The sequence below is a fragment of the Anser brachyrhynchus genome, assembly GCF_964034855.1.
Source record: "Anser brachyrhynchus genome assembly, chromosome: 15".
In the NCBI taxonomy this organism is placed as follows: Eukaryota; Metazoa; Chordata; class Aves; order Anseriformes; family Anatidae; genus Anser; species Anser brachyrhynchus.
The window spans coordinates 16,522,910-16,583,857 of record NC_137733.1 but is presented as its reverse complement, the minus strand read 5'-3'; the positions used below and the strand labels follow the sequence as shown (position 1 = coordinate 16,583,857).

General features: G+C 52.1%; 3 protein-coding genes across 6 annotated transcripts; 1 reads left to right on the top strand and 2 right to left on the bottom strand.

The window, feature by feature from the left end:
* Positions 1 to 359: 359 nt before the first annotated feature.
* On the bottom strand, positions 360 to 2,567 carry NPW (neuropeptide W). The gene is given in 3 exon segments (XM_080556876.1): positions 360 to 788; positions 2,061 to 2,192; positions 2,194 to 2,567. Coding segments are annotated over 3 exon segments (447 nt in total). The 5' UTR covers positions 2,473 to 2,567; the 3' UTR covers positions 360 to 752.
* Positions 2,568 to 13,824: 11,257 nt separating this feature from the next.
* On the top strand, positions 13,825 to 30,954 carry ZNF598 (zinc finger protein 598, E3 ubiquitin ligase). Of its 4 annotated transcripts, none has more exons than XM_080556870.1 (13): positions 13,825 to 14,181; positions 16,912 to 17,024; positions 18,422 to 18,551; positions 20,696 to 20,907; positions 21,484 to 21,701; positions 22,304 to 22,421; positions 22,859 to 22,900; positions 23,479 to 23,654; positions 24,879 to 24,948; positions 25,613 to 26,376; positions 27,293 to 27,428; positions 28,245 to 28,389; positions 28,658 to 30,954. In XM_080556870.1, the coding sequence occupies exons 1-13, from the start codon at positions 13,975 to 13,977 to the stop codon at positions 29,003 to 29,005; spliced, it is 2,679 nt and encodes an 892-aa protein (XP_080412996.1). In that variant the 5' UTR covers positions 13,825 to 13,974; the 3' UTR covers positions 29,006 to 30,954. The 4 variants fall into 4 exon arrangements, with proteins under 4 accessions (XP_080412996.1, XP_080412995.1, XP_080412998.1 ...); XM_080556869.1 differs by having other exon boundaries at positions 13,828 to 14,181; positions 24,876 to 24,948; XM_080556872.1 differs by lacking the exon at positions 22,859 to 22,900 and having other exon boundaries at positions 13,829 to 14,181.
* Positions 30,955 to 33,621: 2,667 nt separating this feature from the next.
* Positions 33,622 to 54,051, bottom strand: SYNGR3 (synaptogyrin 3). The gene is made up of 4 exons (XM_080556873.1): positions 53,863 to 54,051; positions 43,502 to 43,742; positions 38,550 to 38,692; positions 33,622 to 36,409 (listed from the first exon to the last, which is right to left on the bottom strand). The coding sequence occupies exons 1-4, from the start codon at positions 53,959 to 53,961 to the stop codon at positions 36,200 to 36,202; spliced, it is 693 nt and encodes a 230-aa protein (XP_080412999.1). The 5' UTR covers positions 53,962 to 54,051; the 3' UTR covers positions 33,622 to 36,199.
* Positions 54,052 to 60,948: the final 6,897 nt, after the last annotated feature.

Genomic DNA, 60,948 nt, shown 5'->3' with positions numbered 1-60,948 from the left:
CCCACACCCTGTTTTAGCGGGGAACAGCTTTTCTCTTTCATCAGCAGAGATGAATTCACAATTAAGCTCTAAACAGAGAAACAAGCAACCAGAGCAGCGAGCACTTGCAGAGCTTTCGTTCAGCAGGGTCCAGGAAAGATTTCAAACTTGGTCATCTTAGCTGAGAACCCCCCGGCAGTAACTCCCCGATGGGCACTAAAGGAGCTTCACTGTACGGCTGCAGAAGAAACTCTGTCAAGGAGTTAAATCACATCAGAAAAACCTGGGAGTGACCGGAACACCAAAGTGTCTGAGCCCTGTCTGAGCAATGCCAGCTTCTGCTAAAAAATAAATAAATAAATAAATCAAATAAAAATAAAATAAATTGCAACATGAAACACATTTCCTTTGATCATTTCTCATTTTAATGAGGGCAGGTTCCTAGGAAGCAAACAGTACATGTTTGTGTTATATTGCAAACAAGCTAGTACAGAAATCTAAAAAAAATAAACAAAATAAATATTTTCCCTGTTTTATTTCTCCCCAAGTTTATAGCACTAAGTTGACCTGAAAACAAGATGAATTTACCACTGTGTCTGGACAGTGGGCAAGAAAAATCGGATTTTTTTTGAACGCAGCTGTCTGCACGGTTTCGGAGAGGTCAGAAACCCGGAGAGCCGCCGATGAAACTCCTCCTCACCAGCCACGGAAACAGTCCCCACCTCGGGCAGCCAGTGCTCCTCCGGTGCCCGGAGCATCCCTGCCGGGACCCTTCAGCGGAGCAGAGCCACGTCTTCAATAGGGAGAGGCTGAAAGAAGAAAAGGACCCCACGTTATTACATGGTTATTACCCAGGACATCCAGCTGTGGCCCCACCACCCGGCTCTGCCCTCCCCACGAGGACATTTCCCCTCCAAACAGTGCTCAAAACCAGCCACGGACTCACGACGTGGGCTCAGAGCTTCCCCACCAGCACTGCAGACCCCTTCTGTTCCCACAAGAGACAGCGCACACAAATCAAGCCCCACGGCTCAAGCACCCGTATGAACACCCAGGTACCGGGCTGGGACCTGCTACAAGGCTCTCGTGGAGATTCTGCTGCGGAATCAGAGCGCTGCGCCCTCACCGCGACACAGGCTTTGTCCGTGCTTCCAGCCAGGCTGCCGGAGGGGCCGGCTGAGCTGACCTGCCTGGGCTTTCCCCAGAAGTTAATAATCCCAGAGTGCCTCCAAAAAATGAAGGCAGGGGGTGTGGATGGGAACATGGCTACGTGTTTCGGGGCCGATCCAACATCTAAAAGCATCCCTGGATTTCAGCCGGATGTTGGCTCCTGCTTTGCATGCGGGAAAAGAGATTTAATGTTTGGACACAGCCCCAAAGCAGTCCCACGCAGCTTGGCCAAGCGGAGAGGGCAGGGAGAGGGGTCCTGCAGAGGGGTGATGCCGGGAGCTCCTCAGCACCTCCAGCACCACAAACACCCCTCCATGGCACTGACAGCTCGGTCCCTGCAGGGTGCAGGTTTGGGATACCCCAAACAGGGGCACAGAAATCCCCCAGCTCCTTTTTCTGCCCCCAGACCCAGGTGCAGCCCCTCCGAACGCATCTCACCGGGAGGAAGCCTGGGCTGCCCGCTCCATCCTGCTGGGACCTCGGGGTCCAAGTTTCAAGACGCAGCGGAGACTTCCGCAAGCTCACGCGACCGCAGCCAGGCTGGAACCCCCCCATGGCGCGGGCTGTCCCGCGGGGTCCCGGCTCCCCACTCCCCAGCCGGGGCATCCCCCCTGGTGCAGGGGGCATCTCCCCGCAGCCCGGCGATGCCGTGGGGTCTCTGCTCGGGTTGTTCTCCCACCGGGCGTCCCCCCCACCCCCCACCCCCGATGCCTGCACGGTGGGAGACGGCAGCAAGGCTCCCGCACCCAGACACCCGCTGGCACCCCTCCAGCCCCCCAGGGTGCCGCAGGGGGACCGCAGCAAGGCTCCCGCACCCCAAAGCGCCACCTCCCCGGCCCGGTGCAGCGGGACATCCCCGCGCCCCGTCCCCGCGCCCCCTCCCGGCGCCCTGCCGTCGGGTCCCGCTTTACCTGAGCTCCGCGGGCGGCGGGCGGCGGCCGGGCGGGGGCCGGTCGGGGCCCCCCCCAGCCCCAGCCCCGCCGGAGCAGGCGCTGCAGGAGGCGGCCGGGACCGGGATGCGGCGGCGGCGGCGGCGGGGGGGGGGGCGGGCGGCGGGGACCCCCCGTCGGGGCGGCCCGGGGGCTGGGGGGCGGCGGGCGCGGGACCCCCGGGGCGGCGGGGGGGCTCGGGCGGCAGCTCCCGGCGCCAGAGGTACGGGGAGCGGCGGACGCCCATGAGCAGCCCCGAGGCTCTCCCCACCGTGTGGTACCGGGGGCTGGCGACGTGCTTGTACCAAGCGCCGGCCGGCGGGGCCGCCGGCAGCATCAGCCCCAGCAGCACCAGGGCCCCCCAGGCGCCCCCCGACAGCCGCCCCCTCGCCATCGCTGCGGGCAGCAGGCTTCCCGGCCGCCCCGGCCCCGGGTGCCCCAGCGAAGGCAGCCCCGCGCCCGAGCCCCGCCGGTTTATAGCGCCGCCGGGAGGGGCACCCCGCGGCTCCGCCCCGCAGCCCCCCGCCGCCCCGCGGACCTCCCCCCCGCCGCCCCTCGGCCTCCCCTCCCCTGGCCCCCAGCAGCCCTCCCAGCCCGCAGCATCCCCCCGCCGCCCCGGGCGTCCCCCCGCTGCCCCCCGCGCCCCCGCCGCAGCCTCCGGCATCCTCTGCACCGCCCCAAGCATCCCTGAGCCCCTGGGCAGCCCCCTCCCGGCCCCAAGCGTCCCTCCGCAGCCCTGCGCCACCCCTGCAGCCCCACAAAGCTCTCTTCAGCTCAGCATCCCCCCCCCCAAGACCCCAAGGACCTGCCCGACGGCAGCAGGATTTAGTGCTGGAGGAAGAGAGAGGTTTCAAACTGACCGCAAGTGAGGACCCCCAGAGTCCCCAGATCCGCGCCCCCCACCTCACTGCCCAGAGAGGGACGAGCTGCAAGGCACAGGAACACGCCCTGGAGGAACTGTAAGTAAGAAGAAACCGGTGGTTTTCAGCAAGATTAATTCCGAGCAGGGCACTTCTCAGTGCCTCTGAACTTGCCATGGTGCAGGGCAAAATTGGCTCGCTAAAGAGGTGCAAAGCAGTGGGAAGAGAGAAGACACCGTGCCTGTGCCGGGGGCTCTGGGGGCTGCTGTGCTCGTGCACAGCTCGCCCCGCTACGAATGCTACCCAGGGGATCACAGCCTGCTCTTGGGGATTCCCTTGGGATGCCTGCCAGCTTGTGCTCCCCTCCCTGAAGCCTTCACACTCCAGAGAAGTGACAGGACCCGACAATTTCAGCCCCTTCCAATGGTCCTCTGGTGCCACTTGTTACACACGTTAATCGTGAGTGTTTAGGGTCCAGTAACACCAGTCCTGCAGCCTCCTGCAGTACGTTGCCTGGATGGAAACCTTGCGACCACACGATGTTTTGTCTGTAGGTATTTTGGAGAGATGCAAGGAGCTGGCTGCTCTGCTCCCTCGTGTGATTCAGCAGCTGCAGCGAGCTGGAGCAAGCAGCCACTTGCACTTTCTCCTGCAGCAAAGTGTTCACGGCTGCTTGCAGTGGATCTGTCAGTGCTGCTCCCCCTCCTCTTCAGCAGCTCAGTTCTTCTTACGGGTTGTAACCACCAGTTTTGCCCTTTCAGTCAGCTGACTTTTCCCCCCAGATTCCCTGATAAAACCAAGTAGGTCATACTGATGCTCATTGGTGAGCAATTCCAGTTCCTCTTGCTTACTGAGTTTATTACCCAATTTCTTGGCATAATACCCTGAACTATGACTAAATCATTTCTGTTCTTCAGGCCGCACGGTAACTTGATTAATTTTGTTCTCAGCATCTTGCATGCTCCTGTGTGCCCATTTCACCTCCCCGTGTTGCTATTTCAATGTGTTCCCATGTGGGCAGCCTGCTGCCCGCCGTCGGGCTCCCTCTGAACCAGCATCCACCCTGCCCCTCTGCCCAGGGATGCTGAGCAAAATTGCAAAGCAGCATTGAGACACGGGGAAGTGTAAATGGGTCAGCGCAAAGCCTCACTTTTTTCCTGTTCAGGAAAGGTGAGGAGGGAGTGAAATTCCTGGATGCTCTGAAGGGCATTCTTGCCTCTTCCTGAGCTGAGAGTAAGAAGTCACGTGCTTGCAGAACCGAAAACATTTTTGTTATTGATCCAGACACGGAGAGTCGAATTCAGTCATGGCACAACTTCTTGGAAGCACCCAGGTTTACCATAAGGATGGAGCCAGGCTTCCGTCTTCCACTGAGCAGATCACTGATGGACAGGCTATTTTTGTCACACTTTGAGTGCTCTGGAAATTATGAATGGCCTCAGCACTTCCCTGTTTCAATAGAGCCATTAATGAAGGCCATCAGTACAGCACACAGACAATCACATCGCATCCCTGGTCACCAAACCCCAGTTCACGATGGGACACGCGCTATCAGCTTTATTTCACTCAATAAAAAGCCATTATACCTCCTCCCGCCCGAGAGCAGTGTCATTTCTGAACAACCCGGTGCTGGGGTCTGGAAAAGGCAGAGACTTGTCTCCAACCCTGCCCCGGTTCCAAACCGAGCCGGCAGCTCAGCAGCTTGTGCTTGGCTGCATCAACATACAAACGTGGGCTCAAGCTTCCTGCCAGGAGTGGAAGATTTCTGCATTCCTAGAGCTCTGCCTGAAGTGTCTTTTCTGTGTATTTTTGGCATAACTTGAATAACTTGTAATGCTGATAAACCCTCCGGGAGCTGAACCGAACCCTTTCCTCCCCGTGCACCGAACGACCTGTGCGTGGCACCTCGAGATGCTCCAAGCCAGTGCGTGAAGGCTCCGGCTCCCTAGCACAGTGCACACTTCCCCTCCCAAGTATTTTCAGATATCATAGGAACAAAACAGCTGAGAAGCAATTTATCTTCTATTTCTATTCTGGGTAACCCTATCCCGCTCACAGAACTGATGTTTCTGCAGACGCTGCAAGCACGCCCGTGGACACATCGATCATGCTGTGCTGCTCCGAGGGGGCCTTCGTGCCAGGAACTCCTCAGATGAACAAAATCTTGATTCCTCTTGGCAGACAAAGAGCTTTTGAACAACGCCTGGCTCCTGTGAAAGTTTAGTGCAGGCTCACTCAGGATTTCAGCCTTTTAGGTCACTTCTATAAGCTACATGCGCTTGTTTACATCTGAGCAGAGTCCAGCCAGCCTCAAGCTCTTTCAAAAACCTCACGTCTATGTTTTCACTTAATTAACACAATTAGCCCCAGCACCACATTTGCCAACAACGCGGAGACTGAGCCAAGACTTTGCTCAGCTTCCCCAGTGCTCAGGCAAACCCTCGATGAAGTTATTCCGAACTTGTAGAGGTGATGGGGAGTGGGATCTAACCATCTGGCTCTGCAGCTGAAAGAATCTAAGGCCTTTTTGCTTTATTTTGGAACAAAACGTGTCTTTCTGTGAGGGGAAGGCTCTGCTATAGGAAGAGCCCTGGCTCCTGGTCACTGCTCACTGCTCGGACTCTCCAAGAGCTGCCTCCTCTGTCTCCTGCACCGTCTCCACCACGGGGCTCGAGCTGAGACGTCAGGGCACGAACCGGGGTTTCAGTCTGCAAAACTGGGGGCAAGAGGGGTGAGCAGCCCGAGGCGTCACGTCTTAACCCCCTGCAATAAACCCAGCCGAGCTCTCCTGTCAGAGCCCTGCCTCTACCCAATTTAATGTGCCTTGTGCTCTCGCCTCCCACCACACACATTACTGCACCCATTCAGGATTTGTGGCTTTTGAGAATGATCTAAATGAATTTGATGTCCCAGAAAGAGGCACTTGAAAAATAAACCGGTGTGGTTTAATGATAGCATTTTCCACATTTTTATTATAATGACTCTGGTGTTTATTGGAAGGTTAGCAACTCATCCGAGCATGAAAACAAAGCAATTTAAGAGGCCAGCCCGGTGATGGGGCCTCTGCCACACTTGGTCATTACTGCTCATTCTGTATATGACACTTTTTGGCCATTTGGCCTCTCCAGCATCTCCCTGTGGGAGTTCAATGACAGGCTGGAGGCAAGACCATTTTGGATGAGGAGACTCGTAGGTTGGTACAGAACCTGCCCTCCTCTGGCCACAGAGCTCTCTGCAGACCCACAGCCCGCTTAGCTGCAGCCATCCTCTTTTTTTCAGGCCTCACCTTGAATGCTGCGTGCAGCTCCGGGCTCCACAACATAAAAATGTTGGTATGGTCCCTGGAAGCACCCAGAGGAGGGCAACGAGGCTGGTAAAGGGGCAGGAAGGCTCCCCGAGGCTGTGCCAAGCAGGGCGCTGCTGCTGAGGGTTGCCCTTCGCATGGGGTTTGAAGCTCAGGGAGTGAGCGGCCTGGCACCGAAGGTCCCCCCTGTAGCGGTGAGCACGGTTTACACCCCTTGTGTCGGGGGACAGCAGCCGTGCCCTGCTCTCCGTCTCCTCCTGCACGCCCCGGTGCCGCGGCTCACCCTTCACCGACTTTCCCCAGCTCGCGCCGCCGCTGCCTGCAGCGCTGCCTCAGCCCCGAGTGACTGAAGGCTTAATGGCAAGGAGAAAATATTCCCACACGTGTGGCTCAGCGAACCCTGACGCTTTCCAGCAGCCAGCCCACCGCTGAGCTCTCTCGGTGAATCAGAGCGAGCGCGTTTCGCTCAGCGGGGCGCACGAGCCGCTTAGCGAGGTGGGACCCAGGCGGGCGCAGTCCCGCGGGCACCGACACGGCAGGCAGCCTCGGCTGCTGGGCCCAGGAATAACAACACCGTGTGCCATTTCCTCGCATCTAGAGTGTGGCCCGGTGCAATAAATTCAGATTAGGGAGCGATTCCTTTCACCAGTGATTCAGAACATGCTGATTAAATGCTATTTCTCTGTTCCTCTGAAGTAAAGCAACTGCAGCTGATACAAACAAATTACGATTTCAAACTGCGAGGCGAGAGGCACCTTGACTCCACCATAAAGCCTTCCGCGTGCTTTGGTGGCTCTGAAGAGAAAGAGGAAGCAGTGAGTGGTGTTTCCTAACGTTTCAGATCTTCCAAAGTGCGCCAAATTAATTATTTTATTCCTAAGAAACGACTAATTCATCACTATTTTTAGGCTCGTGCACTATTTTAAGAGATTTTTCCAGGGTCCAATCACATGGAAGTTAAGCAGCAAGCAGTGAAGTCTCCAAAGGATAATAAACTCTCTCAAATTACTTTGCTAATGGAACAAAGAGTACTGTGAATGTCACACACACTATAACAAAAGTGGTAGAAACCTTTACGTGAAACAATGGATCCATTAGCACTACATTTCAAAAAAAAAGAAAATAAAAATAAAAAGCCCGACTCAGAGTACTTTTGCATAGTTTCCCAACGTTTGCCATTCCAAGGCAAATGAACTTGTTTGTTCGCTCAGGCCCCGCAGCTGAGCCCACAGCGCGGCACGCAATTCCTAATTGCACACACGCTCAAAGGCGTCGATCACTTCGGATTCCAAAGCCCTTTATAGACAACAATTAAGCCCCATTGCACCCAGCTGAGTCAGTGGAATGATTTCTGCTTAAAACTGAGGTACGGAGAGGGAATAGCTGAACTGCTGATCAGAGGCAAAACCCGAGCGGAGGTGCAGCCCCAGGCCCCTGCACTGCCCACCGCGCCGGGCTAATTGGTCACTTCATAACGAAGCAGCCCGGCATCTCGCAAGCACGGGCACGGTCCCGCAACTCCTACGTGACTCAGACACATGAACCTGGCTCCGATGGGGCCACTTGTGTGGAGGGATGGGCTGTCAGAAAGGAGCGGATCACCCGCACGTCCAGGCCTCTGTTTGGCCTCTTTTGCCTCCAATCGCTGGCAGAATATTAGGAGAGCCTCTAAACATCTCAAGGGCTGAAGCAATGCCATCATAGTGTGGTTTGGACACGGCATAGCAGCACCAATGGATCATGATGAAAAAATCGCAAGGATGTGCTATGACAATATTGCCTTAGAAAAGCAATAAGGAAGCAACAAAGACGAAAATCCGAAAAGCAGGTAAAAGAGCAGGGGAAAAAAGATGACATCAAATGAATGTCTCTAAGGCAAGCAGATTTCTCAGCCCCCTCCATTCCATGATTCAGTCTTTCTCCTGGAAGTAATTTACAATAATGAAAGTGAGCTAATACCCAGATGTGTGAAGTGCAGAGTATATTTGGCTCCGATCTGAGGCATGTTTACTGTAAGGAGGAAGAGTTGTGAGATGAATCTTTTCTTTGACAGCTCTGAGATCTCTTAACCAAATCCCACACAACGCTGAAGTGCTCTCCTATTTTCCTGAAATTTAATTAGCTGAGGCTATATTGTACACACAATTATATGTGTGTAAGATAATTGGAGCAGAGGGCTCCAAGGCATATAGCTGAGAACAAAATTTGTCTTCAAGCAACTCTGCACAGGTGGAGTGTGTTTGGTTTGGCATGAACGCTGCCGGATTAAGAGCTATATTTGTAAAACCCTTTGAGATATCAAAAAGGAGGCACATTAACAGTCCTATTCCTGGGCCATCCTTACAAGTGGAATCAAATGTGCTACAACTGTGTTGCAATAAGAAGAAGCACAATGTCCTACACTGATGGCATGCAATTCTTAGTTATTTATGCAGTCCTTGTGGGTGCGAGATGGACGCCCCCAAAATCCAGCAGCACACAAAAAACCTGACATCCTTCAAAGTGGTCTGCTTGGCCAGGATGAGGAGCCAGGAGCTCCCAGCTGCGCTCCCGGAGCCAGCGGCTGTTTGCTGTGTGACCCTCCACCTTCGGAGCCTGCCCAGTGTAAAAGGGGGGTGCAAATACATTCCAGTCTGAAAAAGCACACCTAGACCTCCAGGCATTTGCCAGGGCTGACCGGGGGCTGGCGGCTGGGTCATGGCTCAGCTTCCTGAGCACCACCGAAGCCCCCGCACTGCCTGGTCCCGCGGCCCTGCGAGCTCTGCTCCTCACTGCAGGCAGGAGGCAGCTCGGTGCTGCCTTTGCTTTGCTTCTGTCCGTTTACGTTAGCTGCCTTAACGTTATTTGAAAGCCGAGAGCTCTCTGGAGGCCCTCTTCCTGTTCTGGGAATTTGCACATTGGCTCTTCACCTTGAAAGCTTAATGCCGCTTCTTCCCCCTGCTGTTTCTTTGAATTCCCGTCGAGGTACTGTGCTTTCTGTTAGCTGCACTTAGTGTGCTCTCATCCTCCAACATGCAGTTGCTAAAGAAAACTCTATCACTAGGCTAATGCTTACGAATGCCTTAAAATACAACTCTGCTTCCCAGCATGTACCTCTATTTATGCTTTAAGGATAGCTCCCCTCCCTGCTCATCCTCTCCCTCTTTAAGGAACCACCGCTTTTCAGAAAAGCTTGTAGCACTAAATTATGTTTTTTTTCTCACATTTAGAATTTGGAGGAAAATTCCCTGGTGAAATCTGAAATCTTACAAAGTGCATTGTGCCTATTGGCAAATGGAGAGGCTGAAGCCTTCGTATGCCTGTGCAACTGATCTTGTAGAAAGAAAAACAAGCTTCCGTTAAAACAGGTGAACAACCGGTGTGATTAATAATTGCAGGCTGGGATATTTTTTAAATGTGGGAAAATAACAGGCCACCTTTCTTCCAGTCTCACAGACACAGCCGTTGGTATGTTTGATCCAAAACTGAGACTAAAAAGTGGCCAAACCCCACTGACACCTGCGCACCTTGAAATGCTGCAAAACTGGTTCCAGCGTGCACGGCCTGACAAGAGGGGACGTCTTGGAGGAAGGCAACGCGGTGTGCTTGGGACAAACAATGCTGAATTTATAATAGCATAAAATGATTAGAAAAATGCATGAGTCTCCAAAGACTATGGATGCTCAGGGCTGTATATTTAGGCCTGCCTCGAAGTGAGGAACCTGCACAGCTTGCAGCCCAGCTGGACAGAGGAGCCCGGTGTTGCCCCGTGCTCATACAAAGCTTCAGCTTCCACCTCCAGGCCCTGCAGTCACAGAAGCCAGCACCCTGCAAGGGCAGGGTGGCTGCTGACCCTGCCCCGCCGCGCTGCCAGGCGCTGCTGGCCGCAGGACGAGGTGACAGCAGAGGCTGGGCCACTGCTGACGCTGGACCGCTGCCACTGGCACGCTCCTGGACAAAGCAGAGGGAGAAACACAGACCCAGCTACCTCCTTTGCAGCTAAACAGAGTGCCTGAGACTTTAAAAATATATTAAGCTCTGAGAAAATTGTCACTTTTAACAGAAACTTTGTCAAATGAAAGCGTATCTCGCTACTATGCACTAAGTATCTTCACTGCAAATGAACCGCATCCACCTCAAGCTGTGAGTGTGAAATTAATCTAAAGGCATAACCTTTAGGTCTACATTTTGGCAGTATTTTAGTGCTAAATTATAAATATTTGATCTGATGCTCTTCTGAGTAAAATGGATTTGAAAAAATCTATGAAGAAAACTCATCTGCAGAGTTATCAATTATTCCAAAGTATATTTATTGCTGATTAAATGACTTGAAGAGTGCCTTTTTCTTCTGAGATTATCATGTAATATTTAGCAATTAAACATGGAAATTAACTACCACTAGCATCATTATTAACCCTTTATCTTGGGACAAAAACATTGCCATCTTGACAACACATAGAACTAAGTACCAACCAAGAAATGATACACCGAAGCCTAGTTAATTATATATGATTATATTTCTTTATAGTTTTGGGTCACACTTAGTGATGAGATCCAGACTCCATTTGCAATCCAGAGAGAAATAAAACAGCATCCTTAAGTCATCAGCGAAGAATGATTCAATCCATTGAAAGAGTATTATAAAAACCTCTTTGCACTGTGAAATAAATTAATCTACACCCATGACTCACACACACTGGCAGTATGATTTTTCAGAATGACAATGAGTTGAAAACCAACTTTGGAGAAAAGACCGAGTATCAGCTTTTTAGCAATTCTCCGACTTGCTGAAGGTCCAGACATCAAGAAAGCAGTAGCATCTTCTGCAATAATAGTGAAATGGCACGGATAATTTTTTTCTTACATTTTACAACATCACACAGGGTTGTTCAGACCTGCTGTTTGGCAGTGTCATGGAGCAAGGACCGGAGGCATGAGTTAAGGAGACCTAACCTCTGCCGAAGGCTGCATCGGCAGCGTGCCAGAAGCACGTGGACCGGGTTTGTTTTAATCATCAGACGGTTACTTGTAGAGGACAGTCTGGATCTGGCCTCCCATCTTGCACTGGAAGGATTAATAACCTTACATGCTCTTTGTTCAAAATAAACTTCCTGGATCCACTTTAAAGTTGAGGACTTTGTGAGACTGCAAAGTCCGACTCCTAGGAAAAAAAAACAACCTTTTGAGCTTGCGTTGCTGATGGAAGTTTAGCTTCTCAGCAAAGGGACACGAAACCATCAGCAGTTCCTTCTCCATACTGATTATAGTAACTATCATCTGAGAAGCAGAAAATGCCCCAGCTGATGATTTGCCAGGGCTGCTGCCTGCAAGCCGCCGTGGCACCCTGGAAAAGAGCCAGGTGCTTCCTTTCACCAGGAACATCACGCAGGCCGCTGATGGGAAAAGCACGCTTGTAGGGCCGCAGTTCGCAGGATTAGGTGCTCAGCGCTCCGGGCCTGCGGGAAGCGGTGCCTCAGGTCTGCTCCTACCCACAAAACTGAGACCCTTGGGGTGAAATCTGTAAAGTACAAAGTCCGGTTCTGGCCAGTTGCTTTGTCACAATGTTCATTGTGATGAGTAATGTCACTTTTAAGGCTAATTATGCAGGTATATTTATTATCCTATGCTCAGCCATGGCGCTGGGGTACTTGCGTAATTTCACAGACGAGTGACACTTAAGACAGCACATTACTGTCAGCAGCCTCCATCTCATTTCATGCTAATTGCTCTCCAAAATTGTGTGATGCAGTTTTGACACAAAAACATTTTCAACAGTATCATTAATTCAGAGGGGGGGTACATTTCCTGAAGTAATTACAGCCAACATCCTCAGTCATTCCTAGTTATTTAATATAGCCCCACCCAAACACACTTTAATGTTGATTACCGAAAAGACATGTATTATCTACTCTCTACTGTGAAGTGTGATAAATGGGTCTCTCTGGGAGAAAGTAAATATTACCTGTTGTATCCAGAAACCCCAAATATTGAATTACTTAGTTTATCTGCTTTCCAAAATACTTATCTAATCTATTACTTTATTTATTCTACTGCAGATGTTCTTAAATGCTGATGGTTTTGGACTAAATAACATCACGACACATTTTAACGAACTCGCTATGTTTTTTGTCCTAAAATAATTGTTTATGCATCACAGAAATGAAGACCCTCTTTTAACCCAAATGACAAGGAATTCAGTGAAAAGAAAGCAGATCGGAATGATGGAAGTGCTGCTCGTCCAGTCTTCCAGCTAGCGGTGTCGCACGAGAGTAGGTCCTAAAAATTTATGGTACATTTTAATGTGTGATTTAATGTGGCTTATTATCATTTCCCTTGCTAGAAAACTGACTTTATTTTGGGATGTTTTTTTCTTTACGAGTTGTCATATCGTGCCACCAAGTAACCCGAGCATCCATTGACCGGCTTCGCTGAGGCATCGCGTGTCCCGGAACCGTTCCTCAGCCGCCCTCCGACACCAGCTCTGCAGGGCACGGGAGGAGCCCAGGAAAACCGGGCCATTTTGTCATTTCTAGGACAGATGGCAGCCTCTGACTCAGGGGATAGGACTCCAGGAATGTTTGCTGATCGGGGTGACGTGATGCTCATCTGGTGACACACGCGGTGATGTGGCAGAGCCAGCGCCTCACGCCACGCTCTCGGAGTTTCTTGAGAGTTGTTTAGCTAGATCTAGCAGCCAAGGTCCCGCGTTTGAAAGGGATCTGCTCTCCTTTTTAACGAGTGGAAAGGAAAGTGACCCCGGATAGGTCATTTTGTGGGAATCCAGATTACGGAAAAGTCGGGAGATACAGAAGTTGGAAGAACTGTTTGTGCGGGTGCCCTGCGCTGCACGCAGACAGTTTTTATGGTTGTCGAGCTGCCTTCCAGAGGAACATGGCTGCTGAGCCGGCCGCTCTGCGCGCTCCTGGAGCACCCCCTTCTGTCTGAGGCGCCGCAGCTCTGTCTGTGACACGCAGACATATGTAAAATACGGGATCGGCCCCCAAAGCAGGGGCAGGAGCTGCGTTTCGCTACCGAACCACCCGACGCGCCGCGTGCCGGTACCGGGGGCCGAGCGCTGCGGTACCACACGGCCCGGCAGCGGCGGCGCCCTGTGAGGCGGTGTAACGCGCGTCGGTGCGGACATGCCCCGTTCGTGTGCTAGCGTACGCAATTATGATTTCCCACAGTGTTTCGGCTGCATTTTTAACGTTTTTCGCTTGTTTTTGTGGTGTCTTTGCGCCGCTGACGCCCGCTTTGCCACCGGCCGTGTGACAGGGCCGGGCCGGGGCGGGGCAGGGCTGAGGCCTCCCGCGTCCCTCACGGCGCTGCCCCCGGCCGGGGGAGGCCAAACCCCCGCCGCAGGCCCCGGGGCGCCGAGGGCCCGCCGCCGGGTGCCGGTAGCGGCCGGCGCGGAGCAGCGAGATGCGGCCAGAGGGGGCGTGTAAGGGCCCGGCCGGGGCGGCGCTCTGCCCCTCCTTCTCTATGGTCGGAGCTGGCGGACGCGCGTGACGTCACGCGGCGTGGCGCCGCGGGCCGCCCTCGGAGGGTAATGGTTGGGGGGGGGGGCGGTGACGCGGCGCTCTAGGCGGGGTCTCTACGGCCAGCCCGGGCGGGCGCCGCTCTCTATGGTCGGCCGCCGGCCAGAGCGTCGTCAGCGGCGGGCCGGGCCGGGCGGCGCTCTAGGCCGCGTCTCGGTGGCGCGGGCGGTTGCTAGGCGGAGCGGGGCCTAGGCCGCGGCGGGGTGGGCGCCGCCATGGCGGCCTCGGGGCCGGGCCCGGCTTCGGCTTCGGGCTGCGGCGCGGCGGGGCCGGCGGAGGGGCCGTGCGTGCTGTGCTGCGGGGAGCTCGACGTGGTGGCGCTGGGCCGCTGCGACCACCCCATCTGCTACCGCTGCTCCGTGCGGATGCGGGCGCTGTGCGGCGTGCGGTACTGCGCCGTGTGCCGCGAGGAGCTGCGCCAGGTCGGCACCGCCGCGGGGCTGAGGGACGGGGGACGGGGGCCGGGGACGGGCCCCGCCGAGGGCTCGGGGCCGGGCGCTGCCCCCGGCCGGGTTCCGGGGGCTCGGGGGGGGTTGGGGCTCCGAGCTCAGGGCCTTCGCCCCGCGGGTCCCCTCCGGGTCCTGCTGGCGTGAGAGCCCCGCTGCGGGGGTGTGGGGGTGCTCCGTGAGCAGCCCCCCCCCCCCCCCCCGGTGCCGCTTCTCCGCCGGGGGGTGTTGTGGCACGGGACCCCCTGGCAGGGCTTTGGGGAAGTGGCCCCGAGTCGGTGGTTTCACTGCGGGGATGGAGCGGGGGGTCTGGTGCCAGTAGGGGCCGGGCGAAGAAACTTTGTTCAGGGGTGTTGGGAGAGACAAATACTCGTGTCTGAACTGATGTGAAAAAAGAAAAGCTTTTAGAGGAGAAGGCTTTTAGAAGAAAAAGAAAGAAAACCTCTTAGAAGAAAAGAATTGTTGCTAGCATTGTGCGAGAAATCACACTGAGGGGGTTCAGGAAATGAAGTAAAATAAGTCTGCCAGGGGAGCTCTTCCTCTCCCCTGTGACAAAAGGAGACACCCCTCTTCCCCCCCCACTAATTCTGGTTACTTTGGCTGCTTTTCGTGTTGTTCAAGTAGTTTGGAGGGACTGAAGATCCCTGAGGCTGCACGCTCAAGATCCTCAGACTTTGTGGAGGCCAGAAATGTTGATGTGTTTTTTTTAAGCTGACCTCAGTAGCGCATGAGTAGCCTCTGTGTAGAGAAAGATAGAAATTTAAGTGATTTTTGTCTCTGATCATCCTCTGGGGAGCTGCTGCTCTGCCTCTGCTGTGTTTTCGGAGAAGCCAACTGTGATGTTGCTCTTCTGCCTTAACGCTGCTTGTCTTAGGGTCACAGATGGACTGTTAATCTTGAGGTCTTCCCAGGTTTGTAATAATTGCTGCGTTATGTGGCCTGAACTTTGGTTCATAAGCCACCTTTTTCTCTCATGTGTTAACTGTTAAAAGCGATCCTTCTGTTAGAGTTGCCCGAGAGGTCCTTCCTAATGGCTGGGCTCTTTTTCCCCTCATCTTTAAGCGGTGCCGTAATGCTGCTCTATGTGTGCACCCGTCTGCCCCAAGGAAAGAAAAAGGATTCTGGGGGCCATGAACCGCATCTGGACTGTCCTTAAACGAACTGGTCCTATAAGTAGGATCTAACACAGGGTCTCTTCATTTGCATGGTGTGTGTGGAATTAGAAGAGGCAAGGACAGCTCTGCCAGACCTCAGCTGGTGCTGTACTGATCCGTGTAGATTGACCTGGTAAGTGCCACATCCAGAGGAAATGGAAATAGCTCCGAAGATGGCTGGCACCACGGAGCAGGATGGAGGAGAAAGCAGGATATACTTGTTATGGTAATGTGTGCTCTCAGTGGTGCGTAATTGCTGTGCTGGAGTTAGGAAGGATTACTTGACCTGGAAAGCAACCCTGACATATACTTGGATGAGGCGTGGGGGATCAGTCGGTGTGTTTACTTCGCGTTGTGTTGAACTCCTGTGATAAAATCTGCTTTGCTGTGACCCATTCCTCTGTTCCAAAATGCGCTTCAGGTTGAGGTGAAATGTCTAGAGAGCTTTACTGAAACTATTTTTTTTAAACAGCTGAAGTTAGGCATTTATCCAACAGACTTAGACTTGTATTCTCTTTATTTTAAGCTTGGTATTCAGAGAGGTGTGTGTATCTGTGCATATATAAAAAACACTTTGGTTAACTTAATAGTAGCCTGGCTGTAAAGAAAGCTTTAAAAAAGAACATGCACACAACTTGCTCCAAGGTATTTCAGCACAACAGGGGTAGAGGAGTGACTTAACACGACTGAACTGCACGTGTAGTATATAATGGAATCCTTTTATTAAGGCTGTAAGCATTTCCAGAGTTATTGTATTTGCGGTGACTGCTCAGGACGATTAGCATATTTGTGTCTTAGCCTTCCTGAGCTGCCGCAGGGAATTCCAGCTGTTCCATCAATATTGCTGCCCCACCAGCACTTCCCAAAGTGGGGGGGGTGCTGTAGCACATCGAGGGGCACGAGACTTCTCAGGAAGGACGCAGCACTGCCGGTGGCTGCGCTGTGCCGCCCAGGGTGCAGGGCGGTCACCGGGAGCAGCCAGGTTCCCTTGGAAGGGGTACAAATACTTTGGGAAGGGAGCTAGTGTTCTGTTTCTCACTTTCCAGGTGAGACAGGAAAGAAGCAGCCGTGGTTTCCCAGTCAGGCTCTGAGTGCTGCCACTTCTCACTATCAGGCTCTAAGTCTGGGTGGTCTGCTGCCAGGAGGCAGCTGAGCGTGGGGCTCTGGACAGACACTTGCTGCAGAATGGGTTGAATTGCTGGCAGATATTTACTCTCAGCGTGGTTGCGGTAGCAAAGCATCATAAAAGAGTCTCCTAACCCAGTTCAAAATCCAAAGACCAGGCTGGTCCCACCCCCCTCCGCCTGGTGCTCCTGCTGGAGGTTGATAAGCAGCCGTCAAGCTGCTTTGCTGACAGTCTTTGCTGACAGTCGTGGGGGCAGTAGCTGGTGGTGACGAGCAGCTGGGCCTGGCACGGCTCGGGGCGTGTTGTCCAAGCCTTAGGCTATGAGGAGGTCCCTGACAAAGTTTGTGCTGAGGAGCCGGTCTGTAATCCCAACAGCCGTGCAGCCCACGTGTTCCCTGTCTGATTCCCGCGTTGTGTTGCCCACAGGTTGTCTTCGGACGGAAGCTTACGTCCTTCTCAACAATAGCACTTAACCAGCTGCAGCATGAGAAGAAATATGACATTTATTTTATGGATGCAGAGGTTTATGCGCTGTACAGGTAAGCGCCGGCATTCCTTTCTGTAACGTATCCCTAAAACACATGTTCTTATCTGCGTTACGTGGCCGGAAACGCATGCTCTAATAGAGCAGCATGGTTTTGTTTGATGGAAGTGGTGGCTGCCGTGCTGCGCGCGTTACTCACCGGGCAGCGCAGGTGGCTTTGGTGGGATGAGAAGCTGGAGCGGCACGGTTGGCACGAGCTCTCAGTACCATGGTCATCAAAGAGAGCAGCTCCTCAAACCCTGGAGTGTTAGGTTTACAGAAGCATAATACAGGAGTGCTGCTCTGTCAAGAAAAGTTGCTTTTTGCTTCTTTACCAGCAGCAAACTTGCTGGGAGGCTTTTAATTCCTTGTATGGCTGCCCTGTAAATTAGTAAAGGCAAAATTACTATGATAATGTTATTTATTCCTGTGTTGCGTAAGGACTACTCAAAATCATTTGTACACTACATCAGATGAAAAGAAGAGCGTCCTCTTCTTCCTTCAAAGGTGTTAGTTCTAAATGGGAGAGAAGAAGGTGAAGTAAAAAAAAAAACGGGGTAAAAGTGTGACATCAGCATCGTGTTCTAAAAATACTTTTTATAACACGCTTATTAGGAAGCTTTAAGTTTAGTTGAGACCACTTAAAAGGAAAGAAGAGCAAAAAAAAGGTGAAACCATGTAGGCAGTGGTACCTTTTTCTTGGAGAGTCACATATTTTATCTAATCTAACCTGATTGGGGCTAAAAATGCAGCTTTGCTGATACATTTATAATTTTGTGTGACTTCCAATTTATGGAATTGGGCAATGGGCTTTAGCGAGCAGAAGCAGTTGGAAACGTTCTGATTAATTATACACCAGCTCTGGGAATTGCTTTTGATGATCTGATTTCTGGAGAGCTGCTGAGATTGCCGTTCTGGGGGCAGAAATAAGTGCGCATGATTGGGGTCTCCTGCTGAGACCAGTGCTCCGCCTTCAGCTCTGGTTGGGAAGCATTGGAGTTACTTCTTTTCCTCCTTTTCCATTACAGTTTTTTATGTCCCCCCCATATACTTTGGTTTCTGCAGTAGAAAGCAAAATTAAACTAGATGTGAACCTTGCATGCATCAGCTGAGCCTTCAGTAAGCCGGGGGTTGTTGCACGGACATGTTCCAGTCCACGTGCAAATGGTGCACTGCTGGAGTATTTCCTAGCAACTGTTTGGCTCCTTTCTTGTACTAATTTGGTTCTGTCCTGTTCCTGACAGATGACAAAGTGTTCTTGGAGTAAGCAGGACGCTAACCTCGTTGCAAATTGCTGGGGGAGCTATAAAAATGCGGAATTCTGCTACTGACGGAACATTTGGTTTTGATAAAGGTAGCGGGTTGCTGAGAGGGAATCGGATAATATTTAGTAAATCTTTCTTTGTCCCTTAGGAAGTTGCTGCAGCATGAATGCTTTTTGTGTCCGGATCTGAAGCCATTCAACACGTTTGCAGATCTGGAACAGCACATGAGAAAGCAGCATGAACTCTTCTGTTGCAAGCTCTGTGTTAAACACTTAAAGGTGAGCTGGTTCTGTGTCCTGGCGTGGGAAGGAGGGCTGAGTCCTTACGTGACCTGCAGGGTACCTGGGGAGGTGGGAAGAAGGGGGTGGCTGAACAGCGCCAGTTTGCTTTTTAAGTTTCTTCTGTCTGCCTGCAGCCAGGCCAGTTGCTTCCTTTTAACTCTGCCTTCTTTCATAAACTGATTAATGAAAGAGGCCTGAAGGTTCTGAATGGATTATGTTTTAAATTAAACCCGACCATGTTAATAACCTTCTGAGGTTAGCTCCTCCCCCACAGTGTATGTAAATAACAAACCCTAACTGTCTGATAGGAAGTTAGTCCTGAGCTGTAGGCACTACAGCTGTAACTAGAGATTTGGTATCTGTTGAGACCCGTGATGACTTTACAAGCTGTAACTCAGAAAATATTGGTGCCAGTTCAGAAGGCAGAGTGTATCATGGCAGGATGGATTTCTCTCTCAGATCAGAGGCAACATAGCATTTACAGTTGACTCATGGACAGGATGAGAGTCCATCTTGCTGGTTTAATGAACTATAATTATATTTCATTATCTTGTTTATTTGTTCAGAGCAAATTTCCTGTATCTTGTTGATTTGATTGGAAAATGAAATTTAACTGTTGTCTGCAATTGAGGTCCACCGTGTTTGATGTACACACGTACAAAATGACCGAGGCTGTTTTAAAATGTGTTTTACAACCTGGTAAAGATAAAGCAGTTACTGGAAAGCTGAGTTGTCTGCCTGTACTGGGTCTTAAAGCTCCACATCTTGCTATCACCATCATTGTCCTTTTTTCTTAGCCCACCCAAATTTCCCTTAGACCAGCTGCTGTTATGCCAGTCAGGCAATGCTTTTTCCAGTCTGAAAGTCAGAATTCCACCTTTCCCTAGAGCTGGTGTGTTTTCCTGTGTCTGAATAGCATGTCAGACAAAATCAGCAGCCGCTGTTAAATGAGTGCTAGGACTGCTAACCTCTGTGTCTAGTAGTCGTCAGCATTGTGTATTGCTGTAGGAGGGAATTTAATTCATGAGCGCGTTTTTTTAGAACTCGATACACATGATTTTGTACGTGTTTGTTTTCTCTGAAACCAATCGAGTATCAGCTTAGAGGAATGCATTTATATGGTGTCACAGCTGGTTTATGCCAGTTGAACTGTAGGTTATTGCCAAAAGGGGCAAGATCCAGAAGTGGTCGGGGTTGAGATGAATGAATACCTATGCATCTTTTTTGCAGAGTTAGCTTTCACTGAAATAATTTGATTCTCTTTTCTGTGGTCGTGCAACCAATAGTGCTAATTCAAGGGAAGTGAGCTGGAGAGGCCAACACAACTTCTTTTGGTTGCAGCGTCCTTTGAACTCTGGTTAAGAGGTGTTTCCACAGTCAGCCTAAGTAGCCATCACTAAAGCTTGTTTATCATCATCTCTCCCAAAGACGTCACAAACTATAGTAGAATTTGTTGGCTTTTAATTTCAGAATACTGCAGGCACGTTTTTATTTCGGAGGAAGGTTCCATGTGGGCTGCAAAGAAGTTCCTAAACTCGTAGAAGCTTTGGTCAGTCAACCCTAGCTAAGCCAAGTGAGCCTTTTCCTGGAATAAGTTACGCCTCCTTGTTGAGGAGGCAAGAAATTAAGGATATTCTGTTCTCAAGGGTGTATTGATCTTTTTGGCATCTTCAGAACCCTTTCTACTAAAATAGCTTGTGTTAGTAGGGACAGAAGACTGCAGAATCTGTTCATTGAACTGTATCGTCTGTATGTAGCTATGTTGGGGTAGTTGCTGTCTGAGGAGCATTAAACAGTTTACTTCTCTTCCACTTTTTTTTTTTGAGTCAGCATGCAAAATGCTGTACTTTCATTTAAAAAAAGTAGGCCTTTTTTCCAACAGAGGTTTAAAAGTTTGTTACATCATGTTAATACACACACTTGTGAAAGGAAAACAGTGAATTAGATCTGTTTCCAATGTTTGAGGTGAGTGAAGTACAAGTGAGATGTAATTTCATTCAATCTCTTGAATTTTGGTTCCTAGTCACTGAAAATGTTAGGTGTCTGATGTCACATTGCATCTTTCTAAAGAAATCTTTGACTCCTGCAAGTGAGTAAGTTGTGTGAGCCTAGCTTATTCCATTTTATATGTATTTCTTCAGATTTTTACGTACGAACGGAAATGGTATACTCGTAAGGACCTTGCTCGCCATCGAATCCATGGAGATCCAGATGACACCTCTCATCGTGGGCATCCCCTGTGTAAATTCTGTGACGAGCGTTATTTGGATAATGATGAGTTACTGAAACATCTAAGACGAGATCATTATTTTTGTCACTTCTGTGACTCTGATGGTGCTCAGGAATACTACAGGTTTGTGAAAGTTTAATTTCTCTTTCTGTAGCTTAAATTTTAGAGAAATTGTTTCGATCTGCTTTGAGTTTTTGTAAGAGTAGTGCTCGAAGACAGAGGGCAAGAATGTGTGAGCAGATTGGCTGTAGGCTCTCTTGTTCCTTAAACCAGTAGCTGCAGTAATTACTTTCTGTCTAGTTTGTGCTTTAAAGTCATCCTCATCCACATTAATGTTGGGTGTTAAGTTACATTTTGGAGCGTGACAGGCAGGCGTCTGCAGCAGTGTAGTGTGTTAACTAATACTCTGACATCTATGTGCAAAGCAGATAGAAGTAGATTTTCTTTTATGAAACACATGCCTTGCGTACAGTTGGATGTGACAAGTATCATCCAGTAGTTTCAGCTTAACGTCTGGGATTATGCATTAAGGTATGTGTCTAGGCTGCACAGAAATGGTTTCAGTTGGAAAACTTGCCTGGAGATAAAGACAAGCCTAGGCAGTTGGTTCTTTCTTTGCAAGATGGAGTAAAGAATAACCGTATGCCATTAGTAAAATGTGTTGGGAAAGTTGCAGCTCAGCCTCTTTTCTCTTTCCAGTGATTATGAATACCTTCGTGAACACTTCCGCGAAAAGCACTTCCTTTGCGAAGAGGGACGGTGCAGTACAGAACAGTTTACCCACGCTTTCCGCACAGAAATAGATTATAAAGCGCACAAAACAGCCTGCCACAGCAAGAACAGGGCCGAGGCCAGGCAGAACCGGCAGATAGACCTTCAGTTTACCTATGCTCCTAGGCACCAGAGGAGAACAGAAGGTAAGTGTGGCTGGGCCCTGAGCTACCTGATGTCATCTCAGAGTCTGCCTTGCTGTGAGCGAGGAGATGGAGCAGATGACCACCAGAGGTCTTTTCTTTCCTAAATTATTCAATGATTCTTTTCCTTCATGTGCGGATTCAGTTATGATAAATAATTTTAGTGAAACTAAACTTCTCCAACAGGTAATTACACGAATTACTTATATTACAGTTAGTATGAAGTAGCGATGAACAAGGAGCATGAGACCAGAGGAACATATCCACTTAGGTGTGCTGAGATTGAGATACATACTTTTATTTTATTTAGAGAAATCTGCATAAAAATGAGATTACTCAAAACTCACATTGCAGGTTAAAATACGTGGAATCTATATACTGCAAAATATAGTTCAGTCATAGAATCATTTAGGTTGGAAAAGACTCTTAAGATCAAGTCCAACCATTAACGTAGCAGTCCTGGAGGCTGCATACTACTTAATCATCAGAAGGAAATCAAGATAGGTTTCTGTGTACTAGTGTGTTTTTTGCTCCTTTTCAGGCATAGTGTGATGCCCAGATTAGAGAAATAACTTTAAGAATGATCAACCCTCCCTCCTGTTCAGGTGTTATAGGTGGAGAGGACTATGAGGAAGTTGACAGGTACAACAGGCAAGGAAGGTCAGGCAGATTGGGTGGCCGAGGAAGTCAGCAAAACAGAAGAGGCAGCTGGAGGTATAAGAGGTGAGTGGCAAAACATTTTGTGGATTTTACTGCTGCTTGATGCTGTTTCTTACTTAGTTATTAAGAGGCTTTTGGTGGACCGGCAGGAAGGAAGTGGGTACAAAATTTGGAAACTTTCATAGTGAATCCTTAGTTGAGAGCAGAACTAGTTTTCAGTCTTAGCCTGCATGCTGACTGGGTGCTTGATGAAAGTGTAACTGTTTTGTGCGAAGTTTAAGCTTTCTGGACTTGCCAAGGAAAATGAACACTGTAATCTTCAATGTGTGGGTTAACTAAAATCAGAAACCTAAATTAATTTCAGCAACTGTTTTTGTGCCAACTTTTAAAATAGGCTTTTCTGAAGTAAGTGATAAGTCTTTGCAGGTTTAATGGACTTTTTGGTCTGGGTAATCATGAAGTTCATGTTCTAAGGACCATGCTTTTCATTGAACAAACAGATCTCTGTGTGGCCAGACTGAATGCTTTGGAAAAAGAAGAGGGTTAAGTATTGAAATGAAAGTTTGCATTTATATGTCTATTCATTCACACAAGACCTGAGTGCTTTATACATACTGCACATCTATTTTTCTTCTTTTTCTCCCTGGAAAGTCCGCTGGTTCATTACTGGTAATTTCACCAGGGGAAAAAGTCCATCTCTAAACACTTTATGTGTTGGTGTCGCATGTGGATTGTGCATGTGTTGAGAGTTCATGACAAGCCATGTTTCAAAGAATTACTTTGGCCTACAAATAAGACGTTCATACATCTGAAAATGTGAGAGAGGTGTCCCCATGCATCTTTGGTACTGTCTCTCCCAGTTCACTCCAGTTGGTTTCTTCTGTCCTGGATTGTTATCACCATGTAGAACTTGCAAATCCAGGGGTTAAACGTTGCCCATCTTACCAGCTGGTGTCAGGGTGTATCCCAGCAGTGGGTTTGTTTCAGCCTTCTCAGCAGGTGGCAGCACAAGGCCAGGGACTGTCAACAGACCTGACACCAGAGAGGTGAGAGCTGGAGTGAGACAAATGTGCTCAGTAATCCTTGCTGTTTGACCAAGAAAATCTGCCCTGTCCTGTAGGGAAGAAGAAGACAGAGATGTTGCAGCGGCGGTCAGGGCATCTGTAGCAGCAAAACGTCAGGAAGAGAAAAAACGGGTAGAAGAGGACAGCAGCAGTAGAGGTAAAAAGGAGGACCTGAGGGATTCAGAAGTATCCAGCTCCAAACGCGTTACAAAGTCTTCAAATGAAACTCCAGGTTAGTGCTGAACATGTTCTGCAGCTGCAGGGAAGCATGATGGTTCAGGAGATCGGGCTGGCAAAAGTGTGAATTGCCGTGCACTGTTCTCAAAAGCTGGGGGTATGGGGAGAGCTATGCAGAATCTTAATCTGACAGTTGTTTGTGTCAAAATGTGTCTGAGTGGGCTGGGGTTCTTGCAGCAGTTTATACATAAAATGGAGCAGGGTATAAATACGAAACGCAATTAACATACAACAGTATATATGGTGTTTTATCCAAAACTATCGTCTAAGGCTGCTGTTTTCTACTCTAGTGTGCAAAAACTGATTTATTGTGGTGCTTAAGCTGAGTGTTCCGTTTTTTTGTGAAGAAGTTGACCCCAGTAAAAGTTTGTAATGGGTCAAAGCAAACTTTTAATTGTTCCGAATGAGGTTTAGGGGCAAATAAAGACGATGCAGTTGTTTTGATATTGCTGTTGCTTCAGATCCCTTTTTCTCTGCCTTACTGCTTCTACAACAGGATTTGCACGTAGTTTGTACGCTTTCATAATGAGCTGAGAGCTGCTGAGAGCTCTGGTTGGTTAATGGGTACAGCTCAGCTGGGGATGGGAGGCAAGGTTATCTCCTCCTGCTGCTAGCCCAGCTTTTGCTGCGTGTCAAAGCTGTTACCAATCTGTCCTTGAACTGCTGCAGTCCACAGCACTGCATTTTAAGGCAAATGCAAATTGGAAACGATTGATGTTTCGATGTAAACTGACTGCCCAGGAGCTGACTGCTGAGTAGTCTGGGCACCTGTGCAGCAGAGGTGTGATGAAAGCTCAGAAGAGCAGCTTTCCAAGTGAAGCATCAGCATACTCAGAGAATCCTAACCCTGTGCGGGCAGTTGAGTGCTAGCCCCTGGGAGAAGCGTGGAGCAGACAGCTGGGGACATTGACATCTTAGTTTCTAGAGGATTTCCTCGCAGACATCTTACCAGCCAACGTTTTGCTCATATTAAGTATCATGAGTTGTCCGTATGCTAAAGCCAGTACCCGGTGACATAATGGTGAATGTGGTTAATTGAAGGAAACAGTGATGCATGGACTTAAAATTTCCTTTTTGGAATGTCAGTTAATGACCTCATCAGCTGCTGAAAATAGGGCTTGTTAATACTGCTGTCATGTTCAGTGATAGCTTCCCTCTGAAATGAATGGATTTCAGTTGAAATATTTCTTTGCTCTTTTTGTCAAAACTCCAAAAGAAGCAGCTGCTAATGGTGCTTTAAGCCAAGATGACTTTCCAGCAATTGGTTCAGCAGTGGGACCTCTACAAGGGTAAGTTTGTTCACGGCTGCAGCGTTGAGAGCTGATGTAAAAACTCACGCGGGTTCTGTTTCTGTAGAAAATAATTTTACAGATCACTTAGACTTCAAGTGCTCCCCTTCCCCAGTTCCTATTCTGCTTCAGACTGTTTCTGTCTTAGTCGCCTGCATGAACAGCAGAGGCTGTTGCTTCAGTTCATGGCTTGACTTATTTATTTATTTATTTATTTAGTGCTGCGATTTCAGGGTAATTCCCAGTATTAATTCCAGACTTTTTTTTTTTTAACTCAGTAGCTTATCTTGAGGGAGCCATATGCTATAGGTTTTAAAACTCATCATCTCCTTAAATGGGTGGTAATTCAAATAGAATCTGTGCAGGACGTGGCAGCTAGAGTGCACCTCTGAACGTTGTGTGTATGGCCTGCTGGTCGAGGTAAGGTGTACTAAGACAGTACTGGTAATACAGCAAGGCTAGTGTGACTGCTTTGAAGAGACTCGTTCCAGACATGGTTTATAAGCCTGAGGGCAGTTACATCCTGTTAAGTTATGCCTGCTGTACCACCCTAAGTGGTAAGTTTGGGAAAGACTGCAGTCAGGTGTGGAGCTTGTTCTGCCTGGTGGAGTTCTGCTGCCTCTGCACCGCTGGTGTAACTAGGTGTACTTGTCCTTTTTCACAGCTCTGCCCAGCTAGCAGCAGTTAAGCTTAAAGAAGAAGATTTCCCAAGCTTGTCATCCTCTGCTGCACCTACAATCTCTTCTGGGATGTCTTTGACATATACAGCGACTGCAAAGAAAACAGCTTTTCAAGAGGAGGATTTTCCAGCTCTGGTGTCCAAAATGAGGCCTAACAATAAAACAATAACTAACATCACATCTGCATGGAACAATGGTTCCAGTAAAAACGTGGTCAAAGCCATTAGCAGCCCGTGTGTAAATCAGATGGCCAAGAAAACATCCTCCTTGAATAGCACTAAAGGAAGTAAGAAGAGCAATAAACTCTGTCAGTCGGATGATGAAGACAATGGTAGTGGCTTGACAACCCAGGAGATCAGAAACACACCAACAATGTTTGATGTCTCATCCTTGCTGGCAGCTTCTACCTCACAAACTTTTACAAAAGTGAGCAAGAAAAAGAGGATGGGGGTTGAGAAGCAGAGACCATCATCCCCACACCTGTTACAGGAGACAGCGTTTCCCAAATCATCCGTTGAAAAGCTGCCAGAAGCAGAGCAGACACCAAACGCATCTTCTGCTCTTCACGCCCCTGACAGATCCACAACTGTCATGAATGGTCATTCGGAAAAATCGTTAGCAATCTGTAGTACACCCAAAGAGCCCCCTGGCCTTAAAAAGCCCACAGTGACTAACCAATGCCCTTTACCTCAGGAAGACTTCCCAGCACTTGGGAGCTCAGGATCAGCTCGAATGCCGCCACCACCAGGTGAGCACTGCAGGGCACAGTCAGCTTTGCTTGGCTGGAGCTTGGAGAAATGTGGCCAAAATTAAAAGGCAGTCTGGGAAACAGACAGTCCTGAATGTCCTCTGTAAAACAAGTCTGATTTGGTGGCAGTGTGAAGACACCTCTGCTCCTTGCATCTGCAGGTGTGTCTTTTGGGAGGGCCTCACAGATGAGCAGCCGATCTTTACGTGTCGCTTTCTAATGAGCACAAAAGTGTAGGTAGTGTCTGGAAGCTCCCGTGGACAAAGGAAGTCCCTCTTTAGCTGTGATCTGTACCTGCTGATACCTGTCAGTTGGCTTCCTTGGTCAATTGTTCTGCATTTGCAGAGGTGCAGTGCCCTTACTTTTAGTGGTGCCATAATCCTGTAAAACTGGAGCAACATAGCAACAAATGTGACCTGCAGTGGTTTTAATGAAAGTGGCATCACATCAGGAGATGGCTTGCGTAGCTGCTTTGTTCTGTGCTGCTCCGCGGATAATTGTAGGTGAAGTACACTAGAACATGCGATGCCTAGTTCTGTTGTGACTTCTGGAGTGATTTCCGTTTGTTTTAACAATGTGAGTGTTTTACCATCAGGATTTGAGTGGGGTTGGGGTTGGTTTTTTTTTTTTTGTTTTTTTTTGATTAGTGCCTTGTGAAAAATGAACTCGATAGTTTACCACTCTGTAGAGTAACATCAGCCACTCTGAAATGCTTCTTGACCTGACTGTAGGGGCAACGGATCTCCACCTCTTCAATTTTTTTAGGTTTATTCTGATATAGTGGCCTGTATTGTTGACTCGCAACTTCCTGGTGCTTCTGAGAGTACATCAGACCATTGGTGTTGATTACAGATGGTGGTACGTGGGTGCCACAGGTATGTGCTCTAATTGCCTGCCCATTTCTGCTTTCATTTAGGCTTTAACACTGTGGTGCTATTAAAGAGTCCTCCTCCGCCTCCAGGACTGTCCGTGCCTGTTAGTAAACCCCCTCCAGGTTTTGCTGTTATTCCAGCCGCCAATATCTCTGAACCCGTCACTACATCTTTGAAAGAGTAAGTAAAAGACCTTTCAGTTAGAGTAACTTCACACATTGTGTCTCAGATATGTCATAGGGCCTTCAGGTGAATCATGAAATATTGTGAGGGGATTATTGTTAAGCAGGTGCTGCACCAGAGGCCAGCCACGTAACGATTCCGCTGTGGAGTCCCATGGCCAGTCAGGAGACTCGTGTAAAAGCAGGCACAGGCATTGCTTGGATGCGAGTCTGGGGAAGTGAAAACATGCACGTTGGCAGCACAGCCAGTCTAGAGAAGAGAAGGTTTGGAAACAGATCTACAACAGCTACAACATATTTCTTATTCTTTCAGTTGATTCTGTCTGACTCCTAGAAGCAAGGTGCTGAAGCGTGCTTTTCTTGACAACCCCTAAATGCCTTTCTTCATTGCTCTGATCTTTCTAGTAGCTGGTCTCTGGCTGAGCCCTTCTGGGCTAGAGAGCTGAGATTATGAGAAACTGGGAAGGGAAAAATTTGTAGAAGTTGAATACCGATGTTTGTATTTATCTGTTCTGCTTTATTTGTGGCATGGTCTGTTGTCATGCCTTTTTGGTGAACCTTGCTTACAAAATCACTAGTCAAGGCTACGTTAAATTTGAATTTCATGTGTTCTGCCTAGGTAAAGCTGGAATCTGATCCAGTAATCCCACAGGATGCATTTCATCCCATCAAGATGGCTATATGCTGCTTATAGTAGTTGGGTGACGGGGGGGAGTGCATCCTATAGAAAAGAATAGCCATATAACATCTATCTTTTTATAACATGAAGCAGTATCAAATTCCTTTTTTTTTTTTTTCCCTCCCCCAAATGCAGGCCAAAATCTTGTCATGGGTCATACTTGATACCTGAAAACTTCCAGCAAAGGAACATCCAGCTAATACAATCCATTAAAGAATTTCTCCAAAGCGATGAGTCCAAGTTCAATAAATTTAAAACTCATTCTGGGCAATTCAGACAGGTGAGTGGGCAAGAACCTTCCCGTTCCTGAAATCTTCCTCTCTGTTCAGTTCGTGCAGCGCATCTGTCACTGTTTGGTATTGGTGAGAGGGCTACACAGGTTTTCTTTTCCTCTGTGCTCCACTGTAGCTCTCTTGTAGTGCTAGGTAGCAAAAAAAGCAGTGAGGATGATGTGGCCTGGGAGAAAGTGAGTCCATATTTAGATGAATGGGACTTTTTTTTTTTTTCTTTTTGAATTTCTAACTGTTCCAATTCTCTTTTCACTGAAGGGGCTGATTTCTGCAGCACAGTATTACAAAAGTTGCCGAGAACTTCTTGGGGATAATTTCAAGAAAATTTTTAATGAGTTGTTGGTGTTGTTGCCGGACACAGTTAAGCAACAAGAACTGCTTTCTGCTCACAATGATTTCAGAATCAAAGAAAAGCAAAGTTCAAACAAACCCAAAAAGAACAAAAAGCACGTTTGGCAAACGGACTCCAACTCTGATCTTGACTGCTGCATCTGCCCAACATGTAAGCAAGTACTAACTCAGCAGGACATTGTCACCCATAAAGCTTTGCATATTGAGGATGAGGAGTTCCCTTCCTTACAAGCAATCAGTAGAATCATAAGTTAGCTTTCCTGAAGACCAATAAAACAGTTTGTCTATGAATATGCACTTTTTGGAATGAGGTTTGACAGTGTAGTGTGGCTGAGAGCCGCTGCTGGCTGAGTACTCATACGCAGGTAACTGTTAGAGAGCCCTCTCAGTGCTGTTCATAAATAATGTGCAAAGGGATCACTGGACTGCACCGTAGCTAATTAACATCCAAAGTCTGAGCTTCCAAAATGCCTGAGTAGAATTAGGGCAAAATCGCAGGGTGGGCAGGTGGGGGCCACCTTTCTCCTGTAACGCAATAGCTGAGGAAATACTTTCTGATCTGACGACTGACAGGGGACACAATAGTGGAATATGCATCTGGTTTGGGTTTTTTCTTTCTCTTTTTGGGGGGCGGGGGGAGATTTTGAATCACTGAAATGAATGGAAGCAGCAGTGGCTTCCCTTATATTCTGATTTGTGTGCTATTTCTGTGACCACGGAAATCAAAGTAGTCAGGGGTGCAAAGATGCTGAAAAGGAAAAGATCCTACTCACCAATGAATGAGACCGTTTCAGTTGTGTGTCTATAAATATTGGGCTGCAGCAAAGAATAATCCTGTCTGAAAACGGAGTTAATTCTACTACTTGAAGAATTGGACTGATCGGTGTGGTTAGTTGAACCTGAGGTTTGAAGTTGCCTCTGACCTTTTATGTAACATGTTCTTTAAAGAAACTTATTTTGTAGCACTGCATGTAGAATCACGTTAAAGCTTTACTTCCTGTAAAGCACACTTCACAGTAATTTTATTTAATGACTGCCATGTTTCTAATTTCTTGGATGTATTAATGGTGGTAGTTCCAAGCAACAGCGTATTGGGACATTAAATGCTGCTGATCACTGACCATGTTTATCTGCAGTGCCTTTAAGTGCATTTATCTGTTTACAGTGGTCTACACTAACAAGGATAATTTGTTCAGACTGTATGGAGTGTTTACATCCTGCACCTCCCTTGGTGATATCGGTCTGCAGTAGCTTTGCTTATGTTGCTTGCCGTCTATGAATTGCACCTCTAGGAAATGGGAGTTGAATCTGTTCATCGTTTGAAGTGACTCCTCCAGCAGCAGCTCTGATGCGATGGAGTGACGAGACCTCCCTGCAGTGCACTTTCATGGCTATAATTGTCTGATTCTTGCCCATCCTTGCAGACCAGGTTTAGTTGTTTTAACATGTTGAAGTTAATTTATGTAATTTTTAAGTGACAAAATACTGCTTTTATATAAGCATTTATATGAACATGAGCTCAGACTATTACTAAAGAGCTAGTCCTGGCTACAGAAATTTTTTCTTGCCTTATACTTTTTATTTTTTGCTTGCTGTCAGGCTGCAAAGTGCTTTTGGTTTCTTTTCCAAATAATTAAGGCTGTTTTGAATACCTGAGCGTGTTGTATTCAGCACAGGGGACAGACTGCATGCCCTGAAACGGGAAGGGGAGGATCGTTTGGCTGCATGGCTGTTTATAAAATGCATGAATATATTGCAAGTAGTAATGCTTCCATGTTCCTGCTTCGAGTCGGGTTCCTCTCGAGCGGAGCCGGGCCTGATGCCCGTGACACTACCACGAACCACGACAGACCTGACTGCGCTGGCACTTGGGCGCTTCACTTTCGATGCCAGCTGCCCGTGCCACGTCCAGTCAGCAATGGATCTACAGCGTCAACTCTTTTTTTTTTTTCCCCTGTATGTTCCTTTGGTTTGTAAAGTTCAGGGGAAACGAAATGCGTATACTCTCCAGGAGTTTCTTATGTCTTCCCTTTATTTTCAGTTAATTTCTTCTGTGTTAGCAGATCCGTAGTTCCCGCCTGGCAGGTTGAGAACTCCCAAGTGCTGCTGTAAGCTTCCTCGAGGCGATTGATCTCTTTGGCCTGATGATGCAGTTCCCTTGTTCCCTGTGCTCACCTGGTTAAATAAAGTGTTACCAAATTTTTTCAGGCCGCTTCTTTTCATTTTAAACTCTTTATTGAAAATAAGTTGCGGTTGGTACACAGACACTGAAAATACATAATCACAGAATATTCTCTCAAAAGATATTTTTTATATATTTATATATATACAAAAGTTGTAAACATTTTTAACTTATTTTCATACACAGTCCACTTTATACTACAATGCACGTAAGATTAGTGACAACTGCAACTCTTTGAAGCGGTCTGCTTATACGGAGGTATCTGCAAAAAACTGAAATCTGCAAACCACATTTGGTATCAGTTTGTTATTAAAACTTGTAAAGAATCTGAGGTTTAAATGCATATTGCAACAAAATACAGGCAGCTGAACTTGGGTTTCAAGTCGATACAGTAAAGGCCTTTTCTGAGCCTCACTGGTGGTGGGGAGGGTCTTCTGACACACAGCTTCAAAATGCAATCTAGGAAAGTACTATGAATAAAACAGAGTGGAGCTACATCCATCTGCCGCACTTCAGGAAAACAAGGCGGAAAGGAAGTCTGCAAATATATACAGTAGCTTTTATAGAGAGAAATACTGATTCCACATAAGTAATGATGTGATTTTACTAATGAATAGACAATGACCGCAGTTGGTTTAATTCTGTTTAAATGATCTCATAGCTGCAGCAGGCAGAACGAAGAGCCAGCCATATGTGCTCGGAGGGGACAGTGCTGGCTGGGGAGAGAGATGGGTGTTGATATAACCCCCAGTAAAGAATATCTGGGGGATGGAAAAAGCAGGGAAGAAACGCAATAGCTGTTACTTACTGTTGTTTTATGAACTAATTTCCAGTGCTGTTGTGTAGCTACCTGCAATTTGCCTGACAGGAAACTCATCTTACAAAGTGCCTTGGCAAAACAGCAAGTAAAATCCAACTGCTCGCAGACGTGACTTAAACTGCATGAGATTTAGAAGCATGTGGTTGGGGGGAGATGTTTTTTCTAAGCACCAGTTAAGCAAAGCTTCCACCTTCCTAGGAATAGCTTAAAATGTTGGAAACGATTTCCAGTTAACATCTTTCTTTCAAATACTCTTTTAATGTGCTTAAATTATAAGTTCATAAAAACAAAAAACACCTCAAGATGCGTTTAACTTCAGCAATGAGAAATATCTGTGTTGTCACAACAGAACCTCCTGGAGCAGGATGACCTTGTAGAATAAATCTCCAGGAAAGGTACAGGATTGTTCAGATTCTCTTCTTTACACCCAAATTCAATGCTAACACTATGTAGAAGCTTTTGGCACGCTAGCCTGAGAGCAGCACAGTCCTGCCCTCTGCAAGCTCGAGTTAGCTGCTGGGCTTCTGGAGATCTCTAGAACAGAGAATGTATTAAACAGCTTGCAGGAACAGCATGAGGGTAGCAGCTGGCATGGCACGAATTCACAGCAAAATTCAGGCATGCTTTTAAGACTCGGTGTGGATAGATACGAGGAAAGCAGCTACTGTCTACCACAGTGAATCCACAGGGAGAAAAAGCGGGCGAAAGAAGTATGAAGACTGATGTTAAGAATACTGAAACCTCAAAGAAGATACTACAGGCGTTACACCGAGGGATCTAGTAATTCTCTAACCATGAGCCCATAAGGTTATATTTAGTTACAGTCCGTACCTGCACACACTGGTCTGCCTGACAAGTCACCGACACGCTATGTGCTACGACAGTAACGGTACCACTAACACAGCGAACGGCTGGCGGGAACACCGCGGGGTCTCACAAAGAGCTTGGAAACAGGGTTTGGTACAACTGGTAGGCATGTATCAGCACTGGCCAGGGAAGGGCCGGTGCCTCACGCTTCCTTTAATTAAGCGTGCTTTAATTCAGCAGGGCCACGTGGGCTACCATGCTGTCACTGGGGGGGCGGGGAGTTACACAAGAGTTCATCAACAGTCTTGCCAACAAAGCAGAAAATGGTTTTTCTTTCAAGGTGGGTAAATGCTGTTTCCAAGGCATGTGTGCCTTAGGTGTTGCAGTGCCACGGTAATTACATTTTTTTCCCATCCTGTCTGGCTGACGCAGCCTGAGGGGCGACTGTTCGTGAGTGAACTCGTCACTGTTGCCTGGAACAAATACATCAATTGTGGGACGCCCGCCCGGCTTTCTGCCCGCCCTTCTGCCATGGAAGCAGGGCAGCGCCCACCCTGCGGCTGCAGGAGAGGCGCTGGCTCCTTCCCAGCGGCACCAGGCGGGAGCCAAGTGAAGGTTTCTCGGGGTGGCGCTGGTGCGGCTGGACCAAGGATGTAATTCCCAGCTCCAGGTCACCCGAGGAGCAATCTGCTCTGCCTCATCCCTGCCAGGAACCTTCCCAGGTGCCCAAACCTCGTCCTCCTCTCCGCCGAGCAAAGCACATCCAGGGCCTTGCCCACTCACAGCGCCAAGCGCCATTTACTGATGAATTTCGGGGAGCAACGACTGTAAAAAGAAGCTGACCTTGAGAGGAACAACCGTGCCTGGCCCAGGGATGGAGTCGCAGTCGTGCTGCTGTGGTACCCATGGCACAGCTGCTGCTCGTAGGTCAGTGGCAGCGTGGGTGTGCGCGGGTGTGCGCGGGTGTGCGCGGGTGTGCGCAGCCCTCCTGTGTCCCGCTGCCACCGGGTGGAAGGAGGGGGGGGTGGAAAGGAAAGAAATGCAATGTAGGCCTGGGGTGCGTACATTCAGATGTTGTAATATTCAGCACGTTTACACCACTGATCAGGACACTTCTCGCAGTCAGACAGAACTTTAGTTCTTTACGGTTACAAGGAAACTCTGGAACAGTTATATAGTTAGAAAAAATACAATGTACCGAACAAACATTATCTCACATACAATCAATTTAAACATTTAAATTGATTATAATTTTGCTAAAATATTAACACAAGTACTGTTTGTGCTGCTAAAATTTCAGTGTTCCCTCTAAGGAAAATATTGCTACAGTTCTACTGTACCCTGTATTAAAATCTTTTGCCTTTTTTTTTTCCAGCAAGACTGGCTCTAGAAAAATCGCAGGGGTCGTATAATGAATTTAGGCTTATACTGTACTGGTGTTTGGATGTCCCTGGTCTACTTAATGCACGGATTTCTCCCTGCCTGAGTGGCACAGGCCAAGTGCAGATGCCCCTAGGTCACCCTTCCTGCACCAGCTGGGCAGGAGACGCTCAGGTCAGGCAGCGTGCCATCCTCCTGCTCTCTGCCCTGGCTCCCTCGCTGCTGAGGGCAGCTCTGCAGGCAGCAGGCGAAGCTCTTTACAACACCTTAGAGTTAAAAAGTGGGTGCAAAGGTGCGGGCAGGGAGATGCGCAGCCTCTGGTGCTGTCATCGTAGAGAAAAGCCACGGTGGAAACCGCTGGGGGCTGCCAGGTCCCCGTGTCACTACGCACAGGGGGTGGCTCTGTAGGAGAAGTGTCTGAGCTGGGAGGTGCTGGGTGAGAACAGCCCCGCACGGCGCCGGGTGCTGCCCGGCGAGCGTGAAGGTCCGGATCCAGTAATGCCAGCATTCACTTCAAATGCACGTGTTAATCTGACCTAACTAGCAGGGGAGTCAAGTTACACGTTTTGTCACTGATGACTGCCTGTGATGAGGTTTGCTGCTTATTAATTAATGCATTTATTTGCAATTTTGCAGCAGAAATGAGCTGTGTTAATGATGATGACAAAAAACTGCTGGATTTTTTTTTTTTTTTTTTTTTTGCTACAAGAACAGCTGTGGCAGTCCCTTAACTATTGCTTGTCAGGAGGTCAGAAGGCAACACACGACTTCTGCCAGCATAAAGCAGCAAGGCAAAACCTCCCTCCCCAGCAGCCAGGCACCGGGAGCCGGGGAGCCGGGGCTGCCGAGGACAGAGCCTCCACCGAGGCGGTCGGGAATCTGCCCCTCCGCAACGCCGCTTCAGTCTTAGCAGCAAACAGCTCAGCTCACTGCCCCCTGCACCCAGGTGCCTGAAAGCCATCAGGTTGCCGACGAGGATCTACTGGGTTTTTCCTATTTCCTTGGTTTAGCCAAGGCTGTAATTCTGCAGCTGGAAACCAAAACTCAGCCTCTGTCGTGGGCATTTTATCATGAGCCGCATTCTGCCGCTATGTGCAAACATGGGCTGCGTGCGCCCCCGGGATGGACTTCAGAGCCTACGGGGGCTTTTCAGCGCTCCCTTTGAATTGCGCATTGCTGGAGCCCGCAGTGCCAAACACACATTCACACCTGAGGTTTTTGCTGCAGATTACGACAGATGGTGGTTGCTCCCTGTATAAAAATACACGTTATATGCTGCTTCCTAATTGACTTAGACTTTGAGTCACTGAGACACCCACACCTTTTGTGATGGCAACTCTGAGTTTGAGAGTGAGTAAGTGTTCAGTATTGCCAATCAGTAACTACTTGTAAATTTGCAAACTTTAACAACCCCCGATGAAGAAGTGGAACTGTAACACGCCATATTTTCCACTGGTAAAAGCCTATTTCTAATTAGCAGACAACTATTGCTGAACTGTTTTCCAAAGCAAGTTTCAAACAGCAACTTTTCGTGCCCTCAACCAGACCCGTGTTGAAGCACAGAAGCCGTTTGGATAACCAACATAAACCCCAAACCTCTGTGCCTCCACCCCCCGTGCTGCTTGCATCCTAAACTACGTTTGAAACACCTGTTTGGTTGTCGTGGTTGGTTTTTGTACAGTAAATATATACAAAGAAAAGTTAACACAGACACCGCTTATGTCTTTGTAAATTTGGCACTTTCCTTGGACTCTGCTTTTACGCTGTACACAAAAACTCTGCAGCAGCTCCCAGCAGCGGGACCAGCCCGGGGCCGGCCGCCCCAGCGCTCGCTGCAACGAGACCAGTTCTGTGTTAGCTCTGGAAGAACGAGATAAATATCAACTCATCAGCTACTGTGTTTTCTAACAGGAGAAGGTATTGTTGGCGTTCCTAGGCACTCACTGGAACCCGGCGCCCATAGCCTGCTGTTAAAACGAGCCTCAGAGAAGGTACTTATTTGTCTTTTGCCACCTGTGGTAGCGACCTTCCTGCCTTCTGACTTAGAGGGAACACTGCTTTTATAAAACCCTTGGACAGGTAAGACAAGAACCAATACCACTGTACAGAATTCACTGCACAACTAGCTAATAGTAAGGAACCCAGCACTGACTTGCCACATTAAGGAAATGGTACTGAATACATTTGCAATCAACCGGTTAACTGTACTGCACCGTAGGACGTGCTCTATTTGTACACGGCCGCGTGGCACCCTCGTCCCTCAGTATGCTGGCACTTGGTAACCTTTCGGGTTGGCGTCTGAGGTCTCGGTGAACGGGGGGCTCTGGTAGGTCTCTGTGCTCTCGATGCCGCTGCCGGTGGGGTACCCGGGGTACGAGGCGTTGGGGTCAGCCGTGAACTGGTCGGTGGCAAAGAGCGACATGTCAGTCCCCAGGCGGTATCTCTGCAGCGCCTTCACCGCCAGCGCGACCTGCCGAGGGATGGAGAGGGTTGGGGTGAGCGCAGCGCCGCGGCCAGGGCACCTCCTTCCCCGGCACACAGCCCTCCGGCCCCCCGCTGTTTGGTCCCGGGCCAAGGAAATAGGTCAGTCCTGCAGAGACTCCCTCGCCCTCTCCCAGGTTGCAAGTATTCAGGTCGCAAATCGTGGGAAATGCAAGCGGCAGAGCTGCGAGAGCACCGCGTTGCTTTTATTTCAGGAGGTTTCATTAACAAGTCAATTAGTTTATAAATGACAGACTCGGGGAAAAAAAAAAACAACTGCCTGCACGAACCAGGAACGGTTCCCAACCACCGCAAATGCTGCCGGTGGCCGTGCACCACACATGGATCGGGCAGAGCACCCGAATTTGTAACCCCTATCAGGGCCAGGAGCCCCGGGGAGCGGAGCAGGAGCTCACCGGGCACATGGAGGGGCTACTGCAGGTGGGGACCGGTGTCCCCCCCAGCCCTCCCCGCTGCTGGTGGGTGGGAGCAGCCCGGGAGCAGCCCTCACTGCCAGCCCCGAGCCTGTTGGGGCAGCACATGGATGCTGTGGGATGGGGGCAGTGGATGGATGCAGTGGGACGGGGCAGCGGATGGATGCTGTGGGATGGGGGCAGCGGATGGATGCAGTGGGACGGGGCAGCGGATGGATGCTGTGGGACGGGGGCAGCGGATGGATGCTGTGGGACGGGGGCAGCGGATGGATGCTGTGGGATGGGGGCAGCGGATGGATGCTGTGGGACGGGGGCAGCGGATGGATGCTGTGGGATGGGGGCAGCAGATGGATGCTGTGGGACGGGGGCAGCACATGGATGCTGTGGGACGGGCAGGGTGGCTCGCCCGGCTCCCCTGGCAGCGGCTGCGCTGAGCAGGCAGTGCGGCAACACAGCGATTGGATCTGCCCGTGGAGAAGAGCTGCAGGGGAGCTGGGATTAAAGGAGATATATTTGGGTAATAACAGAGCGGGGAGCCGTAAAACTGGCGAGTAACTGGAAGCAGGCTGCTGCTGCTGGAAAGGCTCAGGCAGGCTCTTGCTCCAGTTCTTTTAAGGCACCATGGAATTAGCGCACATCTCGCGAGCTCTCTGCCTGCAAACAGCCTGAGCAGGGGTGGAAATGACCCAGGGGCCTCCCCTGCTCCTCCACACGTGGCCCTCTGGCAAGCACGGGTTATTTTCCCTGGCCCCAGCCCCAGCTCCACAGGCAGGTGCTGAGCCCAAGAGGCGCAGGCACTGTGGGCACAGGCAGGGGCTGGCAGCTGCAGGTAAGGGACCCCGCGGGGTTGCTGCGGTGCTTTACACCCTCTGGCAGACGTCCCTCTACCTCCCGTGGTTGTTGGTACAGCCACAGGACGCACAGAGCCTGAAAGGGAGTGCACGGGGGGTCCCGGCAGTCCCCACCCCAGCACTCGCTCCTCCCGGGGAGGGCAGAGGAGCACCCAGCCTGGCTTCCCCCGGGGCTGAGCTGCTGAGCCTGCGAGCTGCCCACATCCCCCGCAACCCCGTGGGACAGGCTCATTGTGGCAAACCTCTCCTGGGGACTCATTTGCTTCAAAGCACGGTCAGAACAAGGCCCTGGGGGGGGGGTCTACCAAGGCGCTGAAATGAGGGCAGCTCGTGGCCAGCAACGTGTTTTCGATGGAAATGCAACTTTCCAGCGGCAGGAGAAGGGGAAGTTTGGAATTCCCCGGGGAGAGGGGAACAGAGCTGGTGCTTCCCGGGTAGGGAACCACAAGTTTCACCTTTCTGCGGAGGGGCAGGGGGAGGGACTGCAGGTTACTTCCACACTGGCCCACCAGGATTCACTTCTCCAAACCGTGCCCCAGATTCCTCCTTCCAGCTCAGCGCTGAGCCCATAGAAGGTTTCATTTCTCCTCTTCCCAGCTGAGCTCCGAGTTGGGTCATTTCTTCTGCAAACATGAAGTTTGTGCCGTGGTGAATATTCACCGGCACAACGCCCAGCTGCGGTGACTGCTGTCTGCCCGGCACGGGGCTCAGACCCTGGCGGTGACAGCGGGAGGCAGTGCTCACGAGATGATGCCCTGGGTGCTGCACTGCCACGCTGCACCTCTGGATAAAGAGCAGCAGGTCCCAGGATAGGATTCGTGACAAGTCCAGAAGCTGAACTCACCCAGACAACGATGGAGAAGAAGGAAAAGGCGATTGCTGCCCGGGCAGCATCTGCTCCTTGCAAAGCCCCTTTGCTCATTTTCGTCCGTTGCCACTGGTTTGCTAGGAAGCAGAAGGCTACAAACCACAGGAAGGACAAGAAACCTAAAAGAGAACAGAGCTGGTCAGTGCTGTTACTGCCCACAGGAAGGGCAAGGACCTCTGCTGCCAGAGCCCAGTGATCTGTCTGCTGACGACCAAACACTGCCATCCAGATTTTCAAGTAGTGACAGCGATCCTGGGTGCCTTGGCCTGTGGAGTGGCCCAAAGAGATCTGTTTTAGAAGAGGCTGATTTACAACCACCAGAGAAAACAACAGGGCTGGAGGGGCGGCCCTGCAGCCCTGGCGTGGCAGGAGCCGCCGAGCCGTGGAGGCGCAGGGGTGTCAGGCAGGAGGCAGCTCTGCTCTTCGCTGCTGCCCTCCGCTGACTGTGCTCCTGCTTCCAGCCCTGCCGGGCTCGGGGGGATTGAGCAAAAACGCTCCGTTGATTATTTCTTACTGGAACCAAGGCTGGCTGAGCAAGATAGGGCTGCAGCTCCCCTAATTCAATCACCAGCCAACAGCAGTGCCTGATGCCAAGGAGCTCACAACAGTCACAAAGCAAGCCATAAGCACACTGTACCAAGCAGCAATGCTTTCCAGCGCTGGAAGGAGGAGCTGCAAAACCTGGAGCCTTTCGTGACGCTGTTTTAAGGGCCTCCAGCTTTCCTGAGCGCCCCCAGCACAAAGCTCATCCCATGCGCCGATTCTGGGTGGCAGCACAGGCAGGGGTCTGGGCCCCGGCAGGCAGGATGCTGAGCTACCACGCGTCTTCCCAAGGATTATCGACACATCAGTATGAGCAGCCGCACCGCCGGTCCCGTGGGGCAGCCGGCTGCAAAGCACAGTCTGGCTGCAGGGGGAGGAAAGGAGCTTCCTTTATTCCCCTTCATCTTGCCAGTTGTTTTTAAGAATGATAAAAAATGCATGCACATATCCAAATACGTTGCAAGATTTACAGGGCTTAGCGTATACATTGCCTTGTAGTCAGAATTTGCTCCTAACTGCGGTTTAGGAGAACACAGCCCTTGTTTCCTTCTCTTACACCATTGGACCTGGGGCTTCCTGACCAGCTCTGGCCAGCCCGGCCCTGCTTGAGCTGCTGACCTGCCCTCACAGCAGCAAAACCCTCCAGGCAGGATCACACATGCCTTCCTTTTCCAAGTCACAGACTAACAAAACAGCCTCTTTTTGCAGAACGTGGCTAACGTCTGCTGCCCCAGATCTCTGCGGACACATTTTCAGATTCAGGATGATCCCCCCTTGTCCTCAGCGACAAATGGGACCTCTGGGGCTTGTTCTCCGAAGGCCATCCTCAGCACCGTGCATGCTTTCGAGTTCTCCAGGTCTGTTATAATCGGGCTTTACCAGCAGCTGGCACCCATTAAGGAATCAGATCCTCCCCAAAACGTGGACACGGGAAGATTCATGCCTGAGATACGGCCTGGGACACGGACAGGGTGGCCAGTATGTGGTGAGCAGGGTGGCCCCAGCAGGTCCCAGTGCAGCAGACAGCGTCCCGCAGGGGGCTGCCACAGCTCCCCAGCCTCGGGGTGTTAGGGGAGCAAAGGCCAGGCGGGCCTGGCCTGGGCCAGAAGGACCCGGTGGGCACGGTATGGCCCTCGAAGGCCCCTCGGAGGGCTGACACAGCCTGCGTGAGCCCAGCCTTCCCAGGGGCTCCGGGAAGGGCTGGTTTCAGTTCTGTACCAGCACCATTTCCAGTTGTGATCACGTTCACCCTCTGCTAGCACTCCTGTGAGATGAGCCTTTGCTCCCAACACCCTGCATCACGCGCCGGGCCCGCAGCAGCTCCCGAGAGGCATCGGGCTGCCCTTGTGCTGCTGCTCTGCTCCTGGTGGTGCTGGCCGGGGCTGTCACTGTCCCACGACTTCCACGGTCACATCCCGCAGGGGGGCCAGGCGGCTCCCACAGCTCGGTGGCACCTAGACCCAGCCCAGGTGGACCCAGACCTAGACCCAGACCGGGTGGAAGTGGGTGCTTGGAAATTTACAACCCTGAGAAGGAAGGGGGCTGAGCTGGCAGGGGGTTGTTGTGCGCTGGTCCTGACTCCCGGGGGGGACCCGTGCACCGGAGGAGCTCTGCACCCTCCCGAGTGCTGGGGGGAAGGAGAATACCAGGAAGAAGTGCAGGAGCCAGCAGATAATTATAGTTTTAGGCTCTGCAGACAACAGAGTGCAAACACCAGGAAAGATACGTTACAGCCGTAATTACAGCCTGGTTCCAAGCAAGCGCACGTCTACAGGAGCAGCTGGAAGAGCAGCTGGAAGAGCAAGTCCCAAACACCACTCGCACAGCGCCGTGGCCGTGGCAGTCCTGCCCGTGCCCAGTGCTCCCTCCCAGCGGGCTGCAGCAGCCGCGGCTCCCCCCGCCCCGTCAGGGAACCCCACTGCAGGGACAGCCCCGTAACTCGGGCACCTTGTAACGTTAACGCTCCTTGCACGGCCAGGGAGGAGCAGCACAGCTGTCGGGGTGATCCCTCCGATCTAGCCCTGATCCCACACGCAAGCCCTCTTTCCCCCCAGCGAAATCAAGCTGTGGGGTCGCGCTGTGAGTAACTCCCCCGCGGCCTGCACGGGCAGCAGCTGCCATGTAACAGCCGGCAGCAGGCACCGGGGCGATCCGGGCGAAGGGACGAGGACTTTCTTTTCTCATCCCGCCCCCTCGCTGCCTGATCTGCAATGTTCCTTCTCACCCCAGCACGCTCCTCACCCTCTTATTTCCCAAATGTATTCTCAGCTCTTATATTAAAGCGTGCAGTAATGCAGAGGTCACGTGCGGGGAGGATGAAACAGTGGCAAGGAGGTACGAGGAAATCAAGAGGCAGGGAGGAAGAAAAGGAAGCGGACAGCCTAAGAGAGTCTCACAAGGTCTCTAGAGATTAACACAGAGATAGTTAATGCAAACTACGCTCAGACTTTGCACTCTGAGCTGCACAGATTGGCTCTGAGGACGCCGAACCCAGCAGCTGGGTGCCCTGGGTGCTGGGAGCAGCGCAGGTGGGCACAACGGCTGCAACCCCTGCGGCCGTGCGGGCAGCACGTGCCAGCAGAGCTCCGCACTCCATCTCGGCCGCAAGATCTGCTTCTGGAAGCAACCACCTGCCTGGCATCTCTGGGCGAGTGGGTGTTCAGGCTACAGCAGTAAGGAAGGTTGGGGACAGCCATCATTTTAGAAAAGTGAAGGCACGGAAATAGGAATGGGATAAAATGCAGCAGGCATGACCCCACCCTGACATAGCCCCGTGGAAGCGCCCGCAGCAGGAGGGTGTTTTGCACGCCGAGCACCGTGTGCGCTGACAGCTGGCATCGCTGCTGGACTCACGGCCTGATTTGGGAGCTTAGCTGGGGAGGGGACGGGGCGGACTGGCCGACCCAGCAGGGTGCTGCCGCTCCCTGACCCCTCCCGATGGCACAACCTGCATGTAAATGGGTCTTGTGCCAGCAAGGAAGTGATTTACTCGTTTTTTACCAAGAAGCCTACAGGGGGAAAGGCCCAAGGGAGGAGGAAGGACACACGCAGCTGACGTGATGCACCCAGAGCATGCACACTGACCCCTGGTCCCAGCAAAAAAAGTCACCGCTGGCAGCACAGCTGCGTTTGGAGGCTGTGGACGGGGTTGACTTACCAGGACAGACCCCTGGTGCAACACTGCAGCCAAGAGCAGAGCAATGCCTGAGGGACAGAAGCTCTGTAGGGCAGAAACCCGTCTTCTGCAGCTTGCTGCTGAGCCCATGAACACACACACAGTGTGTGGAAGTGCAAAAGAGGAACGAGGCAGAGACCGAACCGGTACCATTTCACACATGCCTTGCAGGGGAGAGCGCAGCTCTTACAAGGTGCAAGGCAGGGGAGGGTCACAGCCTCACACCGAGACACGCACAGCCCGGCAGAAGATGGATGGGGATGTTCCCCTCCCATTCGAATTGAAGGGTTGCAGGCACTGAGCCCCACGGAAAGGGCTGTAAATATCACCTAACAAGGGCTGGCCGCCGGAGCTCTAACACCACGGCAATCAGCTTTCCAGCAAGGAGAGGACATCCTTAACAACAGGCAAGAGCAGGGAGGCAATGACGGATGTTTCCACCTGGGACCAGAGAGCCATCAGCTCTGCTCGCGCTGGATAAATCACCTTCAGACTTCGCTAACACGAGAGCCTGGAAATCGAGAACATCAGCTGCAAACTCAGCCAGAAAACTCCCAGAGCAGCCAAGCGGAGGATGGCCTCTCCTGGCACAACACATCCCGCCTGCTCGCGTTCACACGGCTGAGCCCCAGGCCAAGGGGCTCAGGACAGCCCAGAAGATCCGTGGCAGTCCTCGGAGACCCAGCGCCACCTGCAAGCCCCAGTCCTGGAGGCAGCGGGGGCCTGCGATGGTGTCTCAGCTCCTGCTGTAGAAGCACGCTTCTGCTTTGTTCAGAAACACACACGCACACAGTGAAAACAGACCCAGATGTAGCTGATGAAACAACAGTTGTTTGAGCCAGAAACAGGAGACGTGGGAGGGGAAAATGCCCCGTCTGGGCTGTGGGATGTGACCACCAAGCTTTGCTTCTCCGGGTGGCCTCACAGATCCCAGCTCAGCAAACGTCTCTGGCTGCAGAAGCAACACGGATGAGTGGGACCCCCCTGACCCCAAGGCACCACACACGGCTTCCTCACTGCTGCCCCTGAGCTCACCGCTTTGGGACAGCCCTTCTGCCACTTCTCCCCTCCCCGATTAAGGCACGCGAGTCGTGCCACGCCACGGGAGGAGAGGAGGGCTCAGGCGCGGAGCCGCAGGGCACAGCGACGACCCCGCACGCCCCACGGAGCCGGCACTGTCCTGCTGAGCACAGCACAGCCAGAGCGGTACCTGAAAAGCCGAGGTCCAGCAGGACGGCCCGCTTGCGGTCCTTCACGCTGCTGATCTGCTGGAACTGGAGGTCCACAACAAAGAAGAAGATGCAGCCAAAGAAGGAAATGATGCCGATGGCGATGCCGTAACTGCAGGCACTCTCGTTCTCATTGAAGATGCAGAGCAGCTCGGGGGACTGGCTGTCCTTGTTCACATAGCACTCGTTCACAATGGAGCCAAACACCACGATGGAGAAGATCTGCGGAACGAAGGGGAAAATGCAACTTCAGCTCTTTACATTTAACTGTTTTCCAACAGCACCGTAATTGGATTCGGTCCTGCGTTTGACTCCATGGCAACATGGCATTTGTTAGGCAGATCAGAGAATCACAGACCAGCCTGGGTGGGAAGGGACCTTACGGACCGCCTGGGTCCCCCACCAGACCACGTTCCCACTCGCAGCTTCTCGGTGGCCCTAAGCAAGGCGCCGGTGGACGGCACCTTGGTCTTCCACTGCTGCCGGCCTGTTTGCCTTTCAGCGGCTTGGCTGGCGGTGTGTTTTAAGAGATGCTATTCTCCAGACAGGCTGGGGAGGAAAAAATAAACAGATTGGCCAGGCAGGTCTCTGCACAGGCTTTCTGCTTGTGCTGCTCTGCGCTGTCAGGCTGTGCTCAATAAAGCCCCTTGTGTAACTGCGGAGCGGAGAGAAATGAAGTTACAGAGGATAATTGAGCTGCTGAGCAGGCTGGCCCTGGGAAGGACTGAGCGCCTGCCGGAGGGGCAGGGCAGCTCGGGGGCACGGGGAGCAGCTCGGGGATATGGGGAGCAGCTCTGGGGCATGTGGAGCAGCTTGGGGGTACGGGGAGCAGCTCACCTGGCTGCTGCAGGAAGGAGGAAGAGGCTGCAGCAACGCTGCCACGCAAACAACGGGGCAACCTTACGCGTGGCTTAGCAGGGTCTGAAGGATGCAGCGCCTGCACCCATTATCCAGTGACCCAGTCCCAGCCTTGCGAAGGACAGCAGGGAAGAGGGCTTGCTGGTGGCTGCCCCAGTCCTGCCACTCACCGCCGGGACCTGTGGCAGAGCCAGGAGCGGGGCCATGGGCTGATGTTGCTGTCCTGGGCCCCTGGAGCGGATCTGCTCCCAGCCAGGGCTGCGGAGCCACGGCTCACAGGGGTGGGAGAAGGAGCTGCCCCGAGGCGGCCCCGAGCCCAGCACCCAGCGGGCTGTCTCACGTCCCAGCTGCAGGAAGGAGCGGGGCCGCAGCGCAGTGTCAATTAACACCATTCACAGGGCTGCACGCTCAGGTCATTCCCTGATCCCTCCCAAACCAAAGGCAGCAAGCAGAACCCCGGGACCAGCCGCATTACAATTCGCTCTGGAGCCTGCTCTGGCACAGCCTAGGAAGCGCCACGCTGCTGTTTCGCTTGCTGGGCTCAGAGCAAGGCAGGCAGCGAGACCTGCAGACGCCTTTGCACCACGCTGTGCATCTCTGATCTTGTCACTTGCCGCCAGCACCAGCCCACGGGATCCCTGCATGCCTCCAAACCCCGCCGGCTCACAGGACACAGCCGGAGGCCACGTCTGCAGGCAGAGAGGCCGCGCGCTCCTCCGGCGAGCCTACCGGCAGCAGGTAGGGTCTTGGGGCACAGCTCCTGGTCTGGCAGCCCCACTGCCTCTTTGCAGTAACAGCACAGTCCTGAGTGCACGAGACCGAGGCAGGCAGCAGACAGTGGCAGCAGCTGCACAGCCACCTGATAACCTGCAGCCTGTGGCCCTTGCAAAGTCATTCTGCGTGCCCGACGCCCCACCGAACAGCCACCCCTGCTCCCAGCGGGTAGTGGTAGCAAAGCTGGGGTGGACGGGAGCAGGATGGACTACAAGGAAACCCTTCGGAAAGCTCCCAGCGCACCTTAGCGTAACGCTGTGACATACATTTTCTCCCAAGCACCGGCCAGATGTCTCACACCTGACTGCCCTGAAGCATTTCATCCAGACAGCCCTTCCTCCCTCTCCTCTACTTCCTTCCAGGGCTTGGGTGAAGCTGGGACAGAGGCTGTTCTCACTGAAGCTACTTACACATGCAAGAGTCTCATTAGCAAACCTGCCTTAGACCACCTCCACTAACTCTCCCCCAGATTGGAGGGGACAACAAGGCAGCAGATCTACAAGAGAATGCATTACTAAGGTGTGAGGGATTGGTGCGGGGTATTTTCTTTCTCTGTAGGGTGTCATCTGAAATAAACGATGAGCAGAAGCAGCAGAAATAGTCTCCGCAGAACATCCTCTCCTAGGCGCATGAGAGCTCCTGCAAGCAGCCACCCCAGCACCCCACGCCCGGGAAGTGGCCACCAGCCTCTCAGCCTGATCTCTGCAGGCACAGGACCCTCAGGACAACCGAGGGCAGAGCTCACCTTCGAACCCTGTTAGCCAGGAGCTCAGTCAGTGACGGCAGACTCCTGCTGCACCTAAAAACCAGGCTAGCCCCCTGCTGGGCCACGCTGGGTGCTGGGGATGCTCTGAGAGCTGCCTGCTCGTTCAGCCGGCGGCCCTGCGCTACCCCAACGCGCAGCACCCAGCCCCGAGACCCCACGTGGCACCGCTGCAGGGAAACAGCCAGCCAGGCTCCCCCAAATGCTCTGTAGCTGCACGGAAATGAGCCGTCGGTCCCACCACGGGGTGTGAGATGGGGCAGCACTCACCCCGAACACCCGGCACTGCTGGAGGTGTGCAGGTTTCCAAGAGCGCATCTGCAAAATGCGGGTGCAACTTTTGATCAACTCCGAGGCGTTAATATGGGATATAAAGATAAACCCAGACGTCCTTCTGAGCATTCCCCCATCTTCAAATATAACCAGCGTCCAGGGTCCTTTCCCTTATCCAGCCGTGAGCTCTGTGCTAACCTGCGTCACCGCCTGCATTTGCCCCTGTTCCTCGCTAGCGCTGCACTTAACGGAGCTCGGCCGTCTCACCGCGACGGGCACATCATCATGCAAAGAACAAGAGGGCCGCATTGTAAGAAAGAAACAACAACAAACAGTAATAATAATTTTCCCAGCGCTTTGGCAGCAGCTGTAATATCAGCAGTTGTAAAAATCTGTTCATAAATAATGCAAAATTGTTATTTACCATCAGAAATAGCAGCAGCATTTATAAAACAGGCCCTGGAAGAAATAATGTGATTCTGGAAAACATGAATAATTGAGAACCTCTGATTCCACTGGATTATTTCTCTGGCAGGCCAGTGAACTTGTACTCAGCTTCTCAGATAAGTGTTTTACTTCGTCCTCCCAGGATTAACAGTCCTCCCCGGACTACTTCTTCTTGCTTTCCGACGCCTCCCGGGGGCTCGCCGCCTGGGTGGGTGAGGCAGAGGGGCCGTGCCTGCCCGCGGTGCTGGTGCTGCCTGCACAGCCCCGGTGTGCTGGGCGAGGAGAAGGCAAATCCCACGCTGCAGCACAGTAAGAGTACAATTACGGCCGGGACGCAGGTTTGTACCTGGCTCTGTCAAAGGACGATGCGCAGAGAGCACCGAGGAGCAGCAAAAAGCCAGAAGGTGCCTGGGGTGCGCGCGGCACTCCTGGGACTGCTGCAAGCGTGATGGTTACCAGAGATGGTAAGAGCAGACGCTTTGCTTAGCTCAGTGCAGAGAAACACATCCTCCTTGCAGCTGGGTGATGCTCAGCCCAGCATCAGGGAAGGGGCTGAAGGGGCTGAAGCTCCAGCAGCCCCGGCCGGCCGAGGGGCTTGCAGGGACAGGGTGGCGAGAGCCGCTCGCGAGGCAGGCAAGCCCACGGCGCCCACGGGACACGCAGCCCTTCTCGGGAGGCCAAAATAGTAACGGATTTCAAGTGCACGCATTTGATAGATGCGCTCAAAACATCAGCGCTGGCTGAAATAGTCCTGTCAAAACATGCTCTTCAGGGAAAACAAGTCTTCCCGTGTTTTTCTCTCCCCTTCCCCCCGTGACTGAAATTTTATAGCTTTTCTTGGAAAAACAACTGGTGCTGGTAAAACATCTTAACGAGAATAGATTTGGTATTGTTTTTCTATGTGTAGGTTAAAAAAGGAGTTTTGAGGAAATATGGGTAGGTGGGAGAAAATGAAACCCCTACGAATTTTCTGAAGATCACAAAAAACAAGTGTCGTTTCCCAACTATCTCTGCAAACCTCATTTGCTCAAGCCCATAACCAGTTCATCAGAGACCTGGGAGAGAAAAGACACGGTCAGCCTTTCCACAGCAAGTGCGATTTTGCAGGTCTGAGCAGGGAGGCAGGACCCCAGCTCTCCAGAGGCACCCTGCACCTCCCACATCTCAGCTGGACCCCAGCCCCCGCGCCCAGGGGGTGCCAGCGACCAGGCAGAGCAGCACCCACAGCACGGGGGCATGGGCTGCACAAACCCACGCACCCCAAGCCCGGCCCCCTTTCCACATCTCCCACATTTTACAAAGCTCCCGAGCCTTCACCTGAGCCACTCCACTGTCCAGCTGAACAACAAAGAGCAGCAAATTTGGCTCCCGCTGAGTGATCCGGTGCAAAACCCAGGAGAAGGCTGGATACCTCCAGCCACCCCTGCGTGAAAGTCTCCCCCCCCCAGAGCTTCCAGGTAACCGTGCTTTCGGCTGGGGATCCCGTTGGTTTCGATATCCAAAGCGCTGGACCCAGACGCACATCACGTCTGCTTTCCTGGCCCTCCTGCCCACCTCCCTTTTTCCCCACTCACCCCACCAGCGCCCGCTTCGTCCTCGCTGGCAGCTGCTGCCGAGCGCAGGGGCTGGTGACCGATGCTCGGTGCCAGTGGTGGACGCCCCCGCGGGGGCGCTGGGGCAGGGAGGTGACCGTGCACAGCTAGCTGGCAGCGGGCAGCACGGACACTCGGACAGCCCGGCAGCAGCAGACCAAATGATGCCTCACTCTTTCCCCAAAAGAAGGAAAGGAGGAGCCGGAGAGGGCAGGAGGAAGCTTGCTCGGCTGTGCCAAGCTCTGGCCAGCCCCACAGCCGCTGCCAGGGAGCTGGGGCTGCAGCAGCAGCCCCACAGCAGGCACCAGTGGCACCATTTCAGGTGTGCATGAAGCTGGGACCCACGGCTGCCTTGCTTGCGCCAGAATTTTGCCATCTGGAAGCGAGCGGCTGGCCAGGCTGCCCTGGCTCGGTTCTGTCATCGTGCTTTGCGGATCCGCATCCCCTCCCGGGGCTTGAGGCTGCTGGACTGCAGGACCTGCACACCCTTCTTCCAGGTTGCTTTCAGCCTTCTGTCACCCAGGCACCTAAAATGTGCTTAAGGAGACCTGACAATCTGAGCACAGTCATCGCACGGAAAACTGAAAGCCTGAAAACCACGAGAGCACGAGCTGAAAAAGCTTCAGTGTGCGAGCTGTCAGCCATTTTAAGGTGAGGTGTTTCCACTGCTGAGGCACTGCGCTTCGATTTGGGACCTATAAAAAACATTGCCAGAAGGTGTGGGGTTGTAGGAGACTGTAAAACCTTGCCTTGATTACACACGCAAGCAACTGCTAATGTCAACATCCAGGAAATGTAACGCACGAGGAAAAATAATCCATCCCTCGTTTGCTCTGCTGTAGCTCTCTGTCGATGGTGCTAGGCACAACCCAAACGGACAGAGAGCCAGCACCAGCCCGTGTCCCCCCTGGTTTATCTTTACAGTTGTCAGTCCCAGGGAAGTTTCCAGCACAGATCTGTGTAATTTATTGCAGAGTGTGAAGACCGGGAGCTGCTGTTAGCACTGCCAGAGCTCCCCCAAGGACCGGGGGTATGACCACAAAGGAAAGGCCTGACGCAGTTTCTGGCACAGGACCGGAGAGTGTGACGCTGACCCTAATAGGTTTATGGACGTGTCTGACGGGCTAATCAGCCTGTGAAGGATGCGTATCGATGACCACATGACCGATTTTTACTGAATTACTTTCTGTAATGTGGCAAAAGACGCTGGCTGAAACACAGTGTCCATTCAAAGTACCTAACCTAGTGATGCCATCTGAGCAGACATCAAACCAACAGCATTTTGAACCAGTGGTAACAGGAAAACGGCAATTTAGTAGCATTTTAAGCTCAGTTGTGGTGAAACTTCCGTATAATTCCATTAACAAAAATGTTAATTTTAAGTCCTGCCTTTAATCTACAGCCCACGGAAAGAGAGAATTAAGGCAGAAATCTGGTGACCTTGCTGAAAAGCAGCCAAGCCCAGACCAAACCCAGAGCAGCTAAGATCACAAAATGACTCTTGGCATCGCCGCGGGCTCCCTAAGAGCCAGCCCAGCCCTGCATCTCCTCTCGAAGAGCCACGAGGCCTCACGTGTCTGAACCCCTGACGGCGTGGGAGCTACCCAGGGCGTGCAGCACTGGGAACACTTGGCGTTCCTTGCCGATGTCCACAGCGGTGTACGTGGGCTGCGTGTGGGAGCAGAGCAACCCAAAGGGGGCACCCCGCCACCTCCTCCTCGGACACCGAACCACCACCGGACACGTCCCTTGCCAAAGTCACAACTCAGCAAAGCACCTCTGCCTTGCTGAAAGGCAGTGGTTTGCCCTATTACGGGCTAAGACCCAGACCTGTGCAGAGCCGAGCCCAAGAAGACCTTCCTGGATCTGAGCAGAAGGAACCTCTGGTCCTGAGAGCCGGCTGTCTCATACCAAAGGGCACGGGGATTTCCACCCTGCTGCTACGCCCATGCCAGGTGATCACGTTTGGCTGCCGTAGTTCAGTCTCCTAATAAAGGTTTCACCCTTAAAAGCATACGACTAACACAAGGAAAAGCCGACAAACGCTGTGCCCGATGAGATAAAATACTGCACAGGAAAAGCTCTCAATGTACGGGTGGTGAACTAGAAATTCATTCAGCTTTAAGAAACGAGAGAAAAAGGCCCCACCGGACAATGCAAGGCAGCTGCCAGCCCAAACCGCTCCGATTCTGCGAATTCCCCTTAAAAGCTGAGTGACCGCTAAGAAGTATAGATAGCAATGGTAGTTACAGAGAAGGGAACTCATGATTCTGCAGGCATCCTCAGTGAATATCGCGTTTGTTTTGCCGTGCAAAAAATGTCTAAAAAGGAAACCACAAGAGTGATCACATCTTCATCTGACAAACTGCATCAGACAGAGGGGGAAGAGATGAATGAGGAACTGTTAAATGGTTCTTTCCAGCTCATGCCAGGAGAGTTTTGGGTTTTTTTTCCCTTCAGATATTCAAAATTACTATATATGTCATGGAAAGGTTGCTAGATGAGGCACAATCAGGAATCCCCTTTCACCAAAACTTACATTTGGGAATTCCTAAACTGAAGTCACTGCTCACCCCCGAGTCCCTCCGTTGTTTGCCAGCACGAGGGCTGAGCCTGCGGCCCCAAAGCAACTGCTGGAGTCACGAAATGGAGCTGGGTCCCCATCGGTGAAACCCCACCGATGGCCATCAGCTGGATGGGCACCAGGTGTGAAGGCTGGCCCCAGCCAGGGGGTCTCCTTCGCCCACGTCGCCACCCAAACCAGCACATCCCAAAGGAGCCGAGGCAGCTCCCTCCTCCTCGCTCCAAAGGAACGTCCTACGAGGCGGCTAGGGTCAAGTCACCAAGGTTTGGTCCAACGACACGGGTTAAACACACTTTAAAAACCGCAACAGCAAACAACAGGAAGGGGAATCACGTGAAAAAAACCTGCCCCAACACCTACACTCAGTCCGGCCTCAGCCAAGGGGCTTCTGAAGAACCCCAGAGGCTGCAGATGTGAGCACAGGCAGCTCACCTTCCCCGCGGCTGCAAGACCGGCGAGGTTTCTGTTTGTTCTGCAAATAAAGGAGCATCGCGGCGGCTGTGGGGCCGTGCCACCTATCCGGGCTGCAGCGGGGTGTGATAAGCAGCCGGCAGCCCCTGCTGTGTGCTGCCACGCTCCCCAGCCCAGCAAGGAGGAGTTTTGGGGCAGAACAGAAAGGCAGCGAGGTCTCACAGACCGACACAGCTTTGTAGTGTTTCGGCTGCCGCCTGTCCAACCTCTCCGTCTTAAAACGGGCCGTGGGTTTGATCTGGCACAAGCAGCGAAGCAAAAAGAGACTGGGCACACTTAGCTTTACAAAGCAAGAAATAATGAGAGCCACGCAAACAGGAGGGACGGAAACCGGCACTGAGCTCACAGCTCGTGCCGACCGACGTCCCTGCTGGGCTGGGAAGGAGCCATAAACGCTGAGCTGGTTTACGACAGGTTGCAGCCTGCAACAGCCAAGCCAAGGCCAGCCGAGGACTCCAGATCCCCACGCTGGACGGGCGAGGGAGAAGGGTCCCTGACAGCTCTGCCAACAAATGTGAGACCCAGGAAATGTGGTCTGAATGGCTTTTAATATGAGCTTCCTGAGCCTGAGGCACAACCCACTGAAAAGACCAAAAAAAATCCCTGTGAGCTCAGTGGGCTTTGGAGATGACTGAATGCCACCAACTGCCCGGGTATAGTCCCAGGAAGGTGACGTTCATCCAAGCCAACGGGCCCTTCCTTGCCCAGAGGTGATGCACTTCTGTAGTCGTAAGCACTCGCTTTTCTCAGCTTCCTTTTGAACCGAGACCTATGAAACGAATGACTTCTCTACTGAGTAAACCAGCCAGCAAATCCATGTGTGAATATTTCCTAAGCTGGGCTTTTCAGCTCACCTCCCACATTCTGTTCCTGTCTCCCAGCAGGGTCCAATCCCCCCTGTACAAGGGTGGTGAGCTCCCTGGGTGGGTGGTGGCAGCTTTTTTTCAAGAGGAACCAAACTCACCATCTGTTGGTCAACAGTTTAGCTGGCCATGCCCCAAACCAACACCGTTGCCAATGCTTTGCCACGCAGAGGATCCCAGTGGATCCCAACCAAGTTTTCCAGACCAAAGTGACACTTTCAGGAAACACCTGCCACCGTGTGCCACCCAAACCCCGTGCCAAGCATCGCGTCTGTCCCATGCCTGGGAACTCCGGATCCACAACTGACCTCCACCTTCCTCCAGCAATGGAGCCCTTTTAAAAGCTGGCTCCGATCCAGCAAAACATTTGAGCGTGTGGTTTAACTTTCAGCATGTGATTGCAGCTGGAATTGCTCATGTGCTTCAAGGTAAGCACATGCTTCCATGTCGTGCTGCTCAGGGCCTTGGCCGGAGGCACCCCAGGGAGCCCCAAACACGCCCGTTGTGTGGGCTGGAGGATGGCAGCCGGGGGGGCAGCACCTCCCTTCACACCTTTCCTTTGCTCACTGTACACATTTGGCACTGCTGAAGGTGACACAGAGCCAGCGGGCGAGGGCCTCCGTGCATGAGCATGGACGAGCCTCCAGGGGCTCTGCTCTCCCCCAGCCTCCAAGCACCAGAACCAGGAGCTGGCCGTGGCGAGGGCTGGGCAGAGCCTCCCCACTGGGGGCTTTGGGGAAGGGGCAGGCATTGCAGAGCCCGCGCTGGCCGTGTACACTTGCAGATTTTAGCAGGTAAAAGCCAGGCATTGCAGGGAGGCGGATCAGGGCTGCCGTTAACCCCCAGCAGCCTGGCAGCACAGCTCCCGCGAGCTCCCATGCGCAGCTTTCCGGGTTGCTTATTCATGGAGCACCAACGGGCAGAGCCTTCGCTGGGCGGCTGCACGGCTTATCCCACCTCCTGCCTCCCTGCTGTGCGGTACAACACATGCATGGGAAACAGCCAAAAAATATGACATCCTAGAAGAACAGGGGCAGCTGGGCAAGGCTGGCTGTAGGATTTCTTCTCTCACACACACGCACGCATGCACAGAGCGAGGAAGGAAGGAAAATGTCCTCTGCTTCCTGATTTACACCCTGTTCTGTAGGCTTTGCTCAAGCACCAGCAACAAAACCATTGAGGAGCTGTGGCAGCGCCCACCCACTGTGCCCTGCCCTGCTCCCGAGGAGCATCCCGCAGCCCCCCGTGGGCGCTGGCCGGCCCCACGCCGCGTGTGGCTGCCCCTCGCATGAGGGTGCGCGGTGCCTGCTCGCTGGGCACAACGGGCGCAGCTCAGCACCCGGCGGCTGCGTGCTGCAAGGGGCCACACTCTGCAAGGGGCTGCGTGCTGCGAGGGGCTGCGAGGTGCAAGAAGGGGCTGCGGGGTGCAAGAAGGGGCTGCGGGGTGCAAGAAGGGGCTGCGTGCTGCAAGGGGCTGCGTGCTGCGAGGGGCTGCGAGGTGCAAGAAGGGGCTGCAAGGTGCAAGGAGGGGCTGCGGGGTGGAAGGGGCTGCGTGCTGCAAGGGGCTGCGAGGTGCAAGAAGGGGCTGCAAGGTGCAAGGAGGGGCTGTGGGGTGGAAGGGGCTGCGTGCTGCGAGGGGCTGCAAGGTGCAAGAAGGTGCCGCCCGGTGCGCGGTGCCGCCCGGTGCGGAGCCGCGGCGCGCTGCCCCCCGCCTTACCCAGGCCGTCACGCGGAGGATGGTCTGCGGCTGCTTGAGGAAATCCAGGGGGTCGATGGCGCCCCCCGCCCGGCCGGCTCCGAAGGAGGCTCCCTCCATCTTCCCCCGCCGCCCGCTCCGCTCCGCTCCGCTCCGAGCCGAGCCGCGCGCGCCCCGCGCCGGCCGCGCGCCTGCCCGCCCCCCGCGCGCCTCCCGCGTGGGCTCGGCCGCGGCACCGCGCGGGGGCAGCGGGAGGGCCCGGCCCGGCCCACGGGGGGAGCCGGCGGGCGGAGGCACGGGGAGATGCACCCAGCACGGGCTGCGGCCGGGCATCCCCGGGGGAGGTGGTCGGGGGCACCGGGAGGTGGCCACGGGCAGCAGGAGGTGGCCACGGGCAGCAGGAGGTGGCCACGGGCACCGTGCGATGGCCACGGGCACTGTGTGACAGCCGCGGGCACCGGGAGATGGTCAAGGGCAGCAGGCAACGGCCACGGGCACCAGGCAATGGCACAGGCACTGTGCAATGGCCAAGGGCACCGAGGGATGGCCACGGGCACCATGCTGCGGCCGTGACGCTGTGTGATGGCCACAGGCACCATGCAATGGTCAGGGACACCATGCAGTGGCCACGGGCACTGTGAGATGGCCACAGGCACCATGCAGTGGCCACAGGCACTGTGAGATGGCCACGGGCACCGTGCAATGGCCATGGGCACCATGAGGTGGCCACGGACACCATGAGATGGTCAGGGACACCATGTGGCAACCAGGGACACATTGCGATGGCCATGGGTGCCGTGTGACGGCCAGGAACACGGTGCTGCAGCCGTGACACTGTGCTACAGCTGGGGACGCCGTGCTGGGGCGGTGGTGGCTGTGCTATGGCCGTGCACGTGCTGTATCTGAGGGAGGTGTGCTGCTGCTGGAGTCGCCGTGATGCAGCTGTGGTCTCTGTGCTGTGGCTGATGTCACCTCGCTGCACCCAGGGACAGCTTGCTGCAGCCACCGCACAGCCGCCAGCACACCCCACCGCAGCCAGTGCCACCGTGCAGCAGCAAGGGACGCCTGTGCCACAGCCCCAGGCACCAGCACTGCTCCAGCAGGGAGGTGCCGTGCCCCCAAGCTGCCACGCCACCTGGCTCCTGCTCAGCCCCCGCTGCAGGGCACCCCTCGCTCCCCTCCCGTTAGCACCCAGCAGCTCCGTGAGGCCCTGCCAGGCACAGGAGGGATTTTGGAGCAGTGCGAAGGAGGTGCCCCGCTGGGTGCCTTTGGCGGGGAGCAGGAGGTCTCTGCCTCAGCCCTGCCCAGCGCTACGCACCCGCTGCCTGCTGCAGGCTGGGGGCTGCAGCTCTCGCTTGCCTGGTGCAGGACCAGCGGCAAGCAGAGCTGCGGGACGGGGAGAGGCCAAGCCCCATCCCCGCTCCCCCCCAGGGAAGGTAGAAAGGAGGAAAAGGCGAGGCATTTTACGGAGGGAAACCCTCGGTTATTACAAAGGGAGTTTCCCCCCACGGCTCCAGGACCATCTCCTGAGTTAGTCGGGGTAGCGCCACGCCGATGATCCCGGTTCCATAGCTACCGATGCCATGACAACTCTGACATCATCCCTGCCCGGACGGCAACTGCAGGGGAAGCGGCGGAGAGCAGCACGCATGCACGGCTGGCACCGCATGCACGGCTGGCACCGCATGCACGGCTGGCACCGCATGCACGGCTGGCACCGAGCGGGGCTGCGGGCAGGGCCGGGGGCTTCGTGCGGCCCCACCACAGCTCGCCCCCAGCCTGCTGTCTGTGCAGCTCCCTGCCCCTCTGGGGCCAGGGATGTAGCTGGGACCACACTGCATTGCACGGGGTACATGCGTAGCAGGCGTGTTAAGCCCTTGCAATGCAAAATGCCCCAAAAAGCAAAGAGTTCTTGGGTGCTGGGCCTCGTCTCCAAGCTCAAAGCTTGGCCTTTTGCACCTCTGTCTGCCTGTTCTTTCTGGCAGGTGGGACCAGGTTTAACTGTTAAAGCTCACGATGATGCCATCCAGTTTCTCAATTACAGGTGAGTCATCGTCTCTCCAGATCTATTTCTGACGCTCAGCAGGAAGAGCAGGATTCAGCCTTTCGTTCCTCAATGTCACCAGCTCAGTAGAAATCACATTTTACTATGTAAAAAAGAAGAGAACGCCGGGCTGGTTCCTCCTGCTAGCTTCTGGCAGGGTTTTCCTGGGGCTGGCCAGGGATTTTATCCCACTGTCACGAGCGTCACCAGCTCGTCCCTGAATTGCAGAGGAACAACAAAGAGGTAACTATTTGAGGGTTACCACAGGTGAGATTTTCAAACAGCTCCAGTGGTTTACAAGCAGCTGTTCCAGTGACCTCAAAATCATTTTAATGTGTTGGGAAAAACCACCCTGTCTCCGTCAGCCCGGAGCTACGTACGGAGGCGAGGCCAGCCCTGCTCCCAGAGGGCAGAAGGTGCCGCAGGGGCCCCGCTGCCGGGGCTGCCCGTCGGGGCCCAGCGCGCCCCGCACCTCGCCCTGCGAGCGGACGTCCCGTACCGGCACTGCCACGCCGTACACCACAGATGGCTCCTCAACGTCCTCAGCTCCCACCGGGACGAGGCTGCGGGCAGACCCAGATCAGTGACATGAAGAGAAGAGGTGGCGCAGTGCACATGCAGGGAAGCGGTGTGCTCCTGCTCCTGGGGCTACTGCGCAGGGAATCGTCCTGACCTCTGGGGGCTACTCCGCTTTTCTGGGGGCATTGGAAAAAACCTCCCCACCCTTCAGGGCCTCTGGTCCCCCTTCTGAAGGGTCTTGCCCAGCTCATCTGTCCAGACTGGGGCAGGCGTATTTTGGACAACACAAAGCACAACAAGACCAAGACACTGAATCCTTTAGATACTCGTGTAGAACAAATCATAACCGTTTCCAAACAGATAACTGGTTTATACTCTTCAGGGAATGGCTGGGATGCACGAGGCAAGATCCCCACGGAAATCCCTGCTTCTAAACTCGTCCTCCTTCTTTGAGGTTCCTCTCTCCAACTTCTGCTGTGTGCAGTATGTTTTATACAATCATTTTTCATGTCATGCTGCGCTAGCTTTTGTCCCTTGCTACTGTGCCGATAAAGTGCAGCAGCTATCTCTGGTGTACACGTCAACTGCGCTTCTATTTCACTTCCTATTGCTGCAAGTAAGCTAACAGATAGACCGAGGCAGGCAACAACAGGAAAGGACATCAGGTCTTAAACATTTTCCCCCATCAAATGGGAAAAAAGAGCAGTGTTTGGAAATGCACTTCCCAGAGCATTCATTCAGTTGTTACAAGCTCTGCGTTTACCGTTCCCCCCAGACCTCAGTGACAGGGAGCAGAAGGAGCAGCAAGCAAACACGTGCCTGAGATGCATCCATGTTTTGGTTTTACACGAGTTTAATTAAGGGTGGTGCAAAATGAGAGTTTGCCTCATGCTTCCCGTAGCCACACTGCCTCCTTAAGCTTTGCCTCCAACACAAAAAAGCAATTTGTTTTTTACCCAGGGGTAAGCGCACAGACACGGTGACCTTGAGGAAACAAGATGCGGGGCCTTCGCCTTCGGAACTAGTTTGAGTCAGCCCCATCCATCCGGCTAAGGGCTGACTTCGGCTACCTCCACAGAGGGAAGAGTGGCAATGGGTTTTCAAGGGCACACGACTGCGCATAACCAGTTTTTGAAAGCTCCCCAAGCTACCCGCTGTAAGCTGAACGACTGCGAGCAGTGCCAGTGCCACTCTGCGAAGCAGAACTTTATTTGCAAAGATCTTCAACGCATCCTGCTCCACAACGCCTGATCCTGGGATCGGGACCTGACCACGGGGAGTCCAGCAAGGGGCGAGATGAGTTAATGCCAGTTCTTGCAGCAAGGCTGATCAGATGGTCTCTGCAGGGGAGGGCAGCAGTGGGACACCCCAATTTTGCAAACCAAACAACCGCTTGGCTACAGCTTCTACTTAACAATTCCAAAGCCAAATACTGATGTGAAACCGCCCAGCCCTCGGAGCTGCTTCGGTGACATATTTATAGTAAAGCTGCCTCAGAACAAGACAACGAGCTGGCAGCAGGCGTTCTGCAGCACGGCCCAAGGGGGACAAGCAGCCTTCGCCCGCGGTTTACAGCCCATCAACCTCAGCACTTCCATACGGCCTGATGTCTTTTATACAGGCGTAGGTGGTGAGAGAGCTTGCCCTTTACATCGCTTGAATGGCGTGCTTGAAGCAGTGCTTTTGCTGTACATTCACTTACTTGTTGCTCTGAAATGCTTTGCTGGGCATTCATTAGGGTTTGGCTAATACTGCTCTCAGCCATTAGGCTCTAGAAAACAGGACGCTCAGGGGCATTATTTTTGAGAGGTACTGAGAAATTCACAGCATGCAGTAACAGAGAGAATGGCCTTCCTGATTAGCAATACCTTCGAACGCCATTACTAAGAAAGCTACCTCATGCCCTCCACCCTAAGAGATCCAAAAATATCTGGAAGTTGCTTTATTAGGTGGCTACACATCCAGGTCTGAAACGCAGCCGTTTCTCAGGTGGGATTCAGCAGTTACCGTGCAAGTATAAACTCAAGATAAACACGCTATAAAAAAATGCAGAAAATTTGACTAACTGAAGTCACCAGGGGAAGATTTGGATGGTGGAATTCAATTAATTAAGATAGCGTTTGTTTAGAACAGAAGAGTTAATATCTCAGCACTTGCATAAAAAACGAACTGCACAAAACCCCTACCGGGTTTCAAAATGCTTTCCAGTGGTGCAATTGCAAGCGCGATGTCTTATCTGCTAAACTTATTCCTTGCTTCTTCTCAAAGTATTTCATAGCAAACCAGTAATCGCACCTGTTTCAGCACCCAGGCTGAACTCTACGTGAAGGTGCACAAACACCTCGGAAAGTGCTAGACAAGAGGGAAATCAGATCCCTGGCTGTTTTCCAAACTGGCCTCCTTAGCACCACAACAAGGAGTCACCTCGTGTAGAGCCTGACCAAAACGTTGACTTTGGTGCTTGTCGTCTGCTACCTGCTTGGCGTTGCAGCTAAGAAGGCACGGTAATGAGAGCAGAGCTGACAGCTACGAGGACACGGGGCAGCCTCAGAGCAGCTCAAGCCATGCTCTGACACGCACAGCTTCTGCAGCTCTCATTTGAGACACGTCCAGCTCTGCTTCCAAAGGAGCTCTCCCAGCTCAGCCATTCCGTTATCGTTTCTCCCCGTGTTGCACAACACTGCAAGATTCACAGTGCAAGTTCTGGGGGAAAAAAGGGTCCTGATGTTTGCACAGCAAACGTGGTATTTGTAGTACGATATTGAAAATGAGGAACACCTCGTTTCTTAACTGAACACAGCAAATATCAACCGGGTCCTTGGATTCTAAAGAAAGATGTCACCTGACATAAAGGAGATTTGAGAGACAGATTAAGACGAGAGATTTTTATTATAATGAACAATCATGGGCCCAGGACTGTGCAGTGCAAACACAATGAAATGGCCTCCCTGACAGAGATTGTCATCTAAATAGAAAACACAGGAAAAGGCTGGTGAACCTGCTATTTTTATCCCCATTTTGCAGAAGTGGAAGTGCAGCTACGGAAGATGAAGCGACTTACCTAGAGCCTAGCAAGAAGCCTATGGTCAATGAAGAACTGAACTTCTGAGTCTCCAGCCACGTGTTCCAGCCATACGGGCCTCACCTTGTGTATCTTGCGCAGGGCGTTATCTTTTACCCCCTCTAAGAAGCATCACATGAAGCACAGCCACAGCATCCACTTTTTCACATTACTGCTAGCTAGGTGTCAGTGATAGGGGAAGCAGGGAAAGCTTGGCTTTGCCTGACCAAACTTGGTGTTCGAAAGGAAAGTCCCCTAGCATCGACTTGAGTTTAGAGCTAAAGCTCGGTGTTCTGGATAAAACAGAAGCTTTGAGGGAATGCATGAAATAGCTGCCTGGTGTCTACTGTGAGAAAGACAGCAATTTAACTCAGCTGTTTCCTTTCTTGCAGATGTGCAAATTCAAAGCAAAGCTCCCATGAAACTTCTTGGGATTTATTCCTGTATCTTGCCATGCAGAAAGGCCGGTTGCATCCCTGTCTCTCAACAGCAACAGTGTTGTTAAAGTCCTAACTGTCCTCTGATCTTCCTTCCAAACCCTCTTTTTTCCATAAAGCATTCAGAGCAGATGACAACTGCATCAAACAATCTTGATCCTCCTGACTAAAATTTTCATGACTGCGTATGTTTGCCCTTACCTGTGTTTGCTCTGTGCAAAGCTCCATTGGTGCTTAGGCTGTGCGTGCCTCGGTACTCTGCTCTCCTCTGGTTTTGTACCTAGAACAGTTCACGGTGAAAGCAAGCACTGTCCTGTGTTACACAAACAGTGCTCTGTATAAGGAAGTGACTGTTACAAAATTATCAGATAAAGCTCCTTTACCCTCTCCCATCTGTTAACTGCTTGTTTGAAAAGCCAAGATTTATCCAAATACAACCAGTTATGGGCTGAAGAGCAGGTAGGAAGCAAGCTGGAAATAGCTTCCAGGCAGTGGTTTTTTATACTTCCAAGTGCAGACTTTAGCTGCTGGCGTAAAAGTAACATCTCTCTCATCTGTGCAGTTATAGAAGTACTGCACACAGCCACTAGTTTGAGAAGTAACTGAAGTCACCAAAATCTCCTCACACAACCCACAAGAGGGACTGGAGCAGCTTGCTATTTTAAAGGAGTGCAAGAAAGAAATGCTAAAGCCAAATACAAGCTTTGTTGCCCTCTACTGTTTACTTGGTTAAGATGCAAAGCAAATTTTCTTCATAGCCAACAGAGATCTGGGAAGAACACTGCGGTAACAGACAACAGAAACCAAGAAGCTAGAGTGATATTTGGGAGGGAAAACCTGAGACCAGGAGGAAACTTCTACATTGGGAGAGCCCTAAAGGAAACTCAACAACCCAGAGTAGCACAGGAACAGAGGGCACCTTTCAGCAGCAAGGTCACAGGAGCCGGGAGCAGAACTCAGCAGGCCTGAGTGCCAGGGCCACTGCCTAGACCGTGCCGGCTGCTGTGAGCCCAGACGAGTGCCAGGGTAACTTTCAGGGCTGTACC

Bases quoted from the DNA above. Each gene is read 5' to 3' on its own strand.
- SYNGR3 (XM_080556873.1), bottom strand. From the start codon at position 53,961: ATGGAGGGAGCCTCCTTCGGAGCCGGCCGGGCGGGGGGCGCCATCGAC. The intron at 43,743-53,862 runs GTAAGGCGGGGG...TTCGTTCCGCAG, and splicing joins TCCTCCGCGTGACGGCCTGG to ATCTTCTCCATCGTGGTGTT. The intron at 36,410-38,549 runs GTGAGTTCAGCT...ATCCCTCGGCAG, and splicing joins TCTTCTCCATCGTTGTCTGG to GTCGCGCTGGCGGTGAAGGC.
- ZNF598 (XM_080556869.1), top strand. From the start codon at position 13,975: ATGGCGGCCTCGGGGCCGGGCCCGGCTTCGGCTTCGGGCTGCGGCGCG. The intron at 22,901-23,478 runs GTTAAGTATTGA...CCTGTCCTGTAG, and splicing joins TGCTTTGGAAAAAGAAGAGG to GGAAGAAGAAGACAGAGATG. The intron at 26,377-27,292 runs GTGAGCACTGCA...GCTTTCATTTAG, and splicing joins TCGAATGCCGCCACCACCAG to GCTTTAACACTGTGGTGCTA.